We start from the raw sequence: 71,386 nt of genomic DNA, 5'->3' as shown, positions 1-71,386 counted from the left end.
TTTGACCATATACATGATGGGTTGGCAAATAATGTTAAAGTCCAAGTTTAGATGGTCCTAGGTGATTCCTCTTGCACAACATGTATAATGAATGTTGTATCTTGTTAGTTCCCATATGTTGTTCTTCTTATTCCTTTTTGACACGAATCATCTAGTTGCATTCGTTATCACGTTGGACACAGTGAGAAACATACTTTTTGGTGGTAGATCGATTGACTCTAGAGTGACAAATAAACTAGTGTCGAAGGCATCTCCATATTGGGGTCTAAGAAGTTGGCAAATAAATGCCTCCCCTAGAACTTGAAGGCTTAGTGTCATATGGGTATTGAACAGACTGTTGTGTAGATGACATTTCCATGTTAAATTCGAAGAAGTTGACAAATAAATGTATTCCCCTTGAACTAGAAGGGATATTTCCATATGGATTGTTCGTGGAGCCACCTCGGTAGAGATCGTAAGTAGTTGCTAATGAATGCCTCCTCATTGAACTTGATGGCATGCCACCAGGAGGTGGATTTGCCATTAATGACGTGAAATCATTATTATTTGAGTTAGGCTGTCAATTTGATCAACTTGATGAGCCAAACCATAAAGAAAGCATAAAGACTTGCCATGAACAACACGAACTTCAACAAATGTGGCATACCTTTTTTGTAATAGCTTATAAATTTTCCATTTAAGCATCAACTATCATAGCAACATCATCATCGTCGAATAAATCAAATATTGTATGCATCAATGGAAAAAGTTCAGTAGGAAATCTATACTGAAGTGAAGACAATCTTCTGGTACTTCCAACACAAACTTTTAAGGAAATTTTTGTGATTAACTCCTCAAAAGTGATTTTTCTCTTGAAAGTTAACGGGATATAATGATTTGATTAAAAAAACAACTCTCACTTTATACGGCTAAATTTGTCCATCATAATAAACAACAACATAAATACGACTAATTTTTAGATAAATTTGAGAGTTTGATAGTTTGAAAAGTTGAGTATTAAAAAAAAATGTTCCTAGTTGGGGGGACTATTCACGTAAACCCTATTATGTTTGAGAAGATGAGACACTATGAATTGACAGAGATTCTATTAAAAAGGTGAAAATGCTTCTTATGGGACGATCCTTTTCTTTTTTTGTCAGATTTTCTCTACATTTTTAGTCAATAATATAAAACAGATGATTTTCGTAGTCGGGGAATTATTCACGTCAACCCCTCATCTATTTGATGGGATGAATAGGTTAACCATTGGAATTAAAACAAAATTGTATATTTCTTATCAAAATAATAGTATAATTATGTAAAGATAATTAAATAAAAATATTAAAACTTAAAATCGTACTTCTAAACCATCTTTTTTTTATCAATGAGTAATCGGATATCTTCTAATTCATCAGGGATATACGATGATTTTTTCTTGTTGATGAACATCTATTTAATATAAAAATATATTTCATTACATAATTAAAAAATTAGTTATAAACGAATTCAATATTGAAATTGTCTTAATAATAACGGGAAGACAAATGTTTCATTCACGAACTAACATAAAAAAGGCATGTGATACCATGCCAGGATTGGAGAAGAATGAGATAGCCGCCAATAGCAATTTTACTATAATTCATTGCCTGACATATTTCTCTAAACGAAAATCCCAAAATTGCGGAGCCTAAACTTAACATGCTGGCTACTTCAAAATCAGTTAATTGACACAACTACATACAATGAACTCGATTGTGAGATTTGTCAGGCATCAATATCCCTCTTATGATTCATAATATGTATGCCTAGGTAAATGTTTTTACCTCATCCTTGGAACGATTTTATTCAACTCTTGAAAAGTGGATTTCAACCATGATAACGATATTTGACCACCGTTAAAGTCAATAAGGAAAGCTCCAAGATATTCCATACACAAATAATGTCAATCACCATCAGACACATCACAAATAACAATTTCATCTACCGAAAGCCCCAAATTCATTGAAACATCCTCTGGATAATGGTACACTCCCTACATGGAAGATAGAATATGTGTCTCTAGTCTCCACCTTTCGATTAGTGAAAAAATAAGGGTTAGTTCTCAGGATTTTGGTGGTGGTATTGTAGGGAGCCCTATTTCTAAGGATTTTGGTGTTGAGTATTTGTAAAGTCCAAATACATTTGTTGCTTTGTCTGACATCCCGAAAGTGGTATCTCCTAGGAAGGAAAGGGTTGTAGTAGATGAAGTGGCAGAGTTGTTGCAATAGTTGAAGTCTAAGGGTCAAGGTGGGGGTGTGAATAAGAAAAAATAGGGAAGCGGTGGTTCGAAAGGTGGTGTTTCCCCATCTTGTCGATGATTCTTACATGGAATGTTAGAGGCTGTAATGACATCTCTAAGCAAAAGAGAATTCTTTTTTTGGTGAATAAGTTGAAAATTGAAGTTTTGTGTTTGTTGGAGTCTCGGGTTAAGGAATCGGGTGTTGAATGTTTTTTTGGGTGGTTTGTTTGTGGATTGGAGTTTGAATTCAAATTATTTGAAGGTGATTAATGGTAGAATCTGGATTTTGACTAGGGGATTGTGGCAGGTTGTGGAGGTTTATAAATCGGACCAGCATATCACTTGCATCTTGAAGATTAGAGATGTGTAAGTTTATTTTTCAGTTATTTATACGTGTAATTTTAGAGATGATAGGAAGCGGTTATGGAGAAGTTTAAATGAAGTTTGTTCAGTTGTTAGGACTTGTCCATGGATTTTAGACGGTGATTTTATTTTTGTTTGGGAACCTCATGAAAGTTTTGATTATGATGGGAATCAGGGTGTATCGAGGGCTATGCAAGATCTGTTGGATTGTCTTGAGGGTATTGATGTTATTGATCACCCATTCGTGGGAATGATTTTCACCTGGTGTAATATGAGGGAGAAGATCCCTTTGCCTAGGAAGTTAGATCGGGTTCTGGTTAATCAGAGTTGGTTGCAGTAATTTCCAACTGCAAGGATTGAGTTTATTACCCCCAATACTTGGATCATTCTCCGAGTAGCATTGAGATTAAGGCTCCTGTTGTTTCTCCACCCAAGTCTTTCATTTTTTTTCATTTTTTGATTGATCACTCGCGGTATATGAGTATAGTTAAGGATTATTGGGATAGACCAGCTTCAGGATGTCCTATGTAGGTTCTTTTTTTCCAAGTTAAAGAGGTTGAAATCTTTATTTAGTAGCTTGAATAGAGAGCACTATGGGGAGTTACCTAGGAGAGTGTGTAAGCTTAGGAAGGAGCAAGAAGTTGCGCAAAAGCTTATGTTGAATTGTCCTTCGGTGGAAAGCATTAGTCAGGAGAGGCGAGTTACACTTGATTTGGATGAAATGTTATGAGTTGAAGAAAAGTTTTTAAAGCAAAAATCTAGAGTTCATTTTATTAAGGAGATGGATCAGAATTTGGTGTTTTTCTTTAGGCAAGTCATTGCTCATCGAAAGTTTAATACTATTCAAGTATTGCATGATTCTCAGGGGTGCAAGCTGGAAACTTTTAAGGATATCTCTAAGGAGCTAATTCGACACTTTTCTGATTCGTTAGGGACTTTTGATTCTAATGTGGTGTGAATTTCGGATAATCTTTTAGGTGTGGAGCTATCTTCTGAAATGAAGGATAGCTTGGTTGTTCTGGGGACTTCTAAGGAAATTCGAGATGTTCTATTTGCTATGGATGAAAATAAGACTCTTGGTCCAGATGGTTACCTTGTGGTTTTTTCCAGCACGTTTGGGGAAAATTAGGGAGGATTTCATAAGTGTTGTGAAGCAATTCTTTTTGGCTTTTAATTTGATGGGTGGTTTCAATTATTCTATTTTAACTTTGCTTTCAAAGGTTGCCTCTCCTATGTCGGCTTCCACTTTTTGGTCAATTTCATGTTTTATTGTAGTCTATAAGTGTATTACAAAGATTTTGGCAAACAGAATGAAGAGGTGGCTTTCAGATTTGATTCTACCTAATCAGAGTGTTTTCTTTACTAGTATGGATTTGGTGGAGAATGTGTTGCTTGCTCAAAAGCTAGTTAAGGGTTATGAGAGGAAGCATCTATCTGCTCGTGGTGTTATTAAAGTTGACCTTAGGAATGCTTTTGACTCCCTGGATTGGGTGTTTGTATTCCAAGTGCTAAAGGTTATGGGGTTTTCCTTCCCAATTTATAGGTTGAATTCATGCTTGTATCACAAAATTGAAGTTCTCGGTGAATTTGAATAGAGGGCTTGTTGGTTATTTCTCTGGGGCTAAAGGGGTCAAACAGAGGAATCCTTTGTCCCCTTATAATTTCATTTTGGTTATGAATGTTTTATCTAGTTTATTGAACCTTGCGACTAAGTATGGGGTGATTGAATTTCACCCGATGTGTATGAGAATTGGTTTCACTCATATTTGTTTTGTGGAAGATCTTTTAGAGTTCACAAAAGGCAGTTTAGAGGTGTTGATAGTTGTGAAAGGTATTATGGGACGATTTTATCTAATGTCTTGGTTGTTGATGAATGAATATAAGAGTAAGATCTTTTGTGCTGGCTTGGGGGAGCCTGAGATTCAAGTGTTGATCGAGCATACGGGATTTCGTGTTGGTTTACTTCCGGTAAGGTATCTAGGGGTTTCTCTTGTCTCTAGGATTCTTACTTACTCGGATAGTGATGGCTTAATAGGGAAAATTATTAGGAGAATTAGAAGTTGACTGGCCAAATTTCTTTCTTTTAAGGAAAGGTTGCAACTTATTCAAGTTGTCGTCTTTAGTATTCAGAATTTTTGGTCCAGGGTGTTTATTTTGCCTTCTAAGTTTCTTAAGTAGAATGAGAGACTTTGTAATGCTTTTCTTTAAAAGGGGTCGGAGGGGTCGGCTAGGGGTGCTAGGGTGAGTTGGGAGATGGTTTGTCACCCTAAGTGTGAAAGTGGTCTCGGTTTGAAAAATATACGGGTGTGGAATAGTGTGTACATGATGCGTTGCTTATCGCTTATTCCTGTTAAGGTAGGGTCTCTTTGGGTGGCCTGGACTGCGAGTTATGTTTTAAAGGGCTATTTAATTTGGCACTCGTAAGCTAGGAGTATCAGTGGTTGGGCTTGGAGGAAACTCTTGTTGCTTCGTGATTAGTTTGCATTGGTGGGGGCTCTGGATGGTAAGTTTCAGGCTAAAGCAGCTTGGGATATGCTCCAAGATAAGCAGGTAAAGGTCCCTTGGTCTAAAATTATATGGGGGATTATCGATTCCTAGGCATTAGTTTATTGCTTGGTTAGCAATGTTGGATCGTTTGCCAACTAATGTCCGTATAGAAAAATGGGGGAATCGTTTGGATTCAAATTGTATTTTATGTGAGGATGGTTCCGAAATTAAGGACCATTTGTTTGCTGAATGCGGGTTTGCGAGGGCGATATTGGCTTTGATTATGCAAGCTTGTTATGTCTGGTGTGATGGAGCTAGTTGGGAGGTTATGGTTCGGTGGGTTCAGGAGAATGGTAAAGGGAAGCTGTTACGTGCTACGATGATTTGTTTGGCTTGGTGTGCTTGTATATATCATATTTGGCTTGAGAGGAATGGTAGACTCCATGGTGCTCCCCAGAAGAAGGTTGATGATATTATTAGGATGATTATAAGGTTGGTGGGTTTGAGGCTACGGGGTTACGTCAAGGTTCCTGCTCATTTTTTTGGGTTTGCTGCTGATTGGGGGATAATTTAGATGCTGGTTTTGTTGTTTTTTCTTTCTGGTTTGCTTTAATTTGTTGGTTTGTTTATTTTTTTCTTTGTTGTTTTGATGGGTTAATGGTGTTTGTTGATTTTTGGAGTCTATATAGGGTTTTTTTTTGTGGTTCTTAGTACAAGGATGGTTTCTTTGGATGAATACGAATTTCATTTATCCAAAAAAAAGAAGAGAAATTAAAGCTTCCATGGTTACCGAAATACATTTGGTTTAAATTTGATTAAAAATAAACTTTAAACAAAAGAAGAATTAAAAATAAAAGAAAATCAAAGATGAAATTACAAAACAATCAAATTATTTTGTTAAAGAACAAGCACCATTTAAACTTTCAATTTTTTGACTATCCAAAATTTACAAATTCAAACTTTATTTGAACTTGATATCAGAGTAAAAAGTTCGAGAGGATTTGAATAACTCAAAATTTAAAAAACAATCGACCGATATTCTTGGAATAAGACCGATACGAGGGTCTACCAAGCTGCAGCAATTTTACAATGGCCACACTGTTTTGAGTTTCACTATTGACCAAGTTTATGGGATTCAGAATCATTGCCGTAAACTTCACATTCATGGTGATAAAACAGAATATTCATCAACAAACTGGTTCCATAACAGCAAAGGCCTGCCATAGCTGGGGGGGTAAATTGATAGAAGACAATTTAAGAAGTCAGTTGTCTGAACTGAATGCACGTCAAAAGGAACACATGTTTCTATACATAACATAAACTATCAAATCTATTTTTGCAAGAGTCGGAAATTGGAAGACACTAAGAAAAACAAGCATCACCTACTTCGAAAATTAGCAAAGCCAGAAGAAATGAGGCTGCTGATATACGAGGAAATGCAACTTGGGGGTCATAATAGCTCTAATGTTCATACTACAAACAGAAACCTGCAGTCTGTTCTAGGCAAAATTCAACAGTGTTGGGATCTTTTCTGGTAAAACGATCACCAGATTTGCAACAATGGTGTTTGCTGATTCAACAGTGTATCTTCACACTAGACATGGAGATTACGAGGCATCATCGGGTGCAGCTGCAATATCACTACTTTTGCCAGCTTCAGAAGCACTTCTCTCGGCATTCATGTCACTGAAACTCCGCTTCTTTAATTTGGAGTTTGAATTCTCCTTTTCTTTCCCTTTTCTTTTCTCATCCTCAACTTTCTTTTCAGGCTGATGTTCATTCAAATTAGGAAAAAGTGGGGGCTCCCTGCCACTTAGTTTACAATAGACTCTCTCCACCGTTTCATTTATTTCCTTCCCTAATCCATTGCCGTCCAAAATCAACTCCCAAACCGATTTTGAGGCCCTCTCAAGAACTGGGGTCCTGCCCAGTAATATCAAAAATCAGTTCCGTTGTACATTTAACGTGAGCACATAGCATATTGCCCAAGATGACCGAAAGTTCTATGGATAAACACGAACACAGGCTGAGCGGGTAGATACATAAAAGATCTGTTACACCATCTAATCATTCTCGAGTTTTAGATGTTCAAAAACCAATGAAGAAAAGCGAAAATACTCACTCAAGTTCCTGCCTAAGTGCATCAAACAATTCTCTTTTCGTCTGTTTCTCTGCACCAGGGGTGTTTAGGACCTTACTCTGCTCTGCCATTTTAATTGTTGTATTCTTCAACTCCTCCTATAACAGAGAAAAAAATACAGATATCATATAGAAATGCAACTTCAAGGAATGCAAGTTTATAGACTAGTTTAAAATTACTAATTAATAACGTTAGCAATGCACATTCGATACACATAAGAAACTTCAAAGGAACAAAGAGCTGAATTCGCACAAGATTAACGATTTTATGTGAATCTATGATCTTCGGTCAAGTTAGAACAGTAAATATAACAACCAAGTCACCACAACATCAAATTTCAATACAATTATTCCAGAATCCAAATTAGTTTCCTCAATCACATAGAAAACTTTATATCTGCAGGGAAAAAATAGTACCATATCTTTAGTAACTACAGTAAATATATAACTTTTATATCCAGTGCCCAAAGAAAGAACACAAGGTTCAACCTTAGAAGAAAAATGGGAATCATCAGTAAATTTAAAAACGGGAAGGCATATGTAACTTTAACTTCAGAGCTTCATTCATGTCACATATTGACAATTGACACCGAAAATAACTTTTACAGCATTTAATAATATCAAGTAGGGTTTCAAGTGCAGAAATACCAAAGGAGTGAATTAGGGCAAAGGATAAGAAGATAAGAGGAAATCACCAAAACATTTTCCCAAAAGGGTTCAGTTATACGGCTGATAATTGGATTCAAGGGAAGAACATAAATTCACATTTAAAACTATCAAACAAACTCAATGGGCATCACTGGATTTGCAAAATCTTCATGATAAACCACAAATTGTAGTGACATTAACCCAGAAAATCACTGAATGAAATATTTTTACATTGAAAGAAAAATAACCAGATAAAAATTCCAGCAGTTCGTATACATATTTACCGAGAAAGACAAAAGAGACTCACATTGGCTTTAAGCTGATTGATAATCTTCAACCTGAGAGAATCAATGGTTCCATCATTCATCAATGACTCCAACACGTCTTCTGGGGTTATTACCGATGATGATCCCATCTTTTAATTCGAACAAAAAGAAACAAATTTAAGAAAATTTAATTCCTTCAGCAGTACGCCTAAAAAAAGAAAGAAAACGAATCTTATAAGCTCTTCAAGATTCAGAATAAGAAAAAGTATGGTACTTTGAAAAGAAAAGAAGAAAAAAAGAGGAGGAGATGAAGAAGAAGAAGAAGAACATTAGAGATTGTTCGGGGAATCAGCGTACCTTGTCGTCTGCCAAACCACAAAATAAAAAAATTAAACGATGATCAATTTGTTGTTCATCCTAAAAACACACGCATATACATGGATTTGGGCGGAGTCCATCTATGAGAAACGACGTCGTTTGTAAATACTTTTAATCTATTTATTACAATGACAACCTCATTCAGAATTATAATATTATTTAAAATGATAAAAAAATCATTATATATTTAAATTAGTATTTGAAATTTAAATTGTGATAAAAAAATTTCGCAGTAAACTATCCTGATTATAAGATATTGCTTTATTGAGTCTCTCAATTGTTAGAATTTATAAAATGATCTTTTGACTGTATGACATTGCTTTGTTAGATCTTTTTACTATTAAAAGTTACAAAATAAACATATGATTATTAATATGTTTCAAACTCGTCATTTTCTGTTAAAAAATTGACAACATTGTACGCAATACATTAACATGCTAACTGAGATATGATAGTCATTTGAAATTCTGGGATCGTATTTTATCATATCTCAATCAATAGGCTAACATCTAGCTCAAATTTTCTTGATCACGACCCGAGAGTACCCCAGACTTTCTTGATCACAGAGACTTACAACGATCAACTGTTTTACCTAATGCAGATCACGACTTGACTCCTGAAATGGATGTTGATTCATTGCCAAATTTGGACACCGGAGCGAATGCTTAAGCTTGCTGGTTTTTCCTCATTCTATATTATTTTATTAATGATTTTGAAGATTTTTAGTTGGACTATGCAGGCTGTGGCCACCCTAGATTTTTTCCTTCTATCAAACAGTAATTGAGAGATGAAAAACCTGATATTGTGGGTTTGATTGAGCCTCGGACTTGTGTCCCTAAAGTTGACTTTATCATTACTTCTTTAGGGTTCCCTCATTCTCATCGTATTGAAGCCGTGGGTTTTCCTGACGGGATATGGCTGTGTTGGTACAACTCAGTCTCCATCGAGATCCTGACTAACCACTTCCAGTTTATTCATTTTCATTTTCGCTGCCAAGCTTATAATACCTCAGCCCTGGGTACTTTTGTTTATGTCAGTCCAAACGCCATGAAGCAGAAGTCCCTTTGGCCGCATCTTTGTCGACTTGCTGCACGGATTTCCTCACCTTGGTTAATATTTGGCGATTTCAATACAACTATCTTCTCTACTAATAGAGAGGGTTATGCCTTTTGTACTAGACCAAGTGTTGCTTTTCGGGATCTTCTTTATGACTACGGTCTGTACGAGATATAGGATCCTATGACCCCAATTTCACTTGGTCGAGAGGTAATGTTTTTGCTCAGTTGGACAGTTTTATTTGTAACTCCTTCTGGGACAGGGCCGTGGCTAGGTTGTTGGAGGCCCTGTGTAAATTCTTGTAAAGGGACCCTTAGATCTTGAACTTATTTTTCTGTAATAATAAATGACTAATTTCATTAATTTAAAAAATTTATAGATATACTCTATTTCGGGGCCCTGTGCAAATTTGAATTTGTTTTTCCCAAAAATAAATTTACTTGTTAATGAGATTTAAACTTAAGATAAACAAAGTCATGGGCCCAATAATCTAACTAGTGCTCTATATCTATTTTTCTGTTTCTTAATGGAAACAACTGATAGATATACTCTATTTTAGGGGCCCTGTTTTTTTAGGCCCTGCGCTGTCGCTCACTATGCGCTTGCTCAGCCACGCCCCTGTTCTGGGATGATTCTTTTCCGGAATCCAATGTTCATCATCTCCTTTGAATGCTTTCATATCATTAACCCTTAGTCCTCCATATTGAAGCCCTCCCTCGACGTACTCCAATTTTGTTGTTTATATACCTCTCTGCTTGGCATACCCACTCACACTTCAGGCGTATGCTTATTGAAAACTGAGATATTGAAGGTAACATTTCTCTAAATATATCCAAGTTTTCTACTGTCACAGCTAAATGGAATAAATCAAATTTTGGTTATATTGGGTCTAATAAACACATTATTATGACGCAGCTTAGGGGGTACAAAAGGCTTTGTGCTATTGCCCAAATCAATTTCTATTCAGTCTTGAAGACACTTCTTTTTGAGCTTGAATCTCTTCTTGATCAGGAGGAACTCATGTGGAAGCAAAAAAGTCATGTTCTGATTGGATTCATTTCGGGGACTAAAACAATGCTTATTTCCAGCGTAAAACGATTATCTAAAAGTAGCACAATCGTATCAAAGCTCTGAAACTTATCGATGATAACTGGTGTTATGATGACGATGTTCTTAAACAAGAAGACGTTTGCTTCTTTAAACATCTATTTTCTGATGATTCACCAAACTCATAAACCTTCCCTATCAGCCGTCGCTTCCCTTCACTTTCGGTTAAAATGTTACATAGTTTGGATGATCCCCTATCGATGGACGAAAATCACTCAGCTCTGAAAGATATGAAACCTTTAAAAGCACCAGGTATTGATGGCCTTCATGCAGAGTTCTTCTAAAAAAACTGGGATATGGTTGATGTCTCAGTCTTTCATTACATTCGCCATATTTTTTAGGGTCATGATCTTGATCCGACTCTGAATGGAACAATCATTGCTCTAATTCCCAATACTACTTGTCTTGAATATTTCTCTAACTTTCGGTCGATTAGTTTGTACTCAATTATTTACAAATTTCTCACTAAAGTCATCGTCAAGCGTCTTCAGAAGCCCATGCCCCTTCTCATCGCTCCCAATCAATCATCTTTTATCATGGGACGAAACATTACAAATAATATAATTATTAATCAAGAGGCCATTCACCCGATGCAAACCACCAAGTCGAAGCATGGATGGATGACAATTAAAGTCGACTTAGAAAAACCTTTTGATCATATTCGATGGCCTTTTATTAAAGATACTCTTAAAGATGTCGGCCTCCCTCATGGACTTGTTCGTATTATCATGAACTGTATCACTGGGTCTACTTTTCAAATTCAATGGAATTTCAATTTCTTTGAAACCTTTCACCCACAACGAGGGATTCGATAAGGGGATCCCTTATCCCTTTATCTCTTTGTCCTCTCTATGGAAAGACTTGACCATTTTATCTCAAATGTTATTAGTCTCAATTCTTGGTATCCTTTTCGTTTTGCCAAGCAAGGCACTCTGCTTTCACATTTATTTTTTTCGGACGACCTTATCTTATCTGCACGTGCCGATATGTACAATGCTAGTATCATTAATTCTGCGTTAATAGAGTTTGGAAATTATTCGGGTCATAGTGTTAACAAGCGAAAAACGCAAATTTATTTTTCTCCCAACACTAATGAGGAGATCTGCGATTCAATTGCTAATTTTTTAGGGTTCAATACGGTTAATGCTCTTGGAAAATACCTCAGAATTCTGGTTATTCACCAGCGTGTTTGATATTCTGAGTTTGATTTCATCTTAGGCACGATGCGTTCTCACTTGACAGGTTGGGCTGCCCAATCCCCCTCTCTTGCGGGTCGAATCATATTTTCCAAGTCCGTTTTTGAAGCCATCCCTATTTATTTTATGCAAACATCTCTGCTCCCGAAGACAGTTTGCTTTAATATTAAGAAACTTATTCACAACTTCATATGGGGCTCTACCCAATCGACCCCGAAGATTTCGCTCATAAACTGGGAATCAGTTTATCAACCGCTTGATAGAGGTGGCCTTGGTCTTCGTCGCATATATGAATACAACAAATCTTTTATCATGAAGATTGGTGTTGCTCTAATCAATAACACTAGCTCCTTCTGGATTCAGCTGCTTTGGCAAAAATATAAAATTATTGATTTGTTGCCCCGTTCTATTCAACGTTCCTATAGCTCTTTGTGGAAATCTCTTTCAAAATTTTGGGAGGAATTTCGTGCTCATATGGCTTGGTCTATTGGATATGGTTATGTTATTAATCCTTGGGAGGATATATGGATTCCTCATCTGGGTCCTTTACAGGATCATGTAATTGATCCCTCAACACAGCATCTCTACCCCCGCTTTGAAGATCTCATGACTAATACAAGTTCTTGGAATTATACTATGCTATATTCTTTATTTCCTGCAGAAGTTTTGCCTCATTTTTATAGCACTCACTGTCTTATCATTGGTGATTCTAAAGACTTGTAATTGGCGTTGGCACGATAATTTCTCAATCGACAATGCCTATGCAAAACTCATTGAAAATAATTGGGAGCCCCATTCTTGTTAGTCAAATAAGGTTGCACCATTCGGTGCATGTTCAAAGTTTGGCACCGAATGGTGCACAATTTCAAAGTTGGTAGATTTTGTGTTGAAAATGGAAATAGGTAAATTGCACTTTAGTCATTGCACGTTAAGGTATTTTCAAAGATTGGTCCCTAAGCTTCAACTATAAATACCCTTACCCATTTAGCTTCAAAATTATCCCAAATCATTTCATTCTCCCAATACTAGAGAGCTTTCTTGTGAGTTGTGAGTGTTTTGTAAACACTTATAATTTTTCTCTCTTTAGTAAATGATCTGCAGCAATCCGAAGACGTATGCATAATTGGATGAACTACGTTATCAATTTCGGGTTTTTTTTCGGTTTTATTTCACATTCTCACTAATCTGATTATAGGGAAATTACTCGTTTATTTCCCAACAACTGGTATTAAGAGCTTTTGGTGGTTAATTTTATCGGTTTTTCTGTAAGGTTACTATTCACATGAATAGTGAATTTCATGAATAGTAAAATTTGGTCGGCGATACGAGTTTATCAACGGAGGTGTTCTAATACACGGTGGTTCGCAAGAATTGTAAAAAATGATCCAAAAGAAGCCAGATTCGAGTGGGAGTGATGACTTTGAGAAACGAAGTAGATGAGCTCAAGAGGGAGTTGCTCATATGCAAGGGAGCAATGAGTGAATGGGGTGCGCTCAAGACCTTCTTTGAAGGACTTAGACCAGGGGCGATGCTCTGGGGAGAGCAAGGAGATGCCCAGAGACTTTTGGAGGCCATAGTTGTAGCCGGAAAGTTGATTGAGGTTGCAAGAGTCAAGCCAAATAGCGATGTGTGATCTAGGCTCATGCTCAGAGGTAGTGGCAACAGTGGTGGAGACCGGGAAAAGGTACAACAGGGAGATGGTAGAGAAAGCTCTTCGAATGACCAAGGTAAGCCATCGACTGTTCGTAGATAAGAAAAACCATCGGGGAAAAATGGCAAGGCTAAGTCTAGTGTAAAATAGAAGGGGAACAAGGAAAAATTGTAGTGCTACTTCTGTGATGGTCCTCATTTGATTAGAGGATGTCCCGAGAAGCGTCACCTTACAACCATCATGAAGAGGATGGAAAAAGGAGAAGTAGCGAGAATTGGCGCGGTCGCAAGTGTTAAAGCTACCAGGCCAGGGAAAAGACTTGGTCCGATTGATGGGATTAATACGGCCAAGTAAAGATCGAAACGTGACGAGACTGTATGTGTCAAAGCAGTCAGGCACAAGAAGGAACCCGATGCGATAGTAAGAGATAAAGCCGTCAAGCCAAGGGTACAGATTGAGCAAGTCCGCTCACAGTATGCCAGGATGGAGGAGTGGTCCAAGTTGAGGCATCTCAGGCATAAAGGGACACTTAAGGAGTATGTGAACCGATTTAGAAGACACATGCTCAAAGTCCCATGTTTGACTGAAGAAGATGGGTTCTTCACCTTCATGTTCGGATTAAAGCTATGGGCAAAGAACGTGTTAGAGTGAATGGAAGTCAAGGAGTTGTCTAAAGCCTTGACAACCGCTGAGTCCATCAAAGAATTTGGAGTCAAGAAGAACATGACTTCTAAAGCAAAGCCGAAAGTCGAGGGTAGCGACAAGAAATTTTGTAATAAAGACAAGTTAGAGGATGAGGAATGTTGTTCCTCGAGTGGCAGAGAAAATCCACTCAATGATGAACCAGATGATGGATCTGGGGAAGATGTTGCAGGCTTGTTACAAGTTCAAGTGTCAAAGATGCTAAGCTGAGGGTAAGAGTCAAGCAAACGAGGGGGTACAAACTTAAGATGCTAGAAGTGTTGCGAGATAACCCGAGGGGAGCCCAGTCATCCAAGGTGATGGATGAGCCCAAGATTGAGTTGTCCAGAGAAGAGGACGAACCCAGGATCGAAGAGGCATTGAGTGTTGGCTCAATAAAGTTCATTTCTACCAAGGCGAGTAGAAGCCAAGTGCAAGAAGAGTTGTATGTGTCCAAGGAGTTTGTCGAGCATGTTCGCGTAAAGAACATGGATTCAGATACCATCATAAGAGAAGGGTTGAAGCAAAGGCTTGTCGAGGATGTTCAAGTGAGGAACAATCCTTCAAAGACTAGTAGACAAGAGTCGAAGGAAGCCAAGACGTCGAGGGATAAGGCAACCACAGAGAAACTGCCCAATAACAAGTGGGTTTACAAGGCGATGACTACGGACAAACTGAAGTTGTGTTCAGCTTCAGTTGGTATGCTAGAGTAACAAGAATAGAAATAATACTGCATTGATCAAGGTGTGAAGACAGATTAAAATCAGTCTTCAAGTGGGAGATTGTTAGTCAAATAAGGCTGCACCATTCGGTGTATGTTCAAAGTTTGGCACCGAATGGTGCAAAATTTCAAAGTTGGCAGATTTTGTGTTGAATATGGAAATGGGTAAATTGCACTTTAGGGTATTTTCAAAGATTAGTCCCTAAGTTTCAACTATAAATACCCTTACCCATTTAGCTTCAAAATTATCCCAAATCATTTATTTCTCCCAATACTAGAGAGCTTTCTTGTGAGTTGTGATTGTTTTGTAAACACCTGTAATTTTTCTCTCTTTAGTAAAAGATATGCTGCAGTCCGGAGACGTAGGCATAATTGGCTTAACTACGTTATCAATATAGGGTATTATTTTTCACTTTTATTTCGCATTCTCACTAATCTGGTTATAGGAAAATTACTCGTTTATTTCCCAACAATTCCATGGTTTGGAAAACAATTTGACATTATCTCGTCCCTCAAAGAGTCTGTTTGTTCATGTGGTTGACCTTCAAGGAGAAGCTCATAACAAATATTGAGCGTTTTCGGAGAACCTTATCCAATTCGGCCATTTGCACAATTTTTCGGACCTATAATGAAAAGTTCTGGATATTCTAAGAGACTACAGCTTTGCTCGCGATGTTTGGAACCATGTTTCTCCACAAGCATCACTTCCGGCTTTCTTTACTGTTGAGCTTCATGATTGAATTTTGCAAAACATCAACACAACCGCAACCTGGTCTGTCTCTGATATCCATTGAAATTTAATCTTTGATTCTATTTGCTGGCATCTTGGGAAAACTAGGAATAGTTGTATTTTTGCAACGATTTCCAGCAATTCTTCAAATGTTATTCATCATAGCTTACTCTAGGCAAAGCATTATAGCACTAGCAGGAATTTGCTTGATGTACAGGCAGCCCCCTCAACAACTGTTGGAAATAAAACACTCACACAAATAACTTTTATTGAAACTCAAACAAATATTACAAGAGCACTCTCACTCAAAATAAGATACTACAACTCACTCTTATAATACTTTACTTCTTCACTCACTTAGAAGCTCTTAATTTTTCTTGATGTTTAAACTAAAATGGGGAGGGATATTTATACTACTCAAGAACAATCCTACACCACACAAATAAAATAACTTAAACCATTAAAATATACAAATACCTAACTCTCACCTAATTTTTTACCTAATTCTTCACCTAACTCTTCACCTAACTAAATTGATGTAAGCAATGACATCAATTTAGTTTGGGTTTGGGTTTAGGCTCCCATAATGGATCAAGTTTATGATCCAACACCCCCCCTTAAACTTGATCTTGTGACCCCTAGTAAGTTACTTAATCTTATAAAGATTTCTCTTGTCAGTGGCTTGGTAAAAATATCGGCAACTTGATCTTGTGACTTCACGTATTCAACTTCCACATCCTTTTCTTGCAACACGCTCCCTTATATAGTGGTAGCGAATATTGATGTGCTTACTTCGATCACGAAATACTGGATTCTTTGCTAAGGCAATGGCTAACTTGTTGTCCACACAAACCTTGTTAGGCTCTTCTTATATCAAACCTATCTCCTTCAATAGATTTCTAAGCCAAATCGCATGATGTAACAATAACATATTCCATTTCACAAGTGGACAATGTGACAATCGGTTGTTTCTTTGACATCCATGTGAAAGCAGTATCTCCTATGAAAATACGAATCTAGTAGTGCTCATTCGATTATCTATATCTCCACCCTAATCACTGTTGCTATATCCAATAAGCTTGTAATCATTAGAAACTAAATAGAACAAGCCAAAGTCAATTATACCTTTCAGATAGCGAAGAATTCTCTTTGCGGCCTTAAAATGGGTGGTTGTTAGATAGCGTAGACTTCCCACCAAACTTTTGAAGAATGTTGGATCCACACTTTCACCTTCTTCATGTTTGGACATCTTGATCCCGTATTCTGTCGGTGTGCTTATTGGTTACAGTTATCCATCTTGAACTTCTTCAGGATCTACTTTGCATAGCTTTCCTGTGAAATGAAAATTACATCCTTTTGTTGCTTAACTTCAATGCCAAGGTAGTACGCCATGAACCCCATGTTTGTCATCTCAAATTTCTTCATCATCACATCCTTGAATTCATTAAACATGCTTGAAGTGCTTCCTATGAAGATCAAATCATCCACGTAGAGGCACACGATCAAAATATCTTCACCTTTGATCTTGATATATAGAGCGTTCTCGTAGGGACACTTATTGAACCCATTATCTTGGAAGTACTTGTCGATTCGGCTATTCCATGACCTTGATGCTTATTTTAGCCCGTAAAGAGCCTTCTTCAACTTCAACACCTTGTCTTCGTGCCCTTTGACTTCGTAGCCTGATGGTTGCTGAATGTAGACTTCCTCTTCAAGAACTCCATTTAGGAATGCATACTTTACATCCATTTGTTGTATCTTCCACTTGTTTTGAGTTGCCAAAGAAATGATTAGTCTGATAGTCTCCAATAGAGCAACAGGAGCAAATACCTCATCATAGTCAATTCCAGCCTTTTGACTATAGCCTTTAGCAACTAGCCTTACCTTGTGCCCTTCAATCTCTCCTTTTTCATTTTGCTTTATTTTGTACACCTATTTGACACCTATCGCCTTATGTCCCTTAGGAAGTGAGGTAAGTTCCCATGTGCCATTCTTCTCGATGGCTTTAATTTCTTCGTCCATCGCATCTCTCCATTTCTTTTCTTGTATCGCTTTTTGAAAGCTTACTGGTTCACAATCGGCAAACAGACAAAACAATGTAAGATTATCTTGTCGTTCAGTTACCTCATAAAGATCTCTAAGGCTTCTTGTACGTTGCACAAATCTTTCAATTTGACTCCCACTTGACGATGACGAAGGTGATGAGTCTCCTTGAGTGGTTGATGTTGGTGAAGTGGGTGGAGTTTCAAGATCTTGTTGAGGTTCACCTAGTTGTTCCCTCATTGTTTGCTCATCTTCTTCAAATTGAGGAAAGAAATTGAAGTCATCTACATGAGAGTAAAAATTCCACTCTTGTTGTTCGTTGAAGACCACATCTCAACTAATCATAATCTTCTTATTGTTTGGATTATACAGCTTGTAGCCTTTTGAATTAGCATCATAGCCGATGAAGATAAAACTATTGCTTTTATCATCAAGCTTCATTCTTCTCTCATCTGGTACGTGAACATGGGCTATACTTCCAAAGATTCTCAAGTGGGAAATGTCAAACTTTCTTCCACTCTATGCCTCTTGCGGTGTCTTTCCCCATACACTTCTTGTTGGAGATCGGTTTATCAATTAGACTGCACACGCTACTGCTTCCGCCCAAAATTCCTTGGGTAGTTTCTTGCTTTTGAGCATGCTTCGTGCCATGTCGAGGATTGTTCTGTTCTTTCTTTCTGCCACACCATTTTGCTGGGGGGATCTAGGAACTGTCATTGGTCGACGAATTCCATTTGCTTCACAGAACTCTTGAAACTCTCTGGAAGTAAATTCTCGACCTCGGTCGGATCTCATGGCTTTGATCTTTCTACCGCTTTCTCTCTCCACAGCTGCTTTGAACTTCTTGAAGACTTCGAAAACTTCTGACTTCTGTTTCAAGAAATATACCCAGGTTTTTCTTGAAAAATCATCAATGAAGATAAGAAAATAGTTATTGTTACCGAGAGAGCTTGGCTTGATCAGTCCACATACATCGGTATGGATGAGCTCGAGTGGCTTTTTGGCTCTTGTCTCTGACTCCTATGGAAAACTTTTTCTGAATTATTTCCGGACTAGACACCCTTCACAAAGCTGGTCAGGATGGTTGATACAAGGTAGTCCCTTCACAATCTCCTTCTTAGATAGTAGCTCTAGACCTCTAAAATTGAGATGCCCAAATCGAAGATGCCAAATCCATGATGCATCTATGTAGCAAGCTTTCAGGCACTTTGCAACATCATTTTATATGTTGATCAAGAACATTTTATTCTTTGACATCGACACTTTAGCAATGAAGTTATTCTTATCATCTTTTATAGAAATATTATAATTATTCATATGAATATTATAAGATTTCTCTACCAGTTGCCCTAAACTTAAGATGTTACTTTCATATTAGGCATATAGTAGACATTTGAAATAAATTGATGTCTCCCATCTTTCAAACGGATAAGGATGTTACCTCTCCCTTTCACTGCTATTGTGGAATCATCTCCAAATGAAACATTTTTGCTTACTGACTCGTCTAGCTCCACGAACATGTCTTTCCTTCCACACATGTGATTGCTTGCACCACTGTCAAGATACCAGGAATTTGCTTGGCCACCATCAGTTTCCTTTAGAGCTAGAAGAAGAGTTTCTTTGCCATCTGTCTTTTCCTCCACGTAGTTGGCCTTCTCCTCAATTTTGTTGTTGGGAGCTCTACATTCTGAAGCATAATGCCCAAACTTCTGACAATTATAACATCGAACTTGAGATTTTTCATGCCTTGAGTTCGGATTGATTCTTCCACGACCTCGTATTGAGCTTTCTTCTTTCTCATAGTTGTTGTTGGAATTGTTGTTATTATAATTCCAGCCTCGTCCACGACCTCGACTTCCACCTCGTCCATGGCCTCTATCTCTGTCTTGGCCACGTTGGTTTCTATCATTGCGTTGGCTTTCATGTATATCCTTGAGTTGCAGCTTGAGGAGTTTCTCAGTAAACTCATGCTTCTTCTTACGCCTCTCTTCGTATGCTTGCAATGATCCTTGGAGTTGCTCGATCGTCATTTCTTCCAAGTTTTTAGTTTCTTCAATCGTCATGACTATGTGCTCAAATTTGGGATCCAACGAATGGAGTATTTTCTCTATTATCCTCACATCTTCTAACTTTTCACCATTTCTTTTCAATTGATTAGAAACAACTACTACTCTTGAGAAATAATCTAAAATAGACTCCGATGCTTTCATGTGTAAGGATTCGACACCTCTTAATGTTTGGAGACGAACCTTCTTCACTTGCTCGAATCCTTTGTAAGAGGTTTGCAGTTTCTCCCACACTTCCTTGCTAGAGCTTGCACTCGAAATCTTTTTAAAACCATCATCATCTAATGCTTGATAAAAGAGGTAGACAACCTTCTTGTCTCTCTTTCTTGAATCATTCAAAGTTGTCTTTTGATCTGGTGTAAGAGTAGCAAAAGCATCATCATCCGTAGGCTCGTTATAGCCTTTCTCTATGATATCCCACACATCTTGTGATCCAAGAAGTGCCTTCATTTTGATACTCCAATTGTCGTAGTTGTTGTTGTTGAGTGTCGGAACTTGGAATGGTGTCATACCATTTGCCATATCTCTCAATATAATGAGAATTTACAAAATCCAATTGCACGGATGAATCCGGAATGCCGAAAAACCTTGGGAGGGGCTTGGACAACTCGGTCAAGGGGCTCCAACTCGGCTGACTCGACTCAACTCGGTGAGTCAACTCGATTTTCTGGCAGCAGTCTTCCGGCGGTGCGTCAGAACTTAGATTGAGAAAATTCTGGTGGCGTCGGATTCCTCTCGTCGAGACCTTTGATCTTTTCAACTCGCTCTGATGCCACATTGTTGGAAATAAAACATTTTTACAAACAACTTTTATTGAAACTCAAACAAATATTACAAGAGCACTCTCACTCAAAATAAGATACTACAACTCACTCTTATAAGACTTTGCTTCTTCACTCACTTAGAAGCTCTTAATTTTTCTTGATGCTTAAACTAAAATGGGGAGGGGTATTTATACTACTCAAGAACAATCCTACACCACACAAATAAAATAACTTAAACCATTAAAATATACAAATACCTAACTCTCACCTAACTCTTTACCTAATTCTTCACCTAACTAAATTGATGTAAGCAATGACATCAATTTAGTTTTGGTTTGGATTTAGGCTCCCATAATGGATCAAGTTTATGATCCAACAACAGCAAGCTCTCATTAGCTGGACTCCCCCACCATTTCAGTGGGTAGCTCTTAACACATATGATGCTTTATGCTCAAGAACGAAAGATAACTACCATGGGTGGCCTCTTGCGTGATAGCTCTGGACATTGGCTAGGTGGCTTCAATCGCACCATTGGTTTTTCAAATGCTTTACAAGCATAACTATGGGCCAGTCATGATAGTCTTTGTCTTGCCTGGGACCTTGGCTACATATTAATTCAAATTCGATTAGAATGCCAGAAAGCCATAGCTATCATCAACGATCCTAATGCTCTCTCCTGCCAGCTTCCCCTTGTTCGAGCCATCTCCTTCTTAAAGCTACGAAGTTGGGAGCTTGATTTTACTTAGACTTATCGAGAAGCAAACTTTTATGTTGATGCCATGACAAAAAATGCCACCCCATACCATTTTGATATGGTTTATCTCTCCCTCGCCCCGAATTTTGTTCAACGCTTGTTGCAACGCGACTCTGACGGTCTCCCTACTGTACTTACAGACCTGCCTAGTTAGGCGTCTGATCTCTTTATCATTCAAAAAATAATAATGATTTTTAAAACCGTCTCAAGAAATTATTATTCTTTTAATTTGAGAATCAAATTATTTAGGATAAATTACATGAATGGTTACTAAAGTTTGAGTATGTTTTTGTTCTCTCCACTGAACTTTCAAAAGTTACAAATTGATCACTAAATCGATTCGTAACAAAATTAGCTGAAATGGACGATTAAGAACTAAGTTGGCCCGTTGACCGGTCACTAGTGGTCAAATCAAACCCCATTCTTGCTCGTCGCTACCCGTCTTCTTCTTTATCCTCTGGAACATGCAAAATACTAAAATTTATTTTTTGAGACTTCGTTCATTTTAAGAGGGAATTTATACCCTCTTTTTCAACAGAGAATTCATCCAGAGCCAAAAAGCCTTTAATGCATAATATCAAATGAGATGGGTGTCTTTTGTCGTACAACAGAATATTAGTTCAAAGTTATTATTCTTAATACAGACCATGAGTCATATTATTTCTACCTTCTAGGTATTCCCGTAGTTTTAGTAAAGCAGAAGCTGTTAGAAGCCTTGAAATTTTCCTTGAAATTTCAAGCTCCCCATGCAAATTTGGGAATCATTGTTTGGTTACTAATAAAATAGATTTCTTTATAGAAAGTTAAAAGAAAAGTAAATAAAGTCCAATCTCGACACTGTCTAATAACCACCTCTTGAAGACGATTCCAAGCTACTTTATGAGAACTTTCATTTTTTTCTTTCTTATTTTATGCCAACCAAACATTTGTTCTTGAGTTTATTGACCGAAAAATCGTACGTATATTTTTTTCCGATTTTATTTGACCATTGTTCTTGAGTTTCTTGTTGTTTTGTTTGTCTTATGGATTTTTATGTCTAATTAATGGAAATAAAAACAAGCGAAAGAACTAACGTTAGACCGATAATTGAAAAATGTGAGTCGGTCTTAAACATTTGTTGTGATTATAACTTTCCAGTATCTTGAACTTTCATATGAGAATGTTTTTCGTCATTATTTTCTTCTGCTAAGGTTTCAGTTGAGAAATATAGTAGCTTCTCAAATAAAGGTTCGTCATCTACCAAGTCTGGTTTTCACGTTTAGCATGTTCCAATGGTTGAAGAAGAAGACAATGGCACTGACGAGCAAGGATGAAGAAGAATGGGTTTTGATTTTACCACTACTGACCGGTCAACAAACCAGCTCAGTGATTAACGATCCAATTTAGTTTTCCGTTACTCTTACTAACGGCTATTAACGTCGTGGGATCATTTTGTTATAAATTAATAATGTTAATGACTAATTTGTAACTTTTAAAAGTTCAGTGGGGAAAACAATAACTTACCTAAAATTTAGTGACCATTCATGTAGTTTATCCAATTATTTAAAGATTTAATCCATATTTGATATCTCAAATTTTATTATATATTTTATATCTCAAATTATATTATATTTTTATTAAAAAATTTGTTACGTTAAATTTAGGCTAAACTACACAAATCATCACCCAACTTTATTCTCTTTCCTATTTTAGTCACCTATGTTTAAAACTTTTCAATTTAATAATTAAACTTTATACATTAAATTTTTAGGTAAAGAACGCAAATGGTCCTTGACTATAGGATACTGTTTTATTAAGTCCCTTGACTATTAAAAGTTACAAAATGGTCCTTTAACTATAGAATGTTGCTTTGTTAAGTTCTTCGACTATTAAAAATTACAAAATGATCACTCGACTATTCATTATGTTTTAAACTCATTTTTTCTGTTAAATAAAGACAATATTCTGAGCTGAACTGAAAGTTAACTTTTTTACTGTGATATGATAAAATTTGATCCCAAACTCTCAAACGACTATCATATCTCAGTCATTATGTTAACATCCAACTTAAACAATTGTCATTTTTTTAATGAAAAATGACAAGTTTGGAATATAATGAATAGTCAGGTGAACATTTTATAACTTTTAATAATCGATGAACTTAACAAAAAAATACTCTATAATAGAATAATCATTTTATAACATTTAATATTCGTAGAACTTAATAAGACACTACCCTATAGTCGGGACTATTTGCGTTCTTCATCGTAAATATTTTTAGTCACACCTAAGGGAGTGATACATGTCATTTTAACTCAAACTTTTCTATTTATTTGATTTTTCAACATCCCATTTGTTTTTGTTATTCTATCGCCATTAATGTTTTCAAAAACACCATGAACAAGAACTAAGCAATTCCCATGAATTGTGTACCTACAAGAAAAGCAACCTTTCTATTTTCACCAATCCATCAACTCTTATATATAAAATAAACAAACAGGAAATCGTCAACTGAAAATTCCTTCAGGTAACTAGAGAGAGGGAGATAATAAAATGGGAGAAGGGAATCTCGTTATTGTTTTTGAGACTCTTCGACTTCTGATCAGAGATAGATGACAATAATGATGTCAGCTTACAATGGTTCTTCTTCTTCTGTGATGATGAATAGAATTGGGTCCTCCATCTTAATTCCGTTCCATGCAAATGCTTATCCAACAGGCTGGCTTTTTTTTATTTACTTTTCGAGAAAAAATTATCTATAACTTATTCAATTCATATACAGATTTTGTGCCTATAATATAAGTGTATGCTCACAAATTATTCTGTACATATGGTTGAAATCATGGAGTTATGTTCTCTGGTTTAGGTACAAATGGTGGTCGTAGAGTTAAAGGTCACTAACATACGGAGACGAAAGCAGTAATTTAGATGTTATTAAAATATATTATTTAAAATGTATAAACTTCTTATATTTCGAAAATTCCAACAAACCAATAATTTGATGCAATACATATAAACATCGTACACATATGCAACACACGGAGTTTTCATTTCGATATCGGAATCGGACCCATCCTCCTGTGATAGTGCTAATGTGGGTTAATCTGTGCCGCCAAATTATGAAGAGAGAAGACTTGAGATCTCTGAACTGAACCATGTGCCTCATGTTATTATTGCTTCAATGATCTAACAGCAACAGTTCTTATTACTGATGAAACATGGATCATTGTCAAGGCAATACACATTAGATCCTACTGCGTTTTCACTGCAAAATACAAGGAATGCTGCATACGTTTTTACACGTTATTGCTGCTAAATGAAACTATACAATATTTCTTTGATACCTCTGCATTTACCTGGAAGGAAGAGTATTTGCAGCTCTAGCTAAGCCATTCATGGCAGCATAGCCTTTTGAGTTAAACCGTAAACACCCAAGCAAACCTTGTCTGTAAGGCAAGAAGGTCTTCCTCCTCATTTCTTCAGCTTGTGCCCTATGATCCCATTGCTTAGCTTCTCTTGAACCACACCATTGCTCTTGTTCCCAGGCTGCTTCTCTTTTGACCACTTTCTTCCTTCACTTTTGCTCCTTCTAAAACCTTTTAGGCCAAAACCCCATTTCCTTGACCTTTCTCCATCTGAAGAAGCAGCAGCCGGCATTGAATCGCAGATCGTTCCATTGTTCTTGCCGCCAGCTTTTTGGCCTAAATCTTTAATTGCATGTCTCAAAGGCGAGATGGACTTTGTTCTTTTCCTTAAGGGCTTATCCATCAATGGAGCTACCTGAGGCCTTTCCAAATGGGTGGATAGCTTCAACGGTCTGATTTGTCCATTCAAGAAAAGTTCATCAGCTGAGATGATGGATCCCCTTTGACTCGACCCTGAAGAACCGAACTCAAACTCATGACCAGGAGGAGATGGTTGAGTTGTTAGTGATACCATTGGAACCACTGAGGTAGTCATGGGGAAGTGCATAGGGCTAGCTGGTGCACTGAAAAAAAACCCACCATTGGTTGATCCTGGTCCGGGTCCAGGGCTTGAATGAGCACTAACATAGGGTGTGGAGCTGGTGCTGTCACTGTCACTGTCACTGTCTTCAAGCAACACTTGAGGCTCGTGGAGTTTTTGGAACCCCATTTTTCTTTCTTTTTTGTGCGACCAAAGTGTATGTATTTTGGATTGGTTAATCATTATGTTGTGGGGTGCTTTATAATGGTCGCGTTCACACAACTTTCCATTTTCTCATACTAAAAAATCAACCTTTTTTCAATGATTAATCAAATTATAAAGTTCAGTGACTTTTAATGAAAGACTACTGTGAATTTGTATTGACTTGCCACTGTCACTTTCTTTACTAGAAAGATGACATTTTCATTTCCAAATTCAATGTTCCATTCATGTCCCACTAGAACATAAATCCCAAAATACCTGCAAATGTCAATTTTTTATATATATGATCTATCACCCTGTTTGTAAGGATGAATGGCTGCTGAATGTCTTTAGCTTGTAACATTAAAAAAAAAACTAATTTTTTAAAGAAAAAGCAAGCCTTGAGAGAAGAGTAGGGATCCATCATCCATGATATTAATTTTCTATATATATTTGGCATTCTGCCTCTGCTACAGACCGAAGTAATTTTAATGGTTAGTTTACTTGTATTATTACTGTTCATATCTCTTAAAAAGGATCAGGTTTCATCTATGCACTGCATATTTCATTCGGCGGCCGCCTTCTTCGAGAATCGAGATATCATTAGGTTGGTTGTTAATATAATTTTCAGATTCTGGCTTGAAAGGCAGATCATACTAATTTATCAACGTCTCAGTTTTTCTCTAATTATGGAATAAATTGAGAACCCTTTGTCCTCAAGAACATGTTTTTCCACATCCCACCTTCCATTGCCAAATATATATACATGTATATGTATATGTGTGTGTGTATATATATATATATATATATATATATATATATGCTTGGCTGGACAGTGAATTACAAGGGAAAATGGTTATGAGAGAGCCTTTAAAGCAATAAATCAAAAACTAATTCATCAACAAGACAAGTTAATACGGTATTCTCAACCTCTAAAGCTTCTTCAAATGCTTCCATGTCAAAATCAAGCCATCTCTCATGCTTTGCGTTCATGTTCTTGCCTACAAGGTCATCCACCACCAATATGTCCGCCATGTTTCTCCAACCCAATATATCTTTGTACAACTCTTCTGCTAGACATTCTTTGTTTTGGATCAATGTTCCCCACTTAGCATATCCTTTGCAGCTTCCGATAAAAACTTGGTCGTACCTTAGCTTCAGGGATTCGCTCACACAATCGAGTAAAAGCTTTAGTTCGAGCTTTTCGCAGTCTTCTCCGTGTCTTTCTGTTCCGTTCCAATGCTGGAGCCGATCGAAGGCATTCAGGATCATGTTATTATCAGTCTGACCCAGTGCATATTCTATGAACTTTAGGTCGGAGTCTTTTAGCACCATTTTAACATAATCGAGTTCGGAATTGGTTGACTCTTTAAAATCTGTTGAATCGGATTTCGTAGTTAGAAGCTTTTCGTCGATTTCTCCAGCGGTGTGGGAAGACTTGATTGGTGATGAGCTTAAAACTTCATCATCGGGAGTGAAACACATAATGCCTGGAAATGGAGATTGCATTAGTCATCGCAACAACCTGATTACTGAGTTTACATATTAATCATCTATGCAAATAATCTTTTCTTTGCCTTTCAGACATAGTTAAATATACTGTAGACATTGTCTCAAGAAAATAAGAAGCGTACAGCTTACCACGGGTGTAATCTCTACTACCATCGGCGAAACACTCATTCTTGGTAGCAAGTTCAAGAGTTGAAAGCGGGCTAGGCCATGGAAGACCTAATTCTATGCCAGTCTCGCTGCTGCTGCTGCTAGCATTTCGATCTTCAATTTCTTCTGAAAGCTGGTATTGTCCGATAAAGCTAAAGTCATGTGTCGAATTATGAAATGTAAAAGACAATCAAGGAAAATTTTGAATTTAGAGACATCCTATCAACCATCCATATCACTCTAAGAAGATGAATCTCTATTCTTCCGGATAGAATAAAAGGATGCAGGTGTAGGCCATTAGAAAATGGAAAAAGGAAAAGTTCTCCATTAGCTATCAACTTCTCCTTATGATCATGGCTACGTTGGCTTGGATTTTAGCTCGTAAAAACTGAAGTTTCTGTCTCTAGGTAGAGTTCAGTAAAATTCTGATGTTTTTTGGTTAAGGAAAAACGCCATCTAAAATCCAAGGACTAAATTCTATAATTTGGAAAAGCCTTTTGCAGTGTGAGACTTCATTACAAACACCAAGAAATAGGCAACAAATGTCATTGTACAAGTAAATGGTAGCAGTGAGCGAGTAAACTAAACCTGCCACTTCCTTCTCCAATCAAGCTCCGGATTGTCAATTGAAGAGCAATCGAAATCATCGAAACTAAGTGATATGTCTTTCACTAGATCCACCGGAAGTCTTTTGTGATGTCCTGTTGATGTAGTGGTCACTGTACTAGACGGGAGCACTGAATTTTGCTGACTGGATGTGGGACTACACGAAGTCTCCTCAAAAATGATATTGCAACTGGATGACTCGACTCTATATGTCAATTCATGTAGCTGTTTTGCTAAAATAACACTCAGAGCTTCCCCACCAATTTTATTTAGTCCAAGAGAAGAAAATCCTGAGCTTTTCGAGAATGGTGTAACATTGTCATCGGAAGGATCACTATCAACGCTGCAGCTCGGTTCCACAACTTCAATTGTGGAAGGTATATCAGGCATACATCTTTTAATGGGAGATGTAAATGTAAACGAAACTACATCCATGCTTGTCTTCATTTTCTCTGCATCCTGATTCGATTTCCCATCAGTTGTAACATTACATTTTATGGACCTTTCAACACCATTTATTGATGAATTTTCAGAAACTGTTTTTTCAGACAGAAGATCATCATTTGCGGTCTGTTTCTTTCTGGGCAAATTCTTTCTTCTAGACATGGGAAGCTCCTTTGAAGAACCCGTGTTCCTGGACTGAGATTCGGAGGTCACAGTCACCTTGTTTATAGTCCTATTCAACCCCACTGTGCCATTTAAGGACCTAACCTTTCTACCTTGCCGGTCCCGGGTTGAAGCGTTTGATGTTGAGTAGTCTCTACCAGATATGCAGTTCTGCTTCTGATTATTCTGCCTCAGGACATTGTTAGTCCTATTAGCAGAAGTTCCATCCTCCACATTTTTTCGCATATCGGCCCGGCTCCTAGAAAATTGTTTTCCTTTAGCATCATTCCCTTGCTCCGGATTTGCAGAACTCCCATTACTACCTGAAAACGACTCCTCTTTCCTCCGACCATTAGCCCTTGCTCGTTGTGCAAGTGGGACTGATTTCCCCTTATTCCTTGAACTGTTACAACTACCTTTCTCTGAATCCCTAGATGTCCTTAATGTTGATGCATAATCTGATTTATTATGACTCTTTCCTTCTTTCAAAGACTTTGCCGCACTCGAACTAGGCTCTTCAAATCTTTGAGGCCTGGATACCTTATGTGCGGCTTCGATTTTCTCTTTCAAATCCCGGATTTTCAAAGCGACTGAAGAAGAACCAAATGAAGACCCTTTAGTTTTGGAAGTTGTCTGAGGACTAACATCTATAATCTTTGCAGCTGCCTCCATTATATAAGCTGCATTTTTGGTTGGGATGAACCCCGGACTCTTGACAGGAGACAAGAGCTTATGGTGAGTTATTGGAATCGGTCTTGCTGATTTCGGTGGCAATATTTCAGTCTGAAATCTCTCAATCGGTCGGTTCTTCACCGTATGAAACCTTGGTTCAATGGGATCGGAAGACGACCTATCAAGCTTGTTAGAGACGGTGTAGTCCATAGGTGGATATTCATTCCACAAATTAGGAATACTCCTTTCATAATGAGACACTCTAAGAGAGCAAGACCCTGAATATGTCGTAGAAGATAGCTCGGATATATTCGGCGTGGGCAATGATTCCAAACCCATAAGCCTAGCAACAACTCCAGGTGCTCTAGATCCACATCCTTCATCACTAGTCACCGAGGAAGCCGAACTAAAAACAGCACTGCATGTATTACTTGAAGCGCCATTGTAGTCATCCCCCACCATAAAAGGCGGTGACTTCAGTTGATTTTCCACAGGTTTTCCTTTCTTTGATTCTCCTGCAAATTGCACATGAATTACGAATTTATCGGAGACGACGAAGAAAGCGACTTGTAACATACAAAAAGTAACAAATACCTGAGATTTCAGCAGTGTTCAAGAACAATTTCTTTCGAGATTTACCATTCCAATCAAACAAATGAAAAAATCCCCCCTTTGATTGCTTCTTTTCGACCTCCATTGTTGCATCTATAAACCAAAATACATAAACAATAATTATTACACCATAAGTCAACTATAACAAAACATAATCTATGGAAACTCTAATCTTCAAACTCACACCTGATTTTACTTTCATTTGCTCATTCAGCCAACAAAGATAAACAATGTATCAACTCTGGAGTACATGAACAGGGGGATCAGATCTCCATAAATCCAACATGTATGGGGGGAAAACCAACTAATGAAGATGAAAAAAATCCTCCCAAAGGGAAAACAAAGATGTTAATAAGCAAACCGTGAACTTCATTGCAAGAGGAAAAACAAAAACTCACCTTGAATTCTTCAAAAGCTGCCAAAATTCATGATCCAAGCACCATTTTCGTTTCTTCCATGTATGGTAAGGATTTGTTTTTTCCTTTTATTGCAACTAGGATAATTGTAATAAAAAAATGGGCTTGGTTTCTATGTAAGAAAAGGACAGAGAAGAAAGATCCATCTCAGGAGAAAAATATTTTGGTGACAATAGCAGAGATGCTAAGAGACGGATTCGGTTGGAACCAGATAAGATCACATTATAAAAGAAACAGTAAAAAAAACAAGAGAGCTTAAAAGAGTAAGAAAAATGCCTGGTCTGAGTTTGAGCAGTAAATATTGGAGAAGCAGTGACATTACAATACACAAACCTAACTCTGCCATTGGAAATTTAAGAACCCAAGGTCTTCCCTTGTGAAACAAATCAATTGTCTTGTAATTTTCTTCTTTTAACTCTTTCACCAATGCCATGCCACATGAAGCACTTTTACCATGACCTTCGGATCTTCCAGTCTTCCTCGCTGCTGGGAAGACGTGGCACACGACCACATTTATAAATTGCATATAAATAGATCATGATTTTAAATAATCTATATTTATTTAAACTAATTACTCCATATAATATCAGTTAATCAAATATCAATTCTATTATATATATATATATATATATGTATATATATAAGATTTCTCTATACTTATTTCGATTAAATCCCATCATGTGTAATTAGAACACAAAATAATTATATGCTCTGTAGTGATTTAATTTATTTGTAATGACTTTGATATGTAATAGTTATATTTACTGATAAACATGATTGTAATTATGTCTTTAATATATATATATTAATCCGAAATAAATACAAGATATTATATGTTCATATATAACTCTCAATCATTTGACATTAAACACTCACACTCCTAATTTTTTTTATGTTCGAACTCGAAACCTCAAAGAGTGACAACAATTCCTTTACCAGTGAAGTCGTTTGGTTTGTGCTATACTTATTTTTTAATATATATATAATGGAACTAAAATCAAGTTTTATACCTATAATTATATAAAATCAAATTTTATGTACTACACTATGCAATTAACAAAAATTTGTATAGAATTTTAATATTTATTCTTAATTATCTCTCTAAAAATGTCTCATCTCGAATTTCACCGTTACAAGTTATTTGATTGTATTATGTCATCTACAAAAATTTTCTGATCATTAAAAATTTAAATTTGAAACAATGTCATTTTGAAATAAAAGTAAATATTCAATCAACTCGTCTAACAAATTTTCAAAAACAATAGTAATAAAAAATTTAACTAACCTTTCAACATTTATGGTTGGAAGTGTGCAAACCTAATTTTCACTAAAGAAAAACTACTGAAGTAGTTATAAGAAAGTTCAGCGGCAGTTATAAGTGCTTTTTTTTTTTGTTCAACGGTTTTTACGGTAGTTTTAATGGCGGAATATTCGACAAGATATGCAATAAGAAATCCTGGTACAGTCTAAAGCCTAGTTGCGATGTACACAAACATCCATGTTTTAGTCCTGAGTTTGAACCATATTTACAAGCTTATATGCAATTTATGGCCTTGTTGTATTGTGGTTGGCATGGAAGCTAAAACTCTCACGGATTGTCCTCGATTTCTGGTTCCTTTCGAACTCTAGATTCCTTCCTGGTCTTCTTTGGATTATCCATGTGAGAAACCTGCAAAATACTCCAACAATAAGACCCAGATGGTATTAGCCGGCACGTTAAATATAGGAGCATTACCATGTACTTACAATGTGAGATTTCCACTCGATTTTTTCGTTCCTGTCCAATGAATTATCAGTATGAGAATGATTCCGAACACAGTAGAATAATTCGATAAAAACAGCAGCATCAAGAGCAGCGTACTTGTTAGGTATGGCTCATAAATATACCAGTAAAGAGGACAGGAGATGGAGCGGAGTGAGCGAAGCGAACATCAACTGTCCTTACAAAGAAAGTCTCGTTGTGGGGTTACGAATTATGTGGGTTGGGGGTGCGGGGGCGCAGCCCCGCGGTACAGTACATGGTTAATTTTGTAATTATGTACCAGGGTTTTCTATTATAAATAGAGATGTAACCTAGACCTAAAATATCATTGAATAAAAACTTCTAGCGCCGCCTAGGCACCGAGGACGTAAGCACATTGCCGAACCTCGTAAAATTCTCGTGTTCTTTTGTTTTCTTTACCCGTTTTCGTCAACAATTGGTATCAGATGTCAGGAGCAAAATTCGAAGTCGCGAAATTCGATGGTCAGGGTAACTTCGGATTATGGCAAACGAGGGTGAAGGATCTATTGGCGCAGCAAGGGATCTTGAAGGCTTTGCGATCTATAAAGCCTGCGTCGATGGATGAGGAAGATTGGGAAGAATTGCAACAGCGAGCGGCAGGAACCATACGATTATGCTTGGCGGACGAGGTCATGTATCACGTCATGCATCTATCGTCTCCAGACGAAATTTGGAGGAAGTTGGAAAGTCAGTTTATGTCCAAATCCTTAACGACAAAACTGTATCTGAAGCAGCGGCTGTATGGGCTGAAGATGCAGGACGATCACGATTTGGCGCAACACGTGAATGTCTTCAATCAAATCGTTTCTGATCTGGCTCGGCTTGATGTGAAAATTGAGGATGAAGACAGAGCGATGATTCTGTTGTGTTCGTTGTCTCCCTCTTACGAACACATGGTGACTACTCTTACATATGGGAAAGAGACTATCAATGTTGAGGAGATTACTGCAGCCTTGTTGGCTCACAACCAGCGGAAGCAGAATGCAGGGGAAAGCTCTCAAGCCGATAGCTTATATGTCAAGGGTAATCGAGATCGTGGACGGAAGCCAGAGAAGGCAGGGTCCGGGAAGCGGAATTCCAGATCCAAATCCAGGGATAAGAAGACGATTCACTGTTACAAGTGCAAGGAGGCGGGACATATGAAGCGAGACTGTCCGAAGTTGAAAAAGCAGACTGATGAGAAGCGTGATGGCTCATCCAAGTCTGTGAACGTGGTCGAGGATGATAATTCTGATTGCAGTGAGGGTGATATGCTTTCTATTTCAACGACACAATTGACGGATGCTTGGATTCTTGATTCTGGATGTTCTTATCACATCACGCCAAATAGGGAATGGTTTTCGACATACAGGCCGGTTAATTCTGGTTCGGTTTATTTGGGTGATGATCGATGTTGCAATATTGTTGGTATTGGTGATGTCAGAATTAAGATGCACGATGGCTCCGTTCGGACGTTGAGTGATGTTCGACATATCCCAGACTTGAAGAAGAATTTGATTTCCTTGGGCACTTTGCACAAGAATGGTTTTATCCCTAAGGCTGACGAGGATAGGGAAACCATTCGGATTGTTAAATGAGCATTGACTGTGATGAAAGGCAAGATGACTGCAGGGAATATCTACAGATTGTTAAGGAGTACCGTTGCAGGTGGAGTTCACTCTGTTGAGTCCTGTGATGATACGACAAAATTGTGGCATATGCGCCTTGCTCATCTTAGTGAACGTGGTATGGCAGAATTACACAAGAGAAACTTGTTGCATGGTGTCAAAAGCTGTAAGCTCGACTTTTGCAAGTATTGTGTTCTTGGTAAACAGACTAAAGTCCGTTTCAAGACTGCGAAGCACACAACTCAAGGGATTCTTGATTATGTGCATTCTGATGTATGGGGGCCTTCCACGACATCGTCTTTGGGTGGATCTAGGTACTATGTTACTTTTATTGATGATTTTTCACGGAAAGTTTGGGTGTATTATTTGAAACAGAAATCTGAAGTTTTTGAGAAGTTCAAGATGTGGAAAGCTGAGGTAGAAAACCAAACAGGACGAAAAATCAAGTGTTTGCGGTCTGACAATGGTACGGAGTACACAGATTCACAGTTCCTACAATTCTGTAAGGAGCATGGGATTCAGAGGCATTTTACAGTGCGCAAGACACCACAACAGAATGGTGTTGCGGAATGAATGAACAGGTCGTTGAATGAAAGAGCCAGATGTTTGCGGTTGAATGCGGGGCTTCCCAAACACTTCTGGGCTGAGGCTGTTAACATGGCGTGTTACCTTATCAACAGATCGCCAAGGGCATCGCTGGCTGGGAAAGTTGCAGAAGAGGTATGGACTGGTCATGATGTTAGTTTTGATAACTTACGGATTTTTGGTTGTCCTGCTTATGTGCATGTACCTGCTGATGAGAGATCCAAACTTGATGCAAAATCGAAGGAGTGCATTTTTCTGGGTTACAAGAAAGGTGTCAAAGGATTCAAGTTCTGGGATCCAGTTGCGAAGAAAGTTGTGATTAGTAGAGATGTCGTTTTTGATGAACAATCCATGTTGCAGCAGAAGCAAGACACGACAGTGGTGGATTTCGAGCAGTTTACAGTTGAGAAACCAGAAACTTCTCAACCGACTTCTGGTGGTTCCACTACGGATGATTTGCAGGATTATAGTCTCGCCAGAGACAGGGTGAGACGAACGAATATAAAGCCTCCGAACAGATTGGGTTTTGAAGACTTGGTATCTTTTGCACTTATTGTTAGCAGTGATGATCTGGTTACTTTTCATGATGCCGTTACTAGTCAGGAAAACGACAAGTGGATGGCAGCCATGGTTGAGGAGATGGAGTCTTTGAATCACAATCGCACATGGGAGTTAGTTCCCCTTCCTGAGGGTAAGAAGCCGATTGGTTGCAAATGGGTGTATAAGAAGAAACCAGTAGTAACAGAAAAAGAGGGGGAGAAGTTCAAGGCTCGTTTGGTAGCGAAGGGTTTTTCACAGCAGAAATGAGTTGATTATGATGAAATCTTTTCTCCTGTGGTCAGGCACACTTCAATCCGAGCAGTACTTGCATTGGTGGCTAGTTGGGATTTGTATTTAGAGCAGATGGATGTTAAAACTGCTTTTTTGCATGGTGATTTAGAGGAGCAGATCTACATGCGGCAACCTGAAGGTTTCACTCAACCTGGAAACGAGCATTTAGTTTGCAGATTGAAGAAATCTTTGTACGGGTTGAAACAGTCTCCGAGACAGTGGTATAAACGGTTTGACTCCTATATGATCAAGATTGGCTACAACCGATGTGAGTATGATTGTTGTGTCTATGTTAAGAGCCTTGATGATGGTTCTTTTATTTTTCTATTACTGTATGTTGATGATATGTTGATTGCTGCGAAGAACATGGATGATGTTATCGGTTTGAAAACTTTATTGAGTCAGGAATTTGATATGAAAGATTTAGGTGCTGCAAAGAAAATTCTTGGAATGGAAATTTGCAGGGACAGAGACTCAAGGAAACTGCGGCTATCTCAACGGGGTTATGTTGAGAAAATGCTAGAAAGGTTTGCGATGAGCAGCGCAAAACCAGTTAGCACTCCATTGGCGAATCACTTTAAGCTCTCATCAGAACAGTGTCCCAAGACAGATAAGGAAGCTGAAGATATGGCAAAGATTCCGTATTCTAATGCTGTTGGCTGCTTGATGTATGCGATGGTATGTACTCGTCCTGATTTAGCTCATGCTGTTAGTCAAGTTTGTAAGTACATGTCTAAACCTGGTAAGCAACATTGGGAAGCAGTCAAGTGGATCTTTCGGTACTTAAAGGGTACTGTGGGACATGGAATTGTTTTTGGGAGTCAGCGGGATAATCCTTTGGCTGTAGGATATGTGGATTCAGACTATGCAGGTGACTTGGATAATAGAAAATCTACGACAGGGTATGTCTTTACTCTTGGTGGAGGGCCTATTTGTTGGAAGTCTACTGTTCAATCTATTGTGGCTCTATCTACAACTGAAGCTGAGTACATGGCAGCGGCTGAAGCTGCAAAAGAAGCTTTATGGCTTACTGGTTTAGTGAAGGAGTTGGGTGTTCAACAAGGTGGAGTTCAGTTGCTTTGTGATAATCAAAGTGCTATTCACTTGGCTAAGAATCAGGTGTATCGTGCTAGAACTAAACATATTGATGTAAGGTTCCACAAGATCAGAGAGTTGGTTGCATCTGGAGAGGTTTTGTTTCAGAAGGTACATACTGATGAAAATGTCGCTGATATGTTCACTAAGCTAGTTACGACAGACAAGTTCAAGCATTGCTTGGACTTGTTGAATGTTTCGAGTTGTTAAAGAATCAAGGTAACCCAACTCACATTGAATTTTCAAGAGGCAGGATATTCGCCAAGGTAGAGATTTGTTAGGTATGACTCATAAATATACCAGTAAAGAGGACAGGAGATGGAGCGGAGTGAGTGAAGCGAACATCAACTGTCCTTACAAAGAAAGTCTCGTTGTGGGGTTACGAATTATGTGGGTTGGGGGTGCAGGGGCGCAGCCCCCGCGGTACGGTACAGGGTTAATTTTGTAATTATGTACCAGGGTTTTCTATTATAAATAGAGATGTAACCTAGACCTAAAATATCATTGAATAAAAACTTCTAGCGCCGCCTAGGCACCGAGGACGTAAGCACATTGCCGATCCTCGTAAAATTCTCGTGTTCTTTTGTTTTCTTTACCCGTTTTCGTCAACAGTACTCAAGCTTAAGAAAATTTCATTAAGTGTAAACACAGTTGCTATTCTGTCTTGCTTTATTACAGCTGCAAATAGGAAAATTCAAGGAACAACATGGGTGGAAACCTGATTCTGGGTCAATGGTCTTTGTTCCCAGTTGCTATTCCGTCTCGTTTTATTTAAGCCATCTCCCAATATTTTCTGAGTAGGAGGAATTGTGCACCATTTATTTGCAGAAAATAAAAGATAGGAAACAGAATCGTATCTGAAATGGAATTTGGAAGGATGGAATGCATAAACTAGAACTTCATGTTTAGCTTACCTCTGCAAGGCCAGATAGGTCACCTCGGGGATCTTTGTACAATTTCTGAATGTCCAATAGCATATTATAGCTCTTGAAACACTTCAAATATCCATATCATTGAGATAGTTGTTTTATATCACATTGAAAACTATAACCTACAATGAGAAGCATGTTTAAAAGCTAACTCAGCATCGTTACAACAAGCAAGAGATGCTTTAGTTTTTTTAAGACAGACAGCAAACCTTCTGTGTATATCAAGGATGGTTTCAATGTATCAGGAAAAAAAATAACTAGAAAAGTAGGATCTATATGGGAAGAAGATCCCCTTCTTCCGAAAAGGACAGATTCTCATTCCAAGTTTTAGAATTATTGGAGACTGCAAGATGCGAGTTAGGCAGTTGTCCAGAACATCAGGCACATCCTCGTATGATTTTATCATGTCAAAGATGAAAACCTTCTTATCAGAAGCTATTTGCAGGATAGAAACCTGATACACAGAAACACATATTTATTGTTTAAGGACACTTTGATCAGTCATAAATCACAATGGATAAACCAAAAATGCAAACAAGTTCAGTGACTTATGGTTTGGCAATGCAAGCTTGCTGCTAATTCCATAATGAACCAAGTTATAAAAAAGAGGATTAACATTCATTTCAACATTTTTTTCCAAGAAAAAATGTTCTGAGGGCCTAGGCTATATCAATCAAGAGTAATAAAAAACTACAGGAAATGTAAGAAGATGGTACATGCTTACCTTGTTTGGCTTACTACCTTTTACATAATTGGGTTTCCATTCACAGTCAAGTCCCACGACTTTGGATCCCTCTATATGACATGTTGCCTCCCCAAGCCCATTAAGTTCATCCACCCAGATTATGCCATATACTACCAATTCATTGAGATTTAAAAAACGCAGACGCAGAAAACTTGCTCCAAGTTATGAACAAAAGCATAACCAGTAGCATGAGAGTCTGCCTTTTGGCTAATCACAAAGAAGTCTAAAAGTTCTATTTATATCTACAAATACTGCACAAACCAGAATAAACAACAAGCGCTAGGGTTGGAATAGTGGATTTTAACAGCATCGAATGCTAAGCAATACAAATGGTAAACAATGTAAAGTATTAGCACCCTGAACAGAGTAAGAAGGAATACAAATATCAGAATTATATATGCTTCTATTATACGGTCTTGATTGTAGATTCACATTCGATCCAAACAAATGCAGTTCACAATAAGTTTCAGTAACATCCATCCTCTATAGTCTATATATCCTGTTCCTTTAAAAAAAACAAGCCCCATCAGTGATGATACCTTGCACTTTTGGAAGACCCTCAAGGGAGTAACGATTACACAGTTCATCAACCTTCTCCAAGTAACCAGCTTCCATGGCCAGATAAACCTAACATCCAGAAAGTAATTTTTTAACATACATAGGATGTATTCAAAATCAACAAGATAAATAAACATACAAACCTATGAGAAATTTGGGAAAAACAAATGAGTTGGCAAAAACCCCATAGCTTCAATTCATATTAAATAGCCTTTTGAAAATGATAAGGTCCGTATAAAAATATACTTACCAGATAATTAATTGTCTATCGCCATTTGTCTTCGCCTCTGCAACATCCCAGCATGCTTTTTCTGATAATTCTTTTAGTGTGCTACAATATGGCAAAATAGTAGTATCATATTTACCGTTTTTAACACCTCTACTCCAAGCCTTTTCTGGGATCAGAGATGGGCAGAGCAAATTGCCTGTATGGAGATTAAGATATCTTCAGGTACCTTTTTTTTTGTATTCTTGCTGGAGATCGTTCTTCTTTACAATCAAATAAGCAAATTTTAGCTTGTTCCTCTCAACATACTCCTGGACGAGTATGTATAGCATTGGCTTCCCCATAAATGTTGCCCACTTCTCAGCTGCTGCGAATTGTTTGTTTTCTATCATTTTGAGAAGAAAAGATTGCCCGGATTGGCGGATAGAGAAATGTTCCAACATATTCACTGCTGTCATATATGACACTGATTCTATCAATCCAAATATATACTGCTCAACAAATGTCTTTACACTGTCAAACCTATGGTCATTCTTGGCCTTTAATTGGGAAACAACTTTCTCAATATCTGTCAACCGGACATCAAACACTTCAAGTATCTTCACAGCAATCCTATCGTCATGGTCAATAGAACCCTCAACAATATCGAGAAATAACTGCACGGCTATACATTTTGCTTCCAAAAAGTCCCCAGTGGTGGCTTCTGTCTTTAGAAACCGATGAAAAGAAGATATGATCAAATGACTGAAGCCTTCACAATATGATCCAAATATAGGCAGGATATAGAGACAACGAGCAACAAAAGCTGCCGGTCCTGGTTGGGGAGAACTACTTAGAACTTGGCAAACTTGCTGTTGAAGAGCTCAGAACTTTTTAGTTGCCTTCAAGTTTCCTGTCAAATCATCCCTGAGAATCAGAACAAACAAGAAAAAGGCAGGGAAAACTTCTCCTAGTGAGTGTTAATATTAGCAACGAAAAGAAGTAAAACTTTACTATGAACATAACATTCTTTAAGAAGGTATAAGAACACTACTGGAGCAACATAGGTTAGATCTGCAGACAAATTGTTTTTGTTTCGTAAGCTTTCTCCTCTTTAACTTGCAGCTTTATAGCTTTTTCCTCAAATCCCATTTCAAAAAGGCGTACCCAACAATGCTGAAGTAATATATATACATATATATATATAAACGAAACATTTGCGTGAATACTTCATATAATCATCATGTGTTATGTTTGACTTTGGTGTCATTCTGTAATTTGAACTTTTTCAAAGTCCAATTCATAGAAGCAACAATAACCACACACCTTGATGAACTATTAATCCTAAAAATCATCCTCCTTGTGTGAAAGGAAATACAAAAACAAAACAGCACAAATACAGTTGAAAATCCAGGAAAACAAACAACAGCAACTGAAGCAAGCGCTAAATGCCAAGGCTATTCATTCTAAACTTTATTTCCTTTTAATTTTACCTCCATTTTCTCAGCATCCAAAAAAGGTATAAAGCTGGATATTCTACATTGGGAAAACATTGGCTTGATCATACATAAAAATGCAAAGCAAATGATAGTTGATTTAAGAAGTTCGTTAAAAGCTTGAACAAAAGAGTTCAAAGTCATTCGAAGAGAAAAAGCGTGAAAAATCTCAAATGATTCAGAACTAGACTAACGAACTCATGAAAACTGAAGCAAATTAGGAAAAAGAAACAATAGCATAAATAAGATCAAGAAATACTTTCTTCCCTTTCCCGCGAGCCAAACAGTCCCTACAGTTAAAAGAAACTGAAAGTATAATCAAATAGAGAAGAGGAGGAGAATGAGAAAGGATAAAGAGAAACCCAGCAACTATTTTCTCTTGGATTTTGTCTCTCTCTGAGAAAACTATATATATAGTATATAACTACTCTGTTTAACCATTTCGTTTCGTTCCCCCCTAAACAAATCATTTAGATTTTGAAAAGGTATATTCCTTCCAAAAACAAAATAAAGCTGTACGTTCTGAAGATAAGAAAGGCCAAGATGGTCCACTGGATTTTCCCATTTTTGCATCCTTCAAAGATTCTGTTTACAGAAACATATTGTACTCCAATTATAATTAAGCACAAATTTTATTTTATGTTCCTCTGCAGTTAGTAGTCTCCAACTACCATCAATCGAATAAAATTGTTATATATTTTTACATTTTTTAGTATTCTAAGTTTATTGTTTCTAAAAATCTATAAGAATATATTGTAAAATTTAAATATATTTAGATTTTGGTAAATTTTTCATATACGAATTCATACCTGAAACTAGTATATTTAAATGTTTGAAATGGTTTTTCGTATAGCATATATCGAACTCGAAAACTTATAAATATATATTTGAACAATAACCGTATACACATAAAAATAAATGTCTAAAGATACAATGAAGTCAACATCTGCAGTTGCAACTGTTAGAACAGAGACCAAGGTACACCTGCTGTTAGATATCACCCTGAGGTTTTCTTCGAAATCGCAGACGAAAATTGTGCATCAACTGCTGAGCTATTTGCATTCACCAGGCTCCATGTATTCTTAAGCACCAGCCACACCATTGGCCGGGGAACCACCACAGGATGTTTTTTACCAGTAGGTGGTCGTCAGCTACTCAGATTACCTCTCGGAACATCCAGGATAAAGCTACTAGCTACTAGAACCGAGATTAAAAGGGAATTTTGTCGCAAGACAATGAGAAGAATACAGCATGCATACTCTTCATTTCCCGACATAGTCGACTTGAACCACTTTTCTCACCCAATTTTGATGAAGAACTAAGAGGTAGCATGATTAGTTTGAACAGGAAGCTGGTGTTTCAAGTTTAACGAACAATTCTTGCTTGAACACCTGAACAAGGAAGATGAGAAACCAATGTAGGGACAAAAGAGAATATCGGATATTTCAGTTCGTGAACTTAATAATGAAATACGCAGAAGTTTTATACGACTTGCCTTCTTAAAGTATTCCAATTCTTGCCTTAGTTCTGCCGCAAGGTTATCGACTGTACATTGCTCAACGCCAGGCAGCTGATTTTGAACCCTTGCTTCCCCAATAACCTGTAAAAAAACCACAACAATTTAACAGGAGGATGTTTTCCAAAGAAAAGTTATTACAGTTAATATCCAATATTTCAAACATATTTAAGAAAGAAGCATACCAAGCTAAATTGGCTCGACACCATTATTTGGCATTAACATAACACAAATAAAGCGAGATCGGGAAACAAAAGAAACGAGTGCCAGCAGAAAGGCTTAAAACACATAAAAATCAGGCTCCCTTACTCGACTTATTATGTTTATATGGTGCTTTAGTACCGATTTGGGATGACAACAAACAAAAGAAAAATGCTACATTAACTGCAGAAAGTAAAACAGGACAAAGTATAATTTCCACATCATGTTACTAGACATTACCAGCTTGAAACCTTCACAAGAATGTGAAAAATCCATTTCTCTGTAGTTTATGCATCCATTGTGATGTAACACAACAGATAAACGTATAATAGAGCAAAGAACTTTGAGTTTCTGATTTGCCTGAAATAAAGCACAAACAATCAATCATGCCAATCTCTTAAAATCAAATGAACAACAAATCACCAAGCATATAGAATAAGATACCTCTTCTCCGAACTCATTAAAAGAATCGTCCTCAAACTTGGGTAATTTCTTCCTATGGTGTCTCGTAAGAAGAGCTATTAACTGCAATCTCACTAGAAGGTGATCAGTATTGAGAACATGTTTAGACATCTATTCCTTATTACAAAAACAAACCAGTTGATAGGCAGATAGTGTACCTTGACCTCCTCAGCACTATATCCATGAAGATGATTTCCGTTCTATACGATAGATCATGTCAATAGAGATGGAGATAAAAAGAATAAACTATCATTTATGCATAGCGAGAAATTCAAAGACTTTACTCTCAATGCCATTAAGTTACTTTCTTTTTTCCTCAACTCTGGCGAGCAACATCAGCTTTTCTTGGTTCTAAAAAGCTCAGAAAATTTTCCCTTTTTTCTTATACAATTCGATAGACACGGATCATGCATAAATTATGGCAAATAATGCAAATAGAAAAGCAAACTCACCATGATAATGTGATATGACTTCTTATGGTAACCCTTTTTACCAGTGGAGAGACCTATATTGTGCAGTAAACATGCAGCTTCAAGATATTCCAGATCTTTGTCATCTAAATGAATAGAAAGGTTAACTCCATTGTTATCAAGATCCTTGCATTTACTTAAGCCTTCAAAAATCTCCTGGAAATATTAAGTTGGGAATAATGAACACAAGATGATTTCTTTTCATTTATGTAAGAGCTACTAAATGCAAAATAATCAGTCCCTCATTCATCAAGTTTTGGTTCTTAATCTTGAAACCAAATTTTAATCATCAAAAACTAAAATAATAGTTATTCTTATTCCATAAAGTTGCTACATTCCCAAAAGAACCAAACAATTGAACTAAACAATATAGGAAAGTTTTAAAAGTCTCAAGATATGCCAAAATTACCGTTGCAATGCTAGCAATTTCGGCAGCAGAAGTGGTCTTCTTCTTGCCATTAAACCTTGCAGCAAGTTGCAAAACCGACCGAAACCGAGCATTCGCGTTCAAATCATAACCATCACAGAAGACCTTAGCTAAACAATCAGCAATCACACCTTCTCTCAATCCATAACCAGAAACCAACATTTCTTGAATCCCAAGTAAATCAAATAACTCATCCAACAAAATCCCACCAGCAACAATGGACTCTGATCTCCTCTTGAAAAATCCATCTCTCTTTACTTTTTGTCCCTCTCCTCCTTTACAGAGGCTCTCGACAACACTCTTTAATTCATCTCTGCTAAAGCTCCAATCCCCTTTACATTCACTAAACAAAGCTTCGTTTTCAGCAAAATCCAATGCATGCCCTTTGGAAACTGCTTTCTCAATGGCTCTTATTGTCCCTGATGACCCCAAAGCTATTTCAAAGCCAAAATTTTTAACTTTCTCGATTAACCCAGATTCCTTAACGACATTCCTAATATAGTCCCTCATATTCGGAGCTCTTTTAGCCTCTTCATCCCCGAAATTCTGTTGAGTCAAAGTGACGTGGCCAAGCTTCAAAGACGAGCAAAATTCAACCTTTCCACGTAACCCAATGGCAATCTCAGTTGACCCACCTCCGATATCGACGTTCAAGACCATATTATCAAAAACCGGCAAGAATTGAAGGGTTCCCAGGTAAGAAAACCGGGCTTCTTCTTCGGCTGATAAAACTTCAACTTTGAACCCGGTGGTTTCAGCGACTGAGTCAATGAACTCGACCTTGTTCCGGGCCTCGCGGACGGCCGATGTGGCTATGCAGCGAGTGTGGAGAGGCGGGATATTATGAGTTTGAATAAGCTTATTGAAATTCAGAAGGGATTTGATGGAGAGGTTTTGGGAATGGGTGGAGATTGTGGAAGAAGGCGAATCGTGGCCTAAAACAACGGGTTCTTTGACGGTTAAAAGAGGGATGAATTTACCAGGGAGATGAGCTTGAACCATTAGGAGCTTGAAGGCATTGGTGCCCATGTCAATGGCTGCAAAGAGATTGTTTGCCATGCGAGATGGGATTATTTACTTTCTGTTTAAACATTCCCAAGTTTTTGAAGAAGGAAGGAATGTGATCTGAGGCCCGAGGAGTGGCTCAAAACATCCCAAAATAACAAATCAACATGGATCTAACTCATTAATCTAAATGGATCAACATTACTTTTAACAGAGTAAACCCAAAATTATTTTGTACCAAAAATAAATTCTCTCATGATCATTGCTACAATTATAGTAATAAATAAATATAATAATAAAACAAATAAAATACATGTACTTATATTCGTGCAGGGGCGGAACTAGAAAAAGAATTTAAGGTGTTAAATTTATAAATTATATGAAGAATTTTCTTTAAGTGAAAAAATTAAATTTTAAAATTTCTATTGTTAAATATTTTTTAAAATATGATGTCAATTTCTTTTTTAAAGAATATCAAAACATTTTTAAAAGGGTATCATTTTTTTCCTTTTATATTATATATTATATAATTTATATAGGTAAAAATGAAAGTTTTAAAACATTTGGGATGTCAATTGACACCCATTAATATATACTGACTCCGCCAGTGATTTCATATGACATTATTATTTAGTATATTCACACCTAATTATAATTATTTAAATTTTATAACAAATTTGATTAAATTGACTATTTAAAGCAAAATTATTCATATATGATTTTGTAAAAATATTAATATAATTATTATAAGAATAATAATGAACTTCGTGGGGTTAAGGAACTTAAGGAACGGCACTTGTGATGAAGAGAATGTTATTTTCTTTTTAAAAAAAATTAAGTATGAACAATTCTATTTACAAATGTGCATAAATTTATGTGTCTCAAGAATGAAGAGTGTCTCATATGGTAAGAGATCGATATTAGTCTCCTCATTAGCTTATCGTCGAATCAAATGAAAATCGATAACCAAGTCTTACAACAAATATTAATGAGTTTATACTTTCATAGACTCCTCGAAGTTCAACTTAAAGAATGAAAGACACCCTTAAATTTTTTGTTGAAAACCAAAAAAAAAAAATTATTAGTATGATCACGAAATAGAGCCAAAATCAAGCTAAGGCCTATCGAAAATATATGGCCTAATTAAGATATACCCAAACGGGGTGCTCACTCGTTCTTAATTTTGTGTGGGTTCAAACATCAACATTTATTATGACAATGGTTTATATCATCATTTAAAAAAACATAATAAAATAATTTCATTTTTCGTACTATTATTCACTTTTCATTTGGTAATCCAAGATGAAGCGATGAAAAATAATTGGAATTTAGTCTAATTAATGTAAACTCTATTAAGTATATAGAATTAATAAAGCTTTTTCTTAGTAAAATTTAGTCAAATTATAATTGGATTGTTAGTCATTGTCAAGTGTAGGTAGATAATATTCTTAGTTTTATATATCTTTTCAAAGCCAATAGCTTAACGAACAAATGTTGGTCGATGATTCTCTCCTTTTTTTTTACTACCAGGAATAATCTTGACAATATTCCTTGAGAAACAAGAATGAAGACTCTCTTTGGGGGTTTGGGGGGGGGGGGGAGAGGAGGGAGCAAGGGTGAATTACATAAATAGCCCTATGACTATAGGATTTTCTTTCGGTGAGTCTTTCGACTATTAAAAATTATAAAATAATCTATTGATTATAGAGTATTATTTCGTTGGGTCACTAGACTATTAAAAGTTATAAATTAGTTACTTAACTATTTATATTTTAAATTCATCATTTTATGTTAAAAAAATTGACGATTGTATGGTTAAACATTAACATGCTGCTTAGAAATGATATTATTTTGAGATTTTGGGATCAAATTTTATCATATTTTAATTAACAAGTTAACGTTTAGTTAACGAAAAATAATTTGTTTGGAATATATAAATAATCAGATGACTATTTTATAATTTTTAATAATACAAAAAATTTAACAAAATAATATCATATAATCAAGAGATTATTTTATAATTTTTAATATTCGAAAGATTCAACAAATTAACAATCTACTGGCGGGGCTATATTCAATGCAATATATGCTTAGTTTTTGTCAAAAATTCAGTTTTTTTTTTATCGAATTTGAAATTCAGTTAATTGATATGATAAATCATGAGAAGAGAAGGACGTTTTCAAATCCAACAAAAGATCGTAATCCAGCACAACGCGGCATTTGTAGAAAAACATACAAAAAATGGTTTCTTCTGATATGACTCGTTTTTAATCCACCGTGTTTTTTGTCCGAAGAACTACTACTACTACCACCAAAAAGAAATTATTTTATTGGATTACTCGTTTTGATTGTACTTTCTTTCTGCCATTTTACGTACGTTTCAATGATCATTCACGCGTTTGTTCTTGTTGCACCCTTTGAAAACCCGAAAACCCAGTTTTTTTTCAACATTACTTGACTGGGTATTAAAGAAGTCATGTGTAGAATTCAAGCATGTTACATGTCCTCATAGAATTACCCTATATTTTAATAACGATTTAGTTGCTAGCTTTTTTTTTTTTTGATTTTTCATGTTGCTTTGATGCTTTTATTACAAATTTTTTCCTTGACTTGTTGCAAAACGTGTTTCGGAATTAGTGATGTTTTTTTTGTACGTTTCCTGGTAATATTCAATGAACGGTTTTAGTTGTATTTATTAGTCAACTGAAGCATTGCTATCTACCATTTACTGCTAGGAATATCCTATAAAGGGGACAGCTGGAGAAGTTTAGCAACAATACTTGGGTTTGAATATTATATGCTCTCCAAGTGTTTTGAGTTTTTGCCTAACCGTTGTCAACTTCCAACTTCTTGCGCTTCCCATGAAGTTGCCTTGTAAGAGGCCTGCTCCTGATGGAGCTGACGAGAGGTTTGATTCTATGGCTCCCAAGCCGAAAAGAAGGGTTACCCTTAAGGACTGAGTTTGGTTTATTTATTTATGCATGAAATGAGACAAGTTTGGTTCTTTACGATTCTAAGCTATTTAATCATTGCATGTTTCCTTCTTGTTTTCCATTGCTGTTAGAAGCATAATGAGATTTGGAAGGCTTTCCTTTAATAGAATTGTGCTGAACCTGGAACCGATGCTTCAATCATGGGTTAGTTCAATCGTCGGATCATTTCGGGTTTACATTAGCAGCTTATCTTGTAACTTGAGATGTTTAGATGTAGTTTATGTTACTCGAACTCTTCATTTCCTGAAAATACTCGTGTTCATTATGCATCTCTGTTTTTAATTCTTGTACATGTCATTTTTTATTAGGTAAGGGAAGAAGTGGAAAGAGCAATTTTGTCTTCCTTTCAACCATCTTCAAGGTAAGCTATATTGGATCTATTGGCATAGAACACATGTTAAAAGATTTTGCTGCAATGGATTGAACACTAGAATATATCATTCATGTTTCATAAGTATTCATCTCAATTAACGGTCTAAAACTGGTATTTGTTTACCGGCGTTTTAGGTCATTGACTAATCAGATTGAAGCATCTAGAGGAAGAAGCTTGCAGTTACGATTCGTCAATAAACTACCCTCCACCATATTTACGGGACGCAAGGTTGAAGCCGAGGATGGGGAGACCATTAGGCTTATCCTAGTCGATGCAACTATGGGAATGATGATCTCATCTGGTTCACTGTCTTCTATTAAGGTTGAGATTCTAGTCCTTAACGGTGAGTTTGGCACTGATGAGCGAGAAGATTGGACAGAAAGTGAATTCAATGCCAGTGTTCTTCGTGAAAGAGAAGGTAGAAGACCACTGGTGACGGGATCTCAGTATCACCTTGGTTGACGGTGTAGGAACAGTTGATAATTTGATTTTCACCGACAATTCTAGCTGGATAAGAAGTCGAAAGTTTAGACTAGGAGCTAGAGTTATGCAGAGAATTCCTGGTGAATCGACAATCAGGGAGGCTACAAGTGAAGCATTCATGGTGAAGGATCATCGTGGAGAGTGTAAGTTCATTGTTCAAATGCTGTTTATAAACTTCAGCTTCAATAATCTCTTTTGTAAAACAACTAATTAATGCAACATATATGATATATACACATTTATGCAGTAATACAAGAAGCGCTACCCTCCCTTCCCTCATGATGAAGTGTGGCGTCTGGAAAGGATAGCCAAAGATGGTGCCTTCCATAAACGGCTCACCTCTAAAAATATTTTCACAGTCAAGGACTTCCTGAGGTTGCATGTTACCGATCCATCTGCACTGCACGATGTAAGAGAATAATCTCTTCATTTCAATCACAAAAATTTGAGCATACATGTTATTGTCATGGTCTATGTTACTTGATTTGAGATGAGTGCAGTTACGAGTATATGTGTGTGTGTTTGTTCACCTAGTTTACAGATACGAGTATATATATACATATATAGTGTGGATTTGTTCTGCTGACTGAATTGTGACATTAATTACTGCAGATACTCGGTAGTGGGATCTCGAATCGGGTATGGGATACAATCATAGATCATGCTCTGTCTTGTATTCTTGATGATGAGTGGTATTCCTACTATGGAACCGCACAAAGCGTTGGACTCTTATTAGACTCCATTTACAGAGTTGTGGCAGCAACATTGGATGGCGAAAACTACCACCTTGTGGAAAAATTTACCTTTTCTCAGAAGGTTAGTTTGTCATATCATAAGAACTCAAATAGATACATTCATTTACTGTACTTCACAGATATGTTTTATGTGACGATATCAAACAATTCTCTTCTTGATTTCCAGCTTCTTGTGGAAGATGCAAAGCGACAAGCTTACAAAAATGTTCAGTACCTGGTTTTGGTTGACAGGCGGGCAACTACGGGACCCTCAATGCCCTTGACAGATCTCCTGCCTGAGCCACTTAGCGTCCTGTCAACACACATTTTTCGTCCTACTAGGATTGAAACTCCTAAAAATAGGATAGAATTTTAGGATTCAAACTCTTAAAAATAGGATAAAATTTTGCTAGGATTCAAACTCCTAAAAATAGGATAGAGTTCTACTATTATTTAAATTCCTAAAGATAGGATCCACAAGCACTATAAATAGCCATTGTAACTCACCATTGTAACACACGATTTACACATAAAACATAGAGGAAAGCACGAGAAGATACAAAGGCAAAACTATTGTAAAGGATTCGAAAAGGAAATAAAAGGTAGCATTTTCTTTTTTCTTTCTTTTGCATGTGCACGTTATTTTTCTTGAGATTTGGTTTGAATAACCCAAAACGTGGGTTGCGCCGATGACCAAAATGGGTGGGGTTTCGAAGTTTCGAACCTAGATCTACCCCGAGGCTTATTTTTAAAAATCGGTTTGATTTTCGGTTAAAGGAGGGGAAGAGTTTTTTTTAAAAATCTATATTAGTCTCTTTATTTATTATATGAATATTTTATTCATTTATTTTTATTATTCATGTTATTATTATTATATATATATATATATATATAATTATTTTCATTTATTTTTTTACTATATTTTATTATTATTATATATATATATTTCTTTAATATTTACTTATAAGTCTAATATTACTATATATATATTGTAATTATTTTTATCTAGTCGTATATATTTTTTATACTTTTAATAGTTTATTTATATACCTATTATTAAATATATATGTAATTATTTTTATTTGATTATTTCTTTATTTATGTAATATATCTTATAACTTTATAACTTTATATTATTTTTTATTATTTTTGTTTTTTTATTCATTATTATTATATTATTATTTTCTTTAAAAAAAACCTTGTGTCTTTATCATTATCATTATTAAACATTATATTATATACTACTAACCTAGATGGCCTATTTTTTTTGTCTTATTTCTTACTAAAGCCCCCCCACTTTCGGTGAATTGGGAGGGTAGCTTTTCTATTTTTAAGTATTTGGTGTATATATATAGCTTATTTATTTTATTAATACTTTGATATATATATATATATATATATTTTTTTTCTTTTTTCAAATATTACTATATATAATTATTACTTTACTATTATTTTCTTACTTATTTATTTTATTTTTCCCTTGTATCTTATTTGTTTTCTTTACCTTGTTTATCTAACACATTTCTCGATTCTTTTTAAAGGATATTTTCAAATTAATCAAGGGTAAGTAATTAGGATTGAAACTTTACCTTTTAATTTAACTTGTTATTTTTCTTAATTAAGACAACTGGAAATTACGTAGTACCGAAAGGGCGGCTCAAGGGTGCTAATCCTTCCTTAACCGTAACCGACTCCCGAGCCCGACATATTTCTGGTAAGACGCAGATCAGGTAAGAAATAGGGTATCCGATCAACCCATTTATTTTTAAATAAATGATCGGTGGCGACTCCAATCCACATTTTTCTAAGTCGAAGCCCAATTCCGGGAACCAACCGAAAGGCGGTTGCGACAGCTTGGCGACTCCGCTGGGGACCTAGGTAAGCGAGTCAGGCTAAGGTAATTTCCAGTTGTCTTTTTAACGAAAAGGGTAATTTTAAATTTTAAGGTAACATTTCGATCCTTATTTCTTACTTTTGATTATATTTTTCGAGTAAATAGTTGTACTAATCGTTTTCTCATGATTTCAGCTTTCCAAACATTTTTCATCTAAGGCTCTAAACCCGAGCTCCGAACCCGTTTTAAGTGGGGGTGAAAGCGACGCCTTCGTGTGAATTTATTCACCGTATGGGCCTAGCAAGTAGCCTTCGGGATTCATATACCTTATGCCTTCGTGTGAATTTATTCTCCGTATGGGCATAAGGGAATGTGTCCTCTCGAGTTTAACTTAGTCCACACAAGCCTGTGATGGGTTTCGGACTAAGGGTCTGGTCGGTCCAAGGGGGCACCGACAAGAAGAACTCGGGTACCGTTTTTTAGAACCTAAACCGGGATATAATTGAGAATTAGAGCCCACCCCAAAACCTCATTCCAAACCTTAGGCTGCTTTGATTTTATTTCTTGCCTTACTTTATGTTCAAAGCATGCGAACTAGACAAATATGCGATTAGGATTTGTTTGAGATTAGCATGCGGGATAGAGATCATGTCCGGGTAGGAATAATAAGCATGTTGGGGTAGATATCATGTGGGGTAGGATTTTTCATTTTCATGATCGTTTTTTATTATTTTTCACCTCACTAACTCTTTTCATCTTTCTTTTCTTTTCTTTTATTTTCATCACTTGCATCATTTAAAAGAGGTATTGATCCACTAAAACGTGTTTGTTAAAACTCGAATAATCTGAATCCATGAACAAAGGTGTTGTAATACAAGAGATGAAAATACAAAGGATAGTCTACAAGGCGACTATGTGTGTCACATTCAATCCAGAAGACGTGGTGCCCACAATTGAAGAGTATATCACTCTGCTGCATTATAAAGGACTCAGAATGAACCGGGTCTACATCAAGCACAATGAAAGCTTATCTTTGAAGAACTGACTGGCAGAGGTTGCAGGGGCAGGATGAAGGTTATGTATCTTGGAAGTCCCTTTGAACACGACAATGGCAAAATGATAGCTGAAATTGGAGACCATTGCTGGCGAATTCAAGAAACAGATTAATGAACTTCACATAGTTCCTATCAATTAAGGGCTCCAATGACGAATTCGTTGGGAACAGGCTCAACAAAAGTAGGTACTCGAGATGCGATCATTCGAGACTTCTTGGACCAATACGAAAAATAACTCAACATTTTCACGGTTCATCCAGAGAGGCCGGAGCGGTTCGACAGGTTATTCAATCGGTGAAAGACGAAAGCAGAAGACTAGTCAACATATCAGAAGCTGTCAGGATATTTTTGTCTCTTAAAAGATAAAACATTTTTGTCCCCAATAAAGATTATTCATAATAACATGCACATTTCTTGGATCAATGCCTCGAACATTTCATGCATTCTTGCATTTTTTCATCTTCATCTACATTTTTAAGCATTTTCATAAACATGAAATTTCTTCCTAGATGATTCGATGAAGTGGATTTAACCACATGGAAGCAAGATTGTAACCTTAAAGAAAAAAACTGAAAACAATACAGTAGGAGCCTGATCAGCTGATTGTAGGACAAAGCCTGCCATGAAGATCTAAAGAATCTCCATATCCTAAGGGCTACGATGTTGAAGCTGTTAGCTGTTACCACATAAGAAACCCCAAACATTCCTCTAAAAACTGTAAGGCACTTGTCGAAGGGGGCATGGCATATACCATTTGCACTTAGAGGATTGTTTTGTTTGAACACGTCTTTGATATTTCATGTTTACTTAATCTTTTAAAGGATTGAAGTTATGCTACTTTCTAAGGTGGAGCAATTGAACAAATTTTAATCTTTAGTTCTTCGAATATTAAATGAATTAAGGATTCTTTTAACTCTTCAAGAATTATAGATTTTTGGCATATGACAAGATTAGACCTTTCTTATCATTTCTCAAACCCCAAAATGAAATACCTTAATCATTACCAAAAAGACCAAATTTTGACATAACTTCCCTTTGAAATTCTTGAACATTGTCTTTATCTTTTTGATACACCCATACCTTTCTTTGAGTCAAATAAAGTCACACCATTAGACTCAAAATTGACATTTTAATATCCAAGGCATTGAGTTGTTCATTTGAACATGAGCATTCTTCTAAGACACAATTTGGGGCATCTCGCCGGGAGCCTGAACATTGAGATATGTTGGGAGCAAGGAGCAAAAAAACAATTCATTCGAAATAATTCTATCACGCATTAACTACACTGTTTTCATGTGAATGAAATTAATCCTGAAAATCTATCCCCCTGGGGATACCTCTTCTGTGAGGACTTCCATGTATGAAATGATGAACGGCTTTCTTTCTTTATCCCTTTACAACAGGAGAAAATATATATCCCTTGTGTCCCCTTTTGAGCCTGTAGTATTTTTCTTCTGATCCAACCCTAACCAAGGATCACCCTCCATATTGGGGGGCAAGGTGGAAGAAATCTGCTCACATGAGTGAAGACATCAATCAAAAGGAGACACCAAAAGGTGGACCAAATGGCAAGTGCGAAGATCCAATCAAGAACAAAAAAGAAAAGAAGCAAAAAAGCAAAAAAAAACAAAGAAAAAGAGAAACAAGAACAAAAGAAAAAAAGAGCAAAAATCAAAAATAAAAAGGGACAAAAAGCACATGCAAAGATTCCCTAAAGACAAATGGCACATCAAGCCTCAAACTATGAGATTGATCAAGCACAATCATTCCCGAATCTCTGAATCACTTCACTCGAAGATCATGGAACATCCAGAGAAAATCCAGAGAAACACATATGAGCAGATCCAAATTGAGCAAGACAGGATTGAAGGCATCAGAATGAATTGATCCTTGGTTCAACACCCTGAAACACTTGTTTGGGCCTATTTATCCTTTTCTTTCATAACCATGAGCCTTGGCCTACATTACGTGTCTTAAAAGTCCCTTCTAATCATACATGGATTTCTAAACAGAAGATACTATCTTCAGATTTCATCCCGCCCATCAGGATTAATCTTTGTTTGCAAAAAAACAATGTAGTTAATGCATGGTAGAAAAAATAACAAAGGGGGGTTCAAGACGTAAATCCTGAATAACGTCTTGAAACCAAAGGAGGGTTCGAGTTCAAAACCTGAAAAGGCGGCTTGAATATAAAAATTGTGCAACTGAGGCGATCACACAAATTCCTTGATAAGGCATCGCACAATCTGTGTGTGACAACGAAGGTTGGGAGTCAGAGAACACTTCCAGCAGAGGAGCATGCAAGCTACCCCATCAATCCTTTGAGCATCAAATACCAAACCTTTGAGCATCAAATGCCAAACCCTTGACCAAACACAATAACATGAGACTTTTTATCTTTTCCTTACTTAACCATTTCCCAAAGATAGCTTTGATCTTGACACTTGTCAAATAACTATAATTTATTGAAGGATTAACATTGTAATTAATTCTTTGATATCCGTTGAACTCTAGTTTTATGATTCGTCTCAATTGTAAAACCGTGAAAGTGACAATATTTTCAAAACTCTTTTAATTGATATTTTCATAACTTTGAAAATAGAAGAGAAATAAAAATATTTTTTTCAAACAAGACAGTCTCTCTAGAGTGGATCTTGGTAAATGGCATGTGACTCTTAGACACAAAACTCATGCTCAGAATCAATGCTGAAGTATGAAATGAGGAACATTTGGGGCATCTTTGAAGATTCAACATCAAATATTGGGGCATTTTTGGATATTGAGTCATCTTTGGGGATTTAGCATCCTAATGCGAATTATCAGACCTTTTTCAGGAGATAAAATATAACCAATTCATGTTACATGCATCTTATGCATACATTTTAGAGCGTCATATCTATCATTTTCTTTCCACGTACATAATTTTTACAGCTTTAGAGTCAAGACGAAGGATACTCGATTCAAAAGAACCTTTACAGATTGATGTCGGTTGCTTAGCTCAGCAGCAAGAAGCTACACTTCAACCAACTCGACAGATAGAAAGATCGACATTCATTTTCAGATTCGACATTTCCAATATAAATTCTGTCTCGCTTGAGACAGTCTCATTTAATGCAGATGATTATCTCACTTGAGATTGCTTTTTTAAAACATACTTTGTCTCACTTGGGACTGTTTTACTCGAAAGAAGATTTATTTCACTCATGATTGTTTTTCTTAAAATAAGATTTGTCTCGATTGAGACCGTTTTCACTAGAAGAGTTTTGTCTCTCTTGAGACAGTTTCCCTTGAAACAAATTTTGTCTCTCTTGAGACAGTTTCTCTTGAAACAAATTTCGTCTATCTTGAGACAGTTTCCCTTGAAATAAATTTTGTCTCTCTTGAGACAGTTTCCCTTGAAACAAAATATTTGAATATGTTTTCTTTGAAACAAATTTCGTCTCCCTTGAGACAGTTTCTTTTGGAACTAAGTTTTGTCTCTCTTGAGACAGTTTCTCTTGAAACAATTTTCGTCTATCTTGAGACAGTTTCCCTTGAAACAAAATCTTTGAATTTATTTCCCCTAAAACAAATTTTGTCTCCCTTGAGACAGTTACTCTTGAAACACAAAATCTTCAAATTTATTTCCCTTAAAACATAATTTTGTTTCCCTTGAGACCGTTTCTCATGAAACAACAGATATCTTTGAGATCGTTTCCCTTGAAACGAATTCTATCTCTTTCAAGACAACTTCTTTTGAAGCATCATCTGAACTGTTACACTCAGCTCAGGCACATACTTGAGATGGTCGAGAAGCATTTCTCAAATCAAAAATAGAATGTGCACATCAGATTTGAATATTTGAAGAATTCAAGATCAGGGATCAAAATTTGAAGATTCAAGAATCAAGATTCCAGACAGGCAACTGGAGATCGAGATTTCTCTCTAGAGCCCCAAGATAACATATGTTGCATATGCATTTTAGGCACACCTAAGAGCATTGCATCCATAGCATCACATATATGCATAACTTTTTCAGGTTTTAGCTAGAGTCAATTTCAACTTCGCGGCGAAGGATATTGCACTCATAGCGACACAATTTGCTCGAGAGTGGATTTCAACTTCACGACGAAGGATATCTAGCTCGAAGCTAAACTTCACAATAAAGGGGTCTCCACGGTTTCAACTTCACGGCGAATGGAATTGTGTCCACCCGCAACATACAATACTTGGATTTCAACTTCACGACGAAGGATATTCAAGTCAAGGCTCAACTTCACAACGAAGGGGCCATCCGCGATTTCAACTCCACGACGGAGGATATCGTGGCACTCGAGACAACACAAGTTCAACTTCACAACGAAGGGACGGCTGGTTGTCAACAAACAACTTCTCAATTTCAGAGCCAATTTCAACTTCACAACGAAGGATATTGGACTCCAGACAACGCAAGTTCAACTTCACGACGAAGGGACCGCTGGTTGTCAATAAACAATTTTCCCAATTTCAGAGCCAATTTCAACTTCACAACGAAGGATATTGGACTCCAGACAATGCAAGTTCAACTTCACGACGAAGGGACCGCTGTTTGTCAACAACAATTTCCCAATCCCAGAGCCAATTTCAACTTCACAACGAAAGATATTGGACTCCAGACAACGCAAGTTCAACTTCACGACGAAGGGACCGCTGCTTGTCAACAAAATTTCATTCAGATTCAATTTCAACTTCACAACGAAGGATATTGGACTCGAGACAACACAAGTTCAACTTCACAACGAAGGGACGGCTGGTTGTCAACAAACAATTTCCCGGTTCCAGAGCCAATTTCAACTTCACGACGGAGGATATTGGACTTGGAACAATGCTACTTACTTGGATTTCAACTTCACGACGAAGGATATCCAACTCAAAGAAAGATTATCTGCCATCAAAATTGTCGAGTTCGACTCCATTCAGCTCGATGACACATCAATCACACTACTTTCCGGTTGCAGTCGAGGTTTTCAAGTCGAGAAGAGGACCTGGGTTAGCCGTGCCTTAGTGACAAGCAACCATTTTCAAACAACATAGCTTAAGTCAAGAAAAAAGCTATCTGTCAATGAAGATTTCTGAGTTCGATTCCGATCCAAGGTCTTTAAACCGAGAAGAAGACCGAAGGGTAACGGGAAGCCACGTGCAGATTCAAATTCCGAACTACGACTTTAATTTCATATCATTTCAAGATGAACTCGACTTCACGATGGAGGAGTCATCCGTAACTCAATTCGACAGGGAGTTATTGAAACATCAGAGTTAATTTTCAACTCCACTGAACGAAAAGTGTGTCTTTTAATCTTTGCCCTATCCCCGTTACACGACTATGGGCAAAGAGGGGCAGCTGTCAACACACATTTTTCATCCTACTATGATTGAAACTCCTAAAAATAGGATAGAATTTTAGGATTCAAACTCCTAAAAATAGGATAAAATTTTGCTAGGATTCAAACTCCTAAAAATAGGATAGAGTTCTACTATTATTTAAATTCCTAAAGATAGGATCCACAAGCACTATAAATAGCCATTGTAACTCACCATTGTAACACACGATTTACACATAAAACATAGAGGAAAGCACGGGAAGATACAAAGGCAAAACTATTGTAAAGGATTCGAAAAGGAAATAAAAGGTAGCATTTTCTTTTTTCTTTCTTTTGCATGTGCACGTTATTTTTCTTGAGATTTGGTTTGAATAACCCAAAACGTGGGTTGCGCCGATGACCAAAATGGGTGGGGTTTCGAAGTTTCGAACCTAGATCTACCCCGATGCTTATTTTTAAAAATCGGTTTGATTTTCGGTTAAAGGAGGGGAAGAGTTTTTTTAAAAAATCTATATTAGTCTCTTTATTTATTATATGAATATTTTATTCATTTATTTTTATTATTCATGTTATTATTATATGTATATATATATATATATATATATATATATATATATAATTATTTTCATTTATTTTTTTACTATATTTTATTATTATTATATATATATATATTTCTTTAATATTTTACTTATAAGTCTAATATTACTATATATATATTGTAATTATCTTTATCTAGTCGTATATATTTTTTATACTTTTAATAGTTTATTTATATACCTATTATTAAATATATATTCTTAATTATTTTTATTTGATTATTTCTTTATTTATGTAATATATCTTATAACTTTATAACTTTATATTATTTTTTTATTATTTTTGTTTTTTTATTCATTATTATTATATTATTATTTTCTTTAAAAAAAAACCTTGTGTCTTTATCATTATCATTATTAAACATTATATTATATACTACTAACCTAGATGACCCATTTTTTTTTATCTTATTTCTTACTAAAGCCCCCCACTTTCGGTGAATTGGGAGGGTAGCTTTTCTATTTTTAAGTATTTGGTATATATATATAGCTTATTTATTTTATTAATACTTTGATATATATATATATATTATATTTTTTTCTTTTTTCAAATATTACTATATATAATTATTACTTTACTATTATTTTCTTACTATTTATTTTATTTTTCCTTGTATCTTATTTGTTTTCTTTACCTTGTTTATCTAACACATTTCTCGATTCTTTTTAAAGGATATTTTCAAATTAATCAAGGGTAAGTAATTAGGATTGAAACTTTACCTTTTAATTTAACTTGTTATTTTTCTTAATTAAGACAACTGGAAATTACGTAGTACCGAAAGGGCGGCTCAAGGGTGCTAATCCTTCCTTAACCGTAACCGACTCCCGAGCCCGACATATTTCTGGTAAGACGCAGATCAGGTAAGAAATAGGGTATCCGATCAACCCATTTATTTTTAAATAAATGATCGGTGGCGACTCCAATCCACATTTTTCTAAGTCGAAGCCCAATTCCGGAAACCAACCGAAAGACGGTTGCGACACGTCCCAAATTTACTTCTGCAGCAATCTGATTTCTCGGTTGAAAACCAAGGTACAAGAATTTTCTAGTATAGACATTATATACTTGTCACTTCAATAAACAAATCGCAGGCTATATCGTAAACTCGTCTTGATTGAATTCATTCTTTTATGTATGTATGAAGATGAACCAGATACATCAAATAGTAATTTCAACCAATCATCAACATCCTATGCCTATGAAATGAAAGATGCCAATCAATTACAGGTTTCTTTACCACACGATGAGCCTGCTATCAAAGCTTTCAATCCAACCCTAAGAAACAGCTTCAGATTGGGAGGAATCTTCCAATCCAATGGAGAGAACAGTTTGTCATTTTTCACAGGTGATCATTTTGCGACCGAGGATAATTCTCAAGCTCAAATGCCAATCTGGACTTCAACTACTCCAGCATGGGGACTACCTAGTGGATCTAATATTTTGACTTTGGCCTCCGAATCATCGGTAGGCACCCTATATCTTCCCTAAATGTAAATAGCCAAACATTGGAGAGACCAGAGATGTGTGGCCCAAAGCTAGGTGGTTGAAGCTACAAGCTGTTATCCGATGGAGGTTGATTAGTCGCGGTGCCGCACGAAGGCGACTCGCCACCAGGTTTGTGTATATATAGTTACCTAGATTTACTTTAAAAGCAATTAAGCTTTCTCCAAGTATATGTGGATGCTCTTCAAGTTGATTCATGGGTGCAATCAGGGGGGCAAGACTCTCCTAGATGTTTTAGGTTAGAATATTTGTAGATCTTATGTAGTGTTTCCTCCCCTTTTGTAACAACTGAAACAAAAAAGGGTCCGTATAAAGAGTGTTTGTAAGTTGAAATCAATAATGCATTGCCATCTTAGACGGCTCAGGATAATTAAATTATGCATTTAAATGGTCAAATTATTAATCGAATTTTCATCAAAGTTTTTGTGCATTTTAGAATGCTATAATATGGAAGAACAAGATAATATAACATAACTGTTGTAATCATGAACTGATCCTCCAATGTGCAAGAAAATCTATGATTGATCCAGCAACAATTGACTCTGATCTCCTCTTGAAAAACACATCTCTCTTTACTTTTTGTCTCTCTCATCCTTTACAGTTGCTCTCGACAACACTATTTAGTTTATCTCTGCTAAAGCTCCAATCCCCTTTACATTCACTAAACAAAGCTTCGTTCTCAGCAAAATCCAATGCATGCCCTTTGGAAACTGCTTTCTCAATGGCTCTTATTGTCCCTGATGACCCCAAAGCTATTTCAAAGCCAAAATTTTTAACTTTCTCGATTAACCCAGATTCCTTAACGATATTCCTAGTATAGTTCCTCATATTCGGAGCTCTTTTAGCCTCTTCATCCCCGAAATTCTGTAGAGTCAAAGTGACGTTGCCAAGCTTCAAAGACGAACAAAATTCAACCTTTCCACGTAACCCAATGGCAAACTCAGTTGACCCACCTCCGATATCGACGTTCAAGGCCCGATTATCAAAAACCGGCAAGAACCGGGCTTCTTCTTCGGCTGATAAAACTTCCAACTTTGAACCCGGTGGTTTCAGCGACTGAGTCAATGAACTGAGACGAGTTTGGTTAAAAAAATATCTCCTTTCTTTCTCCCTTCTTTTAAAAATTTCTTTCCATGCAAATGAAACGCTGTCGAATCTTACTTCTTGCTTAGCGAAAATGTCATTGCATCGGCAATGTCAATTCTTCGGGTCCTTGTGTGTTCATTAAAAAATTCATACGGAGAACCTTTTTTTCTTTGTTATTTCCATTTTTATCACCTAAATTTCGTAAGATTTGCGGGCAGGATTTCTGTGATGTGATTTTACGCAAGAAATGATCTCGATGGTGAATAATGAGGCCTGCCCTTGATATTCCTCTTTATTAAGAGGCTAAATACGTAATTATGATTTAAACGACAGGGCATTAATATTCTATTGTGGATCTTTAATCATAGGACAGTTTTGAGGATTTGCAAAGGATGTTCGCCGATTTAATCGGGGGAGATGGCATGAGCTTTGACGTTAACAACGATCCAACAGGGACGAAGAGGGCACGTGTCACATCATCTGAAGGCATTGCAGCGAGACAATGCAGTTCCTATCTAGTGATGTCTACAGATGAAAACTACGTCGTTTTTATTTTTTTCAGTCAATTTAGGGTTAAACTTCATGTTCTTCCATTACTTGAAATTTCCTATCTTCGGTTTGAACTTTGAAGAGAGACATTTTACAAAGGATTCAATTCATACAGTAATGAGCAAACGATCATTACTGTGTAAACAACAATGAATACAGCATCAAGTAGGCAACCATCATTATATATGCCTATGTTCTGAAACTGATAAACAAACATAATAACAATTAACATGGAGACCAAACGTGCATATTTCAGCTATAATGTATAGACGCAGTAAACACCAAAATTCTGGAACTTGAAGCCTGCGGAAGATATATTGGCTTCAAAGGGCTCCTTCATGTCATTATCATACACCTCTTTTCACTTGGTTCGCCTGCCAAAAATTACAAGGAGAACAATAATTATGTTATAAACTACTAAATCAAATTCCAGAATAGCTTTGATATTGTTTCTCAGAAGAAGAATAAAAATAAGATTTGACGATTAATAAAGGATAAAGAGAATAACAAGAATTTTTGTTGGCCCCTAAGCAACTTTCATCATTCTCTGCTGTAAGAGAAATAATATACAAGGTTAAAAGTCTTCACAAGCAATATACATATCAACATGAACCACAAGCTGAGATTGATGAACATACCAGTTCAATAACACAAGGAATGGTGCCAAAGAGACCAACTCAAGTCAAAGCCCCAGAATAACAAGATCACCCTACATTCCATTAATGTTTTTTTTTTGACATGAGATAATCCATTTGATCCACAAGTTCCTGCAAATCATCAACCCAATCTGCAGGGTTTGCTGCCAAATCTTCAACTTGAACATCAACTTCAGCTTGATCACCAATCACGAGTTCCTCCCTCGATTCACCGCCTATTAAATCTTCATTTATTAACTCTTCCCATGTCGTATCATTAACACCCAAGGTGTTAGTCACACTTGAAACGGGCATTGGACTTGTTATGTGATCCTTGATTTCACTGCTGGATTCATTATCCATGGCGGATGTAAAAAACGTCTCGATCTCAGACTCAATGGTAGTCAATTCTTCTAGCTCATCGACTTGATCATTATCGACCACCACATGGACCGCTTCTTGTTGCAAATTCTCCAAGCTAGGGCTCGCTGCTAGTCGACGTTTTCGACCTATTTCAACCCCCGGAACATGTCTTTGCTGAGCGAGTTGCTTGATAAAAGTTGGGTTTCGTAGAGCCTTAGCAAGGAATGCCATTATCTGCTACTGTTTCCTCTATGTGTTCTGTAACCTTTCCTCTATTGCAACAACTTGGTAACTTGAATGCTTCTGCTGTTGCCTTAATCGCACGATTTCGGCATGTAAAACACTTCGATCCCTCTTTTGTTAGAAAAGTCAGCAAAAGAGGCTTGTTTTTTCAAAAATAGGGGATGCAAATTTTCAATAAAGGGGGTACCAAAAATAGGGTTAATTATAAGATTAGTCCCTAAGGCTCAACTATAAATACCCTAACCCATTTAGCTTCAAAATCATCCCAAATCATTTATTTCTCTCAATACTAGAGAGTTTCTTGTGAGTAGTGAGTGTTTTGTAAACACCTGTAAATTTTCTCTCTTAGTAAAATATCTGCAGCAGTCCGGAGACGTAAGCACAATTGGCTGAAATCCGTTATCAATTTTAGGTATTCTTTTTTCGCATTTATTTTGCATTCTCACTAATCTGGTTATAGGAAAATTACTTGTTACTTGTTTATTTCCCAACAACTGGTATCAGAGCTTTTGGTTGTGCATTTTGTCAATTTTTTTACGGGGTTACTATTCACATGAATAGTGAATTCATGAATAGTAAAAAAATTGGCGGCGATATGAGTTTATCGACGGAGGTGTTCTAATACACGGTGGTTCGCAAGAATTGTCAGAAATAATCCAAACGAAGCCAGATTCGAGTGGGAGTAATGATTGCAGACGAAGGGAATGTGAAAATTGAGAAGTTCGATGGTGCGGACTTTGGCTTTTGGAAGATGCAGATTGAATATTTTTTGTACCAGAAAAATCTATATCAACCTCTCTCAGGAAAACAACCAGAGGGATTGAAGAATGAAGACTGGGCTCTTCTCGACAGACAAGCCCTCGGAGTTATCCGACTGACGTTATCCCGAAATGTTGCTTTCAACATAGCAAAGGAAAAGACCACGACGAGTCTTATGGCGGCACTCTCTAGTATGTATGAGAAGTCATCAGCCTCAAACAAAGTTCATTTGATGAGGCGATTATTCAATTTACGGATGGCGGAAGGGGCATCGGTGGCTCAACACCTAAATGAGCTTAACACAATCACAACCCAGTTGAGTTCCGTGGAAATTGAATTCGATGATGAAGTTCGAGCTTTAATTCTCTTATCATCTCTACCAGACAATTGGAATGCTACTGTTACAGCAGTCAGTAGCTCGTCGGGAAACAACAATTAAAATTCGACGATGTTCGGGATCTGGTATTGAGTAAAGAAATTCGACGGAGAGAAGCGGGTGAAGAATCAACCTCCTCAGCCTTGCACACGGAGTCCAGAGGGAGAACTTCAGAAAGAAATTCAAATCGTGGCAGATCCAAATCCAGAAGGGGAAAATCAAGAACGGAAAAGAAAGATTTTACCTGTTATAACTGCTGCAAGAAGGATCATTTTAAAAGAGATTGCCGAGCACCGAAGAAAAATACTGGCGCACAGGAATCTGCCAACGTGACAAAGGAGACAGGTGACGCAATGATTCTAAGTGTCAACAGTCTGATTGAATCATGGATCTTGGATTCAGGGGCATCTTTCCACTCTACCCCATGCCGAGAAATCATGGAGAACTATGTCAGTGGTGATTTTGGGAAGGTTCATATAGCTGATGATGAAACCTTGAAGATCGTCGGAAAGAGAGACATCCGATTAAAGCTACCAAACCAGACCACCTGGACACTGAAAGGTGTGAGACATATTCCTAGTCTCAAAATAAATTTGATTTCTGTAGGACAGCTTGATGGAGAAGGATATAGTACAAACTTTTCATGCTGTGAATGGAAGATTACCAAAGGAGCACTCGTCATTGCTCGTGATAAGAAGACTGGTACTCTCTATATAACCTCAAATTTAGAGAATATCATTGCAGTAGCAGTAGCAGATGCTGCAGATGCTGATGGAAAATCAAACCTATGGCACCAAAGGCTTGGCCATATGAGCGAGAAAGGGATGAAGACACTTTTTTCAAAAGGGAAGCTGCCGGATCTAAAGAATGTAGATGTTGGACTATGCGAGGATTGCATCTTTGGTAAACAAAATAAAGTCAGCTTTGCAAAGATTGGTAAGACACTCAAGGCTGAAAAGTTAGAGTTGGTTCATACTGATGTATGGGGACCATCTCCAGTTCCATCTCTTGCAGGCTCATTATATTATGTCATCTTCATCGATGATTCAACAAGGAAGGTATGGGTTTAATTTCTGAAGAAGAAATCAGAAGTCTTTGATACTTTCAGAAAATGGAAGGCCATGATGGAAAATGAGATTGGTCTGAAAGTCAAGTGGTTGAGGTTTGACAATGGAGGAAAGTACAGAAATCGTAGATTCAGAGATTTTTGCGCAAACAATGGGATCAAGATGGAGACAACAGTTCACATGACACTGTAGCAGAATGACGTAGCAGGTCGCATGAACAGAACTCTGAATGAACATGCCATAAATATGAGGATACATGCCGGATTACCCAAATTTCTATGTGTTGAAGCTATCAACACTGCAGCTTACCTGATCAACCATGGGCCCTAAATTCCTTTGGATGGTGGAAACCAGATGAAGTTTGGAGCAAGAAAGAAATAAAACTTTCACACTTAAGAGTGTTTGGTTGTATTTCTTATGTACACATAGATTCTGCTGAAAGAAGTAAACTTGATGCCAAGTCCAACAAATGCGTCTTTGTTGGTTATGGTGGTGATGAGTTCGGTTACCGATTTTGGGACTACAAAAATTGAAAAATCATCAGAAGCAGAGATGTCATTTTCAATGAGAATGTGATGTACAAAGATAGATCAACTGTAGAATCAAGTAGCTCCAATACCAAAGCTGAAACAAAGGAATTTGTTGAGTTCGATGAGATTTCTAGAAATGATGTTCAGATCAATCCTGAAGTAGTTCAAGAAGAACTATACACACCAGAACTGAGACGCTCCTCCAGAATTCCTAAACCAACCCAACGGTATTCTCTTTCTTTGCACTACTTGTTGCTGACTGACAATGGTGAACCAGAGTGCTATGATGAAGCAATGAAAGTGGAGGATTCAGTCAAGTAGGAGTCTTCTATGAAAGATGAGATGGACTCGCTTATGTCAAATCAGACGTGGGAATTAGCTGAATTACCACCAGGCAAGAAAGCGCTCCACAACAAGTGGATTTACAGGATCAAAGAAGAGCTCGATGGGAGCAAACGCTACAAAGCAAAGATTGGTTGTCAAAGGCTTTCAGCAAAAAGAAGGTATTGACTACAATGAAATTTTCTCTCCAGTCGTAAAACTATCTACAATCAGACTGGTGTTGAAAATTGTAGCTGCAGAGAATTTACATCTTGAGCAGTTAGATGTAAAGACAGCTTTCCTTCATGGTGATTTGGAGGAAGAAATCTATATGAGGCAGCCAGAAGGTTTCATAGAGGCAAGCAAGAAAAACCTGGTATGCAGGTTGAAGAAGTGCTTGTATGGTTTAAAACAAGCTCCTAGACAATGGTACAAGAAGTTCGATAGCTTCATGGGTAGCAGTGGTTTTACCAGATGCCAAGCAGATCATTTTTGCTACATCAAGAAGTTCAACAACAACTTCATTATTTTCTTGTTGTATGTTGATGACATACTTGTTGCAGGTTCAGACATGCAAGAGATTATAAACTTGAAGAAAAAATTGTTGAAGCAGTTTGCAATGAAAGATCTGGGCGCTGCAAAGCAGATTCTAGGGATGAGGATCAATAGAGACACAAAGTCGGGGACTTTAAAGTTATCACAGGCTGAGTACATCAACAAAGTACTCTCCAGGTTCAACATGCAAGATGCTAAACCAGTAAGTACACTTTTAGGTGTTCATTTTAGACTCTCCAAAGAACAATCACCAAAGATGGAGGAAGAACGTACATACATGGTGAAAGTGCCATATGCCTCAATAATTGGAAGTCTGATGTATGCCATGGTTTGTACCAGACCAGATATTGCTCATGCAGTGGGAGCTGTTAGCAGGTACATAAATAATCCGGGCAAGGTACACTGGGAAGCAAATCAAATGGATCCTCATATATCTGCGGGGTACTACAAACAAAGCACTTTGTTTCAAAGGTGGAGATACGATACTGACAGGCTATGTAGATGCTGACTTAGCCAGAAACGTTGATATTAGAAGGAGCACTACAGGGTATGTCTATACTCTAGGAGGTACTGCAGTGAGTTGGGTTTCTCAACTACAGAAGATAGTTGCTCTCTCCATAATTGAAGTAGAATATGTCGCTGTTATGGAAGCCAGCAGGGAGATGGTTTGGCTCCAAAGTTTCTTGGAAGAGTTAGGCAAGAAACAAGAAAACAATGTATTATATTGCGATAGTTAAAGTGTCATCCATCTAGTAAAGAATTCGTCTTTTCATTCCAGGACGAAGCACATACAATTGAGATATCATTTTATCTGGTCTCTTCTGGAAGATGGGATTTTGAAACTTGAAAAGATTAGTGGAGCTCAAAATCCAGCAGACATGTTGACAAAGACGGTGACCATGGACAAACTGAAGTTGTGTTCAGCTTCAGTTGGCATGCTAGAATAACAAGACTTGAAATGGTGCTGCATTGATCGAGGTGTGAGAAAAGATTAAAATCAGTCTTCAAGTGGGAGATTGTTGGAAAAGTCAGCAAATGATGCTTGTTTTTTCAAAAATAGAGGGTTGAAGATTTTCAATAAAGGGGCACCGAATTCGGTGCCCTAATTTTTAATTAAAATAAAAATAGGGTTAATTACAAGATTAGTCCCTAAGGCTCAACTATAAATACCCTAACCCATTTAGCTTCAAAATCATCTCAAATCATTTCTTTCTCCCAATACTATAGAGTTTCTTATGAGCAGTCCAGAGACGTAACCACAATTGGCTGAACTCCGTTATCAATTTTGGGTATTATTTTTCCGCTTTTATTTCACATTCTCACTAATCTGGTTATAGGGAAATTACTTGTTACTTGTTTATTTCCCAACATCTTTAGTCGTTCAAGCTCTTCATCTAATCCGAATTGTCCTAACTCAACACAAACTCCTCCACCTTGATGTTGCGAGCTCGACACCAAATTTCTTCTCCTCTTGATCGTTTTCAATAGGTGTTTTTGCCCTCCCAAAAACCCTTTATTTGTAAATTCCCATCTATCTAGATCAATTTTTCGAAAACCCTGCATTCAAATCCACCATTAAATTGAATATTGCATGTTGAATTGTTGATGAAAACTAAGTGAAAATGAGATAATTTTGAAGTGAAATTACTTACATATGTATTGAGCTGGCGAACGAAACTGGATAAATTGTTGTGCTTGAAGTACCTAGGAAGCAGAGTGGTGGAGAATTTATGAGAGTCCCAAACAATGAAGTTGTTTCGAGCTTTACTCCATGAAACCACTGCATCCGTCGAAGAGTCTTCGACCATTTCAAAAGTTTTGATGAGGAACGGCGGCAGACCAATCTCGTTAAGCCCTTCCCGCGGCTGCGGAGTGGCATTCGAAGACGATGAAGATGATGACAACTATGTCGTTCCAGGGGCAGCAAACGTCACTTGAGTTTCCTCTTCCTTTATTACCACTCCTTCCATCAATCCTTGTACCAATACTCGGTGTTACTATTAGAGTGTTCTACTTTCCCCCCTATGTTCTATCTGAAAAATCTTCTTCAATCTTTGTAGGAAAAAAAACAACTAACAGAGTTCGTTGGATTATCAATTGTATGGGAAAGAGGGTATATTTATAAGTGGCAGTGGAGAAGAATGTTCTGGAGAGATTATTATGTGTTGAGTTCTGTAAGGTGGCGTTTGGTTCGCTGGAATGTTTCTGAGGGAATTGGAATCTGTGAAGGAATTAAAATCTGTCAGGAATTGGAATTCAATTCCATATTTTGTTTGGTTGGCAGGAAATGGAATTGGAATCCAATTTCATATTCTGTTTGGTTCGCAGACATGTCAAATGATTTTGATTTCAGTAATATAAAATGACAGAATTGCCCTTCTTATTTTTTTACTTTATTTTAGTTTGTTTTACAACTTACATGTAGTAATATATTATAAAAAATATTAAAATTTCATTTTATTGATTGATTATTCATTTTAATAAATTATAAAAAATTATTTTTATTCAATAAAAATATTGACTTAATTGAAAAAATATATATATAGAGGGGTATTATTGTAATTATTCATAAATGTATAAGGTAAAATTATATATTTTTTTCGAGTCGTTCCGGTTTTTTTCACCCTAAACTCGAACCCGACCCGACCCGAATATCACACTTAAAAAAACCCAACCCGACTCGACCCAAATATCACACTTAAAAAACCCGACCCGACTCGACCCAAAAATCACACTTAAAAAACCCGACCTGACCCGAACAAAATAAAGTTTCACCAGACCCAACCCGAATATATGAATTAGAAATCCGACCCGACCCGAAATAATAAAAAAATTATTTTTCTTCAATAAAAACAGTGACTTAATTGAAAAAAAATTATATATAGAGGGGTATTATTGTAATTATTCCTAAATATACAAGGTAAAATTATATATATTTTCGGGTCGAGTATTTTTCACTCTAAACCCGAACTCGACCCGACCCGAATATCACACTTAAAAAACAGACCCGACCCGACCAAAATAAAGTTTTACATGACCCGATCCGACCCGAAATAATAAAAAAATATTTTTATTCAATATATGAATAAGTTACCAAAAAATTAATAAAGGTAGTATGGTCAAATTTCAATTCCCTCCAACAAGGGAATTGAATTCTATCTATTCTATGATGGAATTCACTTTCTCTCATTTGATGGAAAATTGAAATCATGAGGGATTCCAATTCCCTTGGAAAACTTGAACCAAACATGGGAAAGTGGTGGAATTGGATTCTAATTCCTCCTAATTCCAAGGGATTCATGCCAACCAAACACCACCTAAGAAGTTTCTGCCATTTGGCAAATAGCAAAAATGTTCTAGAAACTTCTCCATGTTTCCAGACAAGTGTCAGGGGGGATTTCGATTGAGATGACAAAAAGGGGCTTCGTCTTCTTTCTCAGCCGTTGATCACTTTGTCGGACCCACTTCTTTTTTAAAATGTCATTTCACAGGATTTTTCATGTCTCCAGCTTTGGACACGCAAGCTGCTAGATTTTCAGGATTTTCAGTTTTAAGAGATAAGGGGGAAATAGCAAATGGGCTTTTGTAATGTTAGAATGAGGAGGGTTTGTTTTCCCAATACCCTAGTCGAAAAATTAATTGGCAATACATATTTTAATTTATAATTTGTGGTATTTATTATAGTAAATTTGAAACTCGTAATTTTAATATGACAAGTTTTATTAAAATTATTTTTTTAATAATCTTAAGTATACAGGTTCTATGTGTTTTCATTTAAAAATTATTTTTTAAATTTATTAAATAATGTGAAAATATAAAATTAAAAAAATTATAAATCTCATCATGTCGAGACTAGGAGTTTGTCTTTAATTTTTTTAAAAATTCTCGTTGTGTGGCGGGCAACTTTTGAAATTTTAAAATAAACAATTGAATCTGATTTAATTTAAAAAATATGAAACAAAAAATAAATAAATAATATTAAAAGAACTTAAATAAATAATTTTATTACAATTTAATATAACGAATAATAAAATTTATTTTTAATTTCTTAGTCCTTGACGATAATGAGGAGTTGCCGAATGATAATGGCACGGGGCTCATCAAGTAAGTCGGGGTCGGTCGCCTTGATCGTCTTCGTCTCATCATGAAGAGGATGTGTATTGAACATCGCTTCACTTTGAGATGCACATTCGAAATTCAGTGATAGGCTTATGGTATTTGACACCATAATTGTCGTCATTGACTTGACTTGGTTATATTGTTGATCATATATAATATGATCTCATTCAACCTTGTTAGAACTAAATCATAATAAATATGATAATAAATCGGGATCAAACCATCAAGAATAAAAATACTAGATGTGGAAATGTCCCTGAATTAATTGATGGCTTGAAATCCTTGAATCTCCTTGAATATTTCTTTGGTTGTTATATTCCAAGAAGATAGAGTTCCCTTAAGTATAAACTCTCTGGCAGAGATAAGAGTAAATATGAGATTGTCTATTTCTTGGGGACCATAACCCTTTTATATAACTGATTTAAGAATAAATTATTGTTTGTACTTATAACTCTGCCCCTCATCAAGTTATAAATACAACTTTAATAGTATCTACACTTTTATTTTCATGACACTTTGTTGAAAATATTTTGATATTTCGATATAACAAATTAAGTTAAATGAATTTTAAGATTTTCCAAAAAGATTTTCTAAGTATATTCGATAAAATTCGAATATCAAACATACTCTAAATCTGTCAAAAGTCATTTTAATCCTTACTCAGTGTAAATTAAGTTTTAATCTTAAACAATTTCAAAATAATTTTACAAAGTATTTTGAACCGTTTCAAAGCCAAAAATTCCAGAATGCTCAGAGGGAACTGATTCCCCCCCAAGGGGGTACCGATTCCCCCTGAATGGTTTGGCTCCGAGAATTCTAGTATGCTCGGAGGGAACCGATTCCCCCCACTGTTCAACGGTCGAAATATTTGAATTTTACACTTAGGGAACCGATTCCCTATGAGGAGTACCGATTCCCCCCACGCTCCAAACTGTTTTATTAATTGATTTCACATTAAAACGCCTATATTATCTTCATTAATGATCCCCAACGTTCAGAAGTGATTCAAGGTGTATTTAAGCAAGCTTAGAAGCCATTGATCAAGAACAAGAAACATCAAGCAACTAGAATCAAGAGAGAATCAAAGAGAAAGCATCAAACCTCAAGTTTGAGCATTTCAATCCTATTTTTCATTCAATATTCATTTTGCTTTCAAGAACACTTATTGTGCTCAATTGTATTCATTCTTGAGTGTTCTTTTCTTTGTTCTAGAATTGTGCAAACAATCTACCTTGTGAGGATTTCCTTGTAAGTTTGCAAATTTGTATTGTTCTCTTTGGGAGAGAGTGTTCTCAAGGATTTGGAGTATAATTCTTGAGGGTTTGTAAGGTTACTCTTTGTCCTCAAAAGAAAGACAAATTAGTGAATTTGTGGAAAATCCTTATTGTGGATAGCTAAGGTAGTGGACGTAGACTTTTGTTGAGAAAGTCGAACCACTCTAAATCGATGTGCAAATTTCTTTCAATTTTCTGCAAAAGTTTCCACCAAAATTTTAATTGCTAATTCACCCCCCTCTTGGACATATTTGTCAATCGATTAACTCAATAATTGGTATCAGAGCCTAACTCATTTGAAGGTTTAATCACCTCTTGAGCCGATTCGGGAAGAGTTACATCGATAATCAAAGTCATCAATGGCCTCTACTTCAAACTTCGACTCCGGTCTCGATTCGATGCCTGTCAACAAGCCTCCTTTCTTCAATGGGGCTAAATATGCCTATTGGAAAAATAGAATGATGTACTTCATTCAAGCAAGTGACATGGGAGCATGAAATGTCGTAAAAGAAGGATACTTCAAGCCTCTCACTCATCCAAGATTATGGAGTGAAGGAGAGACAAAAATGTTCCAGCTCAACTCCAAAGCCATCCATATTATATTTTGTGCTCTTGGACCAGATGAATACGGAAGAGTTTTATCTTGTACAACCACCAAAGAAATATGGGACAAACTTCAA

At 36.6% G+C, this 71,386-nt stretch overlaps 7 protein-coding genes and 1 pseudogene across 8 annotated transcripts; 2 read left to right on the top strand and 6 right to left on the bottom strand.

Moving 5' to 3' along the window:
• Positions 1–6,306: 6,306 nt before the first annotated feature.
• LOC120128816 lies at positions 6,307–8,368 on the bottom strand. The gene is made up of 3 exons (XM_039146440.1): positions 8,202–8,368; positions 7,230–7,345; positions 6,307–7,030 (listed from the first exon to the last, which is right to left on the bottom strand). Exons 1-3 carry the CDS (start codon positions 8,307–8,309, stop codon positions 6,715–6,717), a joined length of 540 nt encoding a protein of 179 aa, XP_039002371.1. The 5' UTR covers positions 8,310–8,368; the 3' UTR covers positions 6,307–6,714.
• Positions 8,369–26,252: 17,884 nt separating this feature from the next.
• On the bottom strand, positions 26,253–29,839 carry LOC120128800. The gene is made up of 5 exons (XM_039146431.1): positions 29,774–29,839; positions 29,570–29,680; positions 27,680–29,490; positions 27,074–27,224; positions 26,253–26,922 (listed from the first exon to the last, which is right to left on the bottom strand). The coding sequence occupies exons 1-5, from the start codon at positions 29,787–29,789 to the stop codon at positions 26,303–26,305; spliced, it is 2,709 nt and encodes a 902-aa protein (XP_039002362.1). The 5' UTR covers positions 29,790–29,839; the 3' UTR covers positions 26,253–26,302.
• A 7,235-nt stretch (positions 29,840–37,074) lies between these two features.
• LOC120128687 lies at positions 37,075–37,740 on the bottom strand (the record flags this gene model as incomplete). The annotated part of the gene is made up of 2 exons (XM_039146317.1): positions 37,075–37,287; positions 37,558–37,740. Coding segments are annotated over 2 exons (396 nt in total), but the record flags the coding sequence as incomplete, so codon positions are not given.
• An 864-nt stretch (positions 37,741–38,604) lies between these two features.
• Positions 38,605–41,113, bottom strand: LOC120128686 (the record flags this gene model as incomplete). Its single annotated transcript, XM_039146316.1, has 3 exons — positions 41,002–41,113; positions 40,770–40,795; positions 38,605–39,213 (listed from the first exon to the last, which is right to left on the bottom strand). Coding segments are annotated over exons 1-3 (747 nt in total), but the record flags the coding sequence as incomplete, so codon positions are not given.
• Positions 40,739–44,010, bottom strand: LOC120128714 (exopolyphosphatase-like). Its single transcript, XM_039146343.1, has 6 exons — positions 42,896–44,010; positions 42,469–42,642; positions 42,175–42,216; positions 41,999–42,079; positions 41,795–41,914; positions 40,739–41,437 (listed from the first exon to the last, which is right to left on the bottom strand). The coding sequence occupies exons 1-6, from the start codon at positions 43,970–43,972 to the stop codon at positions 41,156–41,158; spliced, it is 1,776 nt and encodes a 591-aa protein (XP_039002274.1). The 5' UTR covers positions 43,973–44,010; the 3' UTR covers positions 40,739–41,155.
• Positions 44,011–46,953: 2,943 nt separating this feature from the next.
• On the top strand, positions 46,954–48,616 carry LOC120128729 (calmodulin-binding protein 60 F-like). Of its 2 annotated transcripts, XR_005516653.1 has the most exons (5): positions 46,954–47,055; positions 47,220–47,272; positions 47,419–47,910; positions 48,015–48,176; positions 48,380–48,616. XR_005516653.1 is itself a non-coding variant. In XM_039146359.1 (3 exons), exons 1-3 carry the CDS (start codon positions 46,990–46,992, stop codon positions 47,744–47,746), a joined length of 447 nt encoding a protein of 148 aa, XP_039002290.1. In that variant the 5' UTR covers positions 46,954–46,989; the 3' UTR covers positions 47,747–48,008. The 2 variants fall into 2 exon arrangements, 1 of the variants encoding a protein (XP_039002290.1); XM_039146359.1 differs by lacking the exons at positions 48,015–48,176; positions 48,380–48,616 and having other exon boundaries at positions 47,419–48,008.
• LOC120128685 (calmodulin-binding protein 60 B-like) lies at positions 47,832–59,108 on the top strand. The gene is made up of 6 exons (XM_039146315.1): positions 47,832–47,910; positions 48,055–48,176; positions 48,380–48,583; positions 48,689–48,810; positions 58,309–58,358; positions 58,471–59,108. The coding sequence occupies exons 1-6, from the start codon at positions 47,832–47,834 to the stop codon at positions 58,812–58,814; spliced, it is 921 nt and encodes a 306-aa protein (XP_039002246.1). The 3' UTR covers positions 58,815–59,108.
• A 1,701-nt stretch (positions 59,109–60,809) lies between these two features.
• LOC120128788 lies at positions 60,810–67,325 on the bottom strand (annotated as a pseudogene).
• Between the last annotated feature and the right edge of the window lie 4,061 nt (positions 67,326–71,386).

Source organism: Hibiscus syriacus, unplaced genomic scaffold (assembly GCF_006381635.1).
Source record: "Hibiscus syriacus cultivar Baekdansim isolate YM2019G1 unplaced genomic scaffold, ASM638163v2 tig00110482_pilon, whole genome shotgun sequence".
In the NCBI taxonomy this organism is placed as follows: domain Eukaryota; kingdom Viridiplantae; phylum Streptophyta; class Magnoliopsida; order Malvales; family Malvaceae; genus Hibiscus; species Hibiscus syriacus.
Note: the sequence above shows the minus strand (reverse complement) of the source record. Positions and strands in the feature narration are given on the sequence as shown.

Excerpts from the sequence above, each read along its gene's own strand:
- LOC120128685 (XM_039146315.1), top strand. The coding sequence starts at position 47,832 with ATGCAGAGAATTCCTGGTGAATCGACAATCAGGGAGGCTACAAGTGAA. Across the intron at positions 48,177-48,379 it reads ATCCATCTGCACTGCACGAT|ATACTCGGTAGTGGGATCTC; the intron begins GTAAGAGAATAA and ends TAATTACTGCAG. Across the intron at positions 48,584-48,688 it reads AATTTACCTTTTCTCAGAAG|CTTCTTGTGGAAGATGCAAA; the intron begins GTTAGTTTGTCA and ends CTTGATTTCCAG.
- LOC120128714 (XM_039146343.1), bottom strand. The coding sequence starts at position 43,972 with ATGGCAAACAATCTCTTTGCAGCCATTGACATGGGCACCAATGCCTTC. Across the intron at positions 42,217-42,468 it reads AGTCATATCACATTATCATG|AACGGAAATCATCTTCATGG; the intron begins GTGAGTTTGCTT and ends TCTATCGTATAG. Across the intron at positions 41,438-41,794 it reads CTTGTGAAGGTTTCAAGCTG|GTTATTGGGGAAGCAAGGGT; the intron begins GTAATGTCTAGT and ends GTTTTTTTACAG.
- LOC120128816 (XM_039146440.1), bottom strand. The coding sequence starts at position 8,309 with ATGGGATCATCATCGGTAATAACCCCAGAAGACGTGTTGGAGTCATTG. Across the intron at positions 7,346-8,201 it reads TCAATCAGCTTAAAGCCAAT|GAGGAGTTGAAGAATACAAC; the intron begins GTGAGTCTCTTT and ends TCTCTGTTATAG. Across the intron at positions 7,031-7,229 it reads GCACTTAGGCAGGAACTTGA|GACCCCAGTTCTTGAGAGGG; the intron begins GTGAGTATTTTC and ends ATTACTGGGCAG.
- LOC120128800 (XM_039146431.1), bottom strand. Across the intron at positions 29,491-29,569 it reads GAACACTGCTGAAATCTCAG|GAGAATCAAAGAAAGGAAAA; the intron begins GTATTTGTTACT and ends TGCAATTTGCAG. Across the intron at positions 27,225-27,679 it reads ATTGGAGAAGGAAGTGGCAG|CTTTCAGAAGAAATTGAAGA; the intron begins GTTTAGTTTACT and ends GGACAATACCAG.
- LOC120128729 (XM_039146359.1), top strand. The coding sequence starts at position 46,990 with ATGAGATTTGGAAGGCTTTCCTTTAATAGAATTGTGCTGAACCTGGAA. Across the intron at positions 47,056-47,219 it reads AACCGATGCTTCAATCATGG|GTAAGGGAAGAAGTGGAAAG; the intron begins GTTAGTTCAATC and ends ATTTTTTATTAG. Across the intron at positions 47,273-47,418 it reads TCCTTTCAACCATCTTCAAG|GTCATTGACTAATCAGATTG; the intron begins GTAAGCTATATT and ends CCGGCGTTTTAG.